The 70357-nt window shown below is 49.7% G+C and overlaps 1 protein-coding gene across 8 annotated transcripts; it reads left to right on the top strand.

Moving 5' to 3' along the window:
• The first annotated feature begins 50197 nt into the window (after positions 1 to 50197).
• Positions 50198 to 59319, top strand: SMUG1 (single-strand-selective monofunctional uracil-DNA glycosylase 1). 8 transcript variants are annotated; one of them, XM_031650533.1, is made up of 5 exons: positions 50354 to 50368; positions 51266 to 51351; positions 51882 to 52141; positions 55165 to 55468; positions 56502 to 59319. In XM_031650533.1, the coding sequence occupies exons 4-5, from the start codon at positions 55184 to 55186 to the stop codon at positions 57027 to 57029; spliced, it is 813 nt and encodes a 270-aa protein (XP_031506393.1). In that variant the 5' UTR covers positions 50354 to 50368; positions 51266 to 51351; positions 51882 to 52141; positions 55165 to 55183; the 3' UTR covers positions 57030 to 59319. The 8 variants fall into 8 exon arrangements, with proteins under 8 accessions (XP_021778168.2, XP_021778165.2, XP_003906530.2 ...); XM_021922476.2 differs by lacking the exons at positions 50354 to 50368; positions 51266 to 51351 and adding an exon at positions 50198 to 50287 and having other exon boundaries at positions 51882 to 52134; XM_021922473.2 differs by lacking the exons at positions 50354 to 50368; positions 51266 to 51351 and adding an exon at positions 50198 to 50287.
• Positions 59320 to 70357: the final 11038 nt, after the last annotated feature.

Raw genomic sequence — 70357 nt, 5'->3', positions numbered from 1 at the left:
TATATTGCAGTTTCATGCTACCTTTACCTACTAATCATAAAAATTATGTTTTCAAAAGTAGATAATACTAGCCTTACACCCAAAAACATGTTCTGAATTAGATGCCCCTCTCACCCAATTTTTATTAAGCTTTCTAAATTCCAGCCACATTGCTGTACATCAACATTGGTTTCATTCAACAGACTTTTTTTGGCCTGAAGATACAAAGTTCAGAAAGAGGCCATCCCTGCCCTCAAATAACTTTCATAGTGGTGTGTGATGAACTGACCATTAATAGTTTAAGTGCTTACAAGCTATGTTTCTGTTAAAAAAAATAGCTTGGTATAATAAATGCTATCTATAAACCAATACACATTTCTGACTTGGGGGCAGAGACAGACTGGCTGATGTTGTATAGTTTGTAGCCCTAGAGTAAGAAGTTGACATTAATTTTGGCTTATATGTGGAAAAGACCTATAACATTGGGTGAACTGAGCCAGCTGGCCATAGAACACAAGAACATATTCCAGGAAATAAATATAGCTGAGGGTTGGAAATGCTGTTATTACCGAGAGAGAAAACAGGTGAGTTAGGATTGAGAACTCCTGATTTTCATCCCTGGTTTAGATTCTTGGCCACAGTAGTGGTAGAGTTAATCTTTGCTTGTGGAAAGTGTTAAGTGTGTTGCAGATTCAGTTGTGTTACATTATTGTGGGTTCTATAACAACATATTCCTCATGGACACTTCACCAGAGTTTCTCACACTTTTTTCAATTTCTCATCCCTTTTGGAGGAATGAACAGGAGACTGCCTTTAAGCCTAAAACAGGGACATGCTTTCCAATGACGAGATTTTCTAAAGAGAAGGCTTGGAGCACATCTGTTAATACCTGAGCATCTACTCTGAGCAGAGCAGTTTTATTCAATACTGAAGAGAGGGTGATTTCTAAGCAGAGAATTGTATCACTTATGTGGAAACCTTTCCCAGAAATACATATACCTTATATATTAAATCCGAGTCTCAGATTTAATCATCGAAGCCTAGCCGGGTTAAGAAACAGTCTGATCTGGCCGGGTGCAGTGGCTCACGCCTGTAATCCCAGCACGTTGGGAGGCTGAGGTGGGCGCATCATGAGGTCAGGAGATTGAGACTATCCTGGCTAACACGGTGAAACCCAGTCTCTACTAAAAATACAAAAAATTAGCTGGGCGTGGTGGCAGGCACCTGTAGTCCCAGCTACTCTGGAGGCTGAGGCAGGAGAATGGTGTGAAGCTGGGAGGTGGAGCTTGCAGTGAGCCGAGATCGCTCCATTGCACTCCAGCCTGGGCGACAGAGCGAGACTCAGTCTCAAAAAAAAAAAAAAAAAAAAAAAAGAGAAACAGTCTGATTGTAAAGATGTTGTTGATTCTGACCATGGGTGACCACAAGAAAAAGATACTTATTTCTGCCTGGATAATTGAGAGTTGACTAATTTTGGAAGTCAGAATTCCCAGGAATTAGAGTAACTGTTCTGGAAAGTTAAAGTGTGAAGTTTTTTAGATAATTTCATAAAAAAATTCTGGTTTCTTTTTGCTTGTGCTGACTTTCTTGGATTTTAATCTACCTCATCTTGTCTTTTTAGAGTTACTTCAACTTGTCACTTTAACATTGTGCTTGACTTTGGTTGTTTTCTATGATGGAATTTTTCGGATTCATTGACAGCGTGTTCTCTTGCCTTTTCATTCTGATCCTCATTTCGTCTAACATCATCTCATAAGGCTCCTCTGTCAAGGGAAATATTTTAAAATAGTTTAAAGTCTTGTTTTATGGAAAGAAAGTGATTCCTCCAATGCTATTTGTTTCTGAGGTCAGTAAGAGGAATTAAGGCAGTGGGGGAGGGAATGAATCCTGCACTGGAGGCAAAAGCTGACAAGGAAAGAGCCATTAATTAAGACAATTTCAAAGTCAACTGATTGTGATCATTAATGTCACAATAGATCAAAACCTAATTATCACAGCCTAGGTAAGAGCCATCAGTATTAATCGGAAAATCTAATAGGAAACTATTACCAAGAAATTAGGCCAAATTGAATGCAATGAACTTTTTATCTTGCCATTCTCTATTTTTTTGTGATGTCCCCTGGCATTGGCAGGTGTGACCCTAACAGTCGATTCAAGGCCAAGTGGCCAGTTTGTCAACCTTTTTTAGGGATTTCTTTTTATTTTTAGGAATTCCAAACAGTTAACCTAAACTGTGATTGCCAAAAGATCAATCTTGAACTTTCTTAGCACCTGTACCTGTTTAATGTGATCAGCTATCAGTGAGGAAAAAAAAAAAAAAAATCTGTTTAGGTCTTGGAATGGTTCCTGTACGTAGAATATCCATATTGAGCCTTTTTTTTTTTCTGAGATGGAGTCTTGCTCTTTTGCCCAGGCTGGAGTGCAGTGGCATGAGCTTGGCTCACTGCATCCTCCGCCTCCCGGGTTCAAGCAGTTCTCTGCCTCAGCCTCCCGAGCAGCTGGGATTACAGGTGCCTGCCACCACACCTGGCTAATTTTTGTATTTTTAGTAGAGATGGGGTTCACCATCTTGGCCGTGCTGGTCTTGAACTCCTGACCTTGTGATCCACCCACCTCGGCCACTCAAAGTGCTGGGATTACAGGCGTGAGCCACCGTACCCGGCTGCAGTATCTTTATTACAGCTCACTGCAGCCTCAATCTTCTGGGCTCAAATGATCCTCCTGCCTCAGTCTCCCAAGTAGCTGGGACTACAGGTGCACACCGCGGTGCCTGGCTATTTTATTATTTTAAAAAATTTTTTGTAGACACAGAGTCTCCCTGTGTTGCCCAGGCTGGTCTCCAACTCCTGGGCTCAAGTGATCCACCTGCCTCAGCCTCCCAAACTGCTGGGATTACAGGCATGAGCCACTGCACCCGGCTCCTAGTGAACATTTTACTGTGTGTGTTGATAAATCATCTTTTGAGCTTCTGTTGTATGTGGGGACTTGCTACACTGGCTGCTGTGAAGAGGTATGGAAGAAAGGAGAGGCTTTCTGCCTAGAAATTATTTGAGAACACCTGAAAAGACAGTTGAATCATGTCACAACACTCTTAAGGCTCAAGTCAGTGTTTTCTGGTTTCCAGTAGCTTTAGGACTGGATTCTTTTAAATCAGGGCTGATGGTGAGTTTGGTGTCTGTCTCATGTCCCCCTCACTCCCCACCTCCTCAGTTTAAGATAAGAGACATAATGATTTCTACCAGAATCCAAAGTAAATCCAAAGGGGGAGAAAAGACATACTGTTTTTTCTTCTACCTTTTTTTTAATTAAAGAGTTACGTCTCTGGCAGGAGGAAAGAATACAAGAGTCTATATGATTAGTTAGAGAAAATATTTTCATCCCCTCTCCCTGAATAGAAAAGCAGGGGTCACCATGTGTATCCTTACCCTTCAGGTGTTTTTGAAGATGCTGCAACTCCTGAGTAGAGCTGAGGCAGAAAGGTTGGAAAAATGCCGCCCTCTGGGTATTGTGGGGAGGGATGTGACATAGTAAGAGGGTGTTTTGTGGTGTTAGGATTCCCACGCCACCAACCTTGCAGCTTTGTAAGAGCGCTACCAAGAACCACCACTGGGGAAATGGTTCTTATTCATTGTTTCTGTTGGAATGTGGTCTTGCTTTCTGGATTTTAGGAATTCAGGTTACTCAATATAAAACTTTGAGAAATCAGTGTGACTTAGTCCTTCACCTCCTAATATAAAGTGAATATTTCTTTACAAAAGAATTCATGTCCTTAATGTTAAAGATATTTTATTTTCAAAACATCTGTAACATGACTTTCAGAAGCAGTTCATTTTTCCAAGATTCCTCACATTATACTAGATAAATAATAGGCCCTCAGTTAATACTCTTGGGTTATTGAATTAATCTAGTTTGCAGAATGAGGTGTACCTGCCAATTTTCCTCTGCTTCCAAGTGTACTCTGAGAAGTAAAATGCTCTGGGAAATGGAACAAGAATTGAGTGGATGCTGACTCTGTGTGCCCACCTCCTCAACTGATTCATAATGGCTGACCTTGGGCAAGTCACTTCTTTCAATGCCTCAGTTCCCCATCTGTCAAATGGGGGTAATAATACTGACCTACCTCACAGGGGTGGTGTTGTGAGGCATTGTAAATCAAAGTTAATAGAATACTTCAGGGTCCTCTGTGGAGGATGTCTTGAGCCGGAGTTTAAGCCTGACACACAGGCTTTCGTCCTCACTGAGCTGTCTCCAAGACTGGAACTACTTAGTGACTCGGCAAATTCTCTGCCCCCCACCCCTCATCAAAGCTGCTAGTTCAGATATTGACAGTGTTTTCATGAATGTTAGAATCTTATTAGTCCAGACTTTCTTAGGATGTTGTTGGGGAAGGCACTTAGGATTTTCTGTGTTTTGCATTCACAGAGGAAGGCCATTTCAGATTCAAGAGCATTGGATTAGGGAATCGTGAGGCAGAGATGCTACTGCTTATTTCTCTCTGCAGGTTGGGGATTAAAGTTCCATTCCCCATGGGTTTGAAGCAGACTCAGACTGTCTCAGGATCAAAGCAACCCTCAGTGGTTTTGATTTATGTCATTGCTTACCACTCCCCAAACTGATCCCAGGACAGCTGGGTCACTGTACCCCTTTGTGGTATCTGTACCCGGGCCTCTCCTTTCTCATAGGGACCAGCTGATTCAATAAATATGACCACCTTGTTTCCACCCCCAAAAAAAGCTACATTGGAATTATTTTTCCTAGAAATGTGTGTAACACTCAGAATTGGGCATTGATCCTTAAAGCTTCATCCGATTCACTGTATTCAGCATCTTGTCATCTCTTTCTCAGTGTCTGCAGTCTGAACCTAACCTTGACCTTTTTTCCCTCTGGTTTGAGAAAACTTTGGACACTATTTCTACTTGCCCAGGTGTGGGCTCAAGAGCCTTACTCTTTCCATCTCAGTTTAGGGGTGCAGCCAGCTCCTCTTCCCAATAGGGCTCTTTCTCCTTTTCCTCTCCTTGGCCCTAGATTTGTAATCCATGAAAAAGCACAAGGTCCTGGCTCCTTGCGGTCACATTCTGGTTCTCTGTGTTTTGTGGACTCTGTTCTCACTGTTCACCGAGCACTAGCAGTACCAGATGGTTCTGTGGAGTCCTGGGGAATGGAGAGAGCACAGTCTGATGCCCTGCCAAGGAGCCAGGAATTGACTTGCCCATGGTCCGCTGGCTTTCCCACCACTTCCTACAGGATGGGATCTAAGAGACTCAGGAGCTGGGTTTCTTTCAGCACTCTGTACTGTCCCAAGTAGCAAACAAATCACTTTGTAGCCAGATTTCTGAATGGAAATGAGAAATTGAATTCTCCATGGACTTTTAGGTTTATGGGGGAGTTTTGATTGTGTTTCTTGGTTTTATTTCAGCCAAACATGTCTGCTTTTGATTTTTTTAAAAAAACTGTAAGTGGTCTATATATATGTTCACCTTTTAAATGTAAATGTTTAAAAAGTAAGCATTTATGTGTTTCCATAACTGACATCTGATGCAGACCTCATTCTCTCCCCCTCTTCTACCCTCCTCTTTTCCCTCTTTTCATACTCTTGTATTGGTTCTAATAAATGGTTGCTTTTCAAATATGGATTCTGAGTGGTGGTTTACAGATCTGGGTGTTACACCCCTTGTTTAATTTGGGCCCTGGAGTGTCAGCTCAATTTCTGAAAGAGCAACAAGACTTGGAGAACATGGGCTTCTTTTCTAAGGATTACTGGTCTCTGACTTCCTACAAATAACCACAGGGTGGCGCAAGCCTGAGGAAATAAGATAACGCATATCCTGTTTCCTACTCTTATTTCCTTAACTGGTTCAGTGTGTACCTTTCCTGGTTTCCATGCTCTTGTGTGCTCCTAATGGTTCAGAGAATAAATATTAGCCTTCAGCAACCTGGGGATCCCTAGAAGAGTCATCTCATGGCTATTAGAACTTATGGAATACCACATCAAGCAAATGCAATCTAAATCAGGTTTGAAAATACATGAATCTGTAAACTTTGTATTTTATCTTTCTGATTTGCTTCGCAAATACCAAAGAAACTTCTCTGAGGACCGAAGGCTTGTGGGTCAGGAACATGGTGTGAGGTCAGTTGGAAGTTAGGAGGAGGAAAGTATGTAGATAAGAAATTATTGAAAAATATAAGCCTGATGTAGTCCTGAATTTAATGGAGATAGGCAGAAACTCACAGAAGAGAGAAGTGAGGAAGATGAAGGGGTCCCCCAACCCAGACATCCTCTCACTGACATGTGAGGCCTCTGGAGCTGAGCACTTGTTTCTACCATCTCTTATCTGCAATTCTCCCCTCTTGTTTTCCTTTCTTGCTGAGTTATAGGGTCTCCCCAGTCTAATCTCGTAAAGTCTTATGAAGACATCTGTAGGTTGGCTGGCTTAATGGTCCATGACCTCATAAACATGGGACAGGAGAGCCATTTGGTCCACTTCAGAGCCAGACCCTTCTGGACATTATTTATTTCCTACCACGGAAGCCTGAGACTGCTTGCCCTCTTCCCTTTCGATCTCTTTCTTGCTCTCTAAACATCATGTCACTTTGTCTCCGTCTCAGGCCCACTGGAAAGCACAACTCCAAGGTTTTGACACCCACATTCCTATTCCTAAACAACTATGTCTTGGTTTTTGTTTCCCTTCAGTGAGGGACTGTGCCGGCATGGCACTCATTCAGATGGGCTCATCATTGCTCATAGCTCTCCTCCCAGGAATCTTGCCTCAGTGTCCTGGAGAAGTCAGGAACTGGGCAATTTTGCCCCTCCTTTTGTCTTCGTTAAAGAGCTTCAGAGCTTGTGAAATCAGTACTGCACTGGCAGCCTGGGGAAAATGGAGGATCACTGTGTGGGAATTCCCTTCACAGGATCACTGAGCACACAGTTCTATGGTTTTTGTTAAAGTTTGTTTGAAAACGGAGTCTCACTCTGTTGCCCAGGCTGGAGTGCAGTGGCATAATCTTGGCTCACTGCAACCTCCACCTCCCAGGTTCAAGCTATTCTCCTGCCTCAACCTCCTGAGACTGGGACTACAGGCGCCCACCACCACGCCTGGCTGATTTTTCTTTTGCTTTGTTTTGTTCGAGATGGAGTCTTGCTCTTGTTGCCTAGGCTGGAGTGCAATGGCACGATTTCGACTCACTGCAACCTCCGCCTCCTGGGTTCAAGCGATTCTCCTGCCTCAGCCTCCTGAGTAGCTAGGATTACAGGTGTGAGCCACTGCACCCAGCCTAATTTTTTTTTTTTTTTTTTTTTAGTAGAGATGGGGTTTCCCCATGTTGACAAGGCTGGTCTCAAACTCCTGACCTTAAGTGATCTGCCCGCCTCGGCCTCCCAAAGTGTTGGGATTACAGGTGTGAGCCATAGCGCCTGACCTGAACACACAGTTCTAAACCGCTCTGTTAGAGTCAGCAGCCCTCAGCCTCTGCTCTTTGGAAGTAAGTGTGAGCTGGGGGTGAGAGCCCCAGTACTGAGGGCTGCTGAACATGAGTGTGTGCAGAGGAGAGCCCATTATATCCTGTGGACACACCAAGGTGCTCTCCAAGCCTTGAGAGTGACTTGTGCGTCTGTGTTGGGGAACAGGAAGACAAGGTGAAAGCTGGAGGCCAACTGGTGTGTGTGGGCATGCCACACAGGCCTTGCGGGGGTTCTGCTGTTCAGGCTGAGATGCAGTAGCCCGTGTGAGAATACCCCAAGAACTCACCTGCTTAAAGTTACAAGAAAATGAAGACAGATGAAGGGAAGGGTCTGATTCTCAGCTCTTTGGCTCCTTGGCCTTTTTTCCTCTTCCCTGTTGCTCTCCTGCTTTCCCCTCCACCTCTGCAGCTGTAACATCTTGCTTTCCAGGTGCTGACTCCCTCCTTTCTCTTAGGTTCTGCCTTTATTTGTGAGGCTGTATTTTTTATGGTTCCCCTCTTTGTCTACTGTATCGTGTGTATTTTTCTCTTTGTCTTCTTTTCTTCCTTTTCTAGTCTCTCCAGCCCATGTTCTCAACATCCTTTTTAAATTCCATAAGCAACCTCAATTTGGACATTTAATTTAACCCCATCAAATTATTATCTTTCGTATAACAATCTGGGACTCTTTGTGAGCTCTTACTGCCCAATGCTGCCTCTGGAAACAGGTGCTTCTGTTTATGTGTAGAATGTGATGCCCCCTCCCACACTGGGAGAGGTGATGCTGGCTCAATAGCCTCATGCCTCCTCTCAGCAAAGCCTTGTTTAATCATTTGGTTATGAGCCAAGGAGGGAGGAAGAGACGCTGAGAATTGAGCTTGCTGATATATTTGGGGGCTGCTGAGATGAAAAGGTTTAGGGTTATTATTGTACCCTTTCCTGTTCATTCCTCTTTCTGCTGCTGCTGTCTTCTGGAGAAGGAAGCTGGTGGGAAGCTGAGGTATTGACCACAGCTGCTGCAGCTTATGAAATTCTTACAAAATTAGCTACTAGGGAGGCTGAGGCAGGAGAATCGCTTGAACCCGGGAGGCAGAGATGGCTGTGAGCCGAGATCGCACCACTGCACTCCAGCCTCGGCAAGAAGAGCGAAACTCTGCCTCAAAAAAAAAAAAAGAAAAGAAAAAATTAGAAATTCTGCTTCTACATGTGCAGCAAGGGTAAGGGTAGGGATAGGGGGTGGAGATGGGGATGAGGTAGGAGGGCAGGTAAACTAGGGCCCTTGCCTTTGCTATGTAGGAAGGAATGGGATGGGCCATGCAGCACTTACTTCTGCAGCCTGTTTCCCCTTTGCTTCTCCCCACTCCACTCCACACTATAATCCTTTGCTTCTGTACATTTCAGCTATTCCTAGTAGAAGCCAGGACAGCCCAGCTCCTAGACGCCTGGGCCTGTCCTCTGTCACATACCCCCTTGCTCTAGTTCCTGCCTTACCCTTCTAGTCCTATTTGCGCATGGAGCTGGGAGATAGGATGGGGCTGCCACAGTGCTCCCAGGAGAGAGCAGGGCTGGGGCTCCCTGCTGCTCAAGGGTGTGGTGCAGCCACGTCTTGCTTTTGGAGCAGGTCACAGGATGCTTCCTCCCTCTGTGTTTTTTCTGCCCTTCCAATTTCCCTCTCCCTGACCTTTTCACTGTTCATTGTCCTTTCTAGTTACTGTATTTTCCTTTTTATCATCTTCTCAGTTCTTTCCATTTTCCTCTCCCGTTTTTTGTTGTTTTATTTTTTTGATACGGAGTCTTGCTCTTGTTGCCCAGACTGGAGTGCAATGGTACGATATCGGCTCACTGCAACTTCCGCCTCCTGGATTCAAGTGATTTTCCTACCTCAGCCTCCTGAGTAGCTGGGATTACAAGTGCCCACCACTACGCCTGACTAGTTTTTGTATTTTTAGTAGAGATGGGGTTTCGCCATGTTTGCCAGACTGTTCTCAAACTCCTGACTTCTGGTGATCTGCCCACCTCGGACTCCCAAAGTGCTGGGATTACAGGTGTGAGCCACTGCGTCCGGCCCCTGTTTCTTTATTTTCTTTTTTTTTTTTTTTTTTTGAGACAGAGTCTCGCTTAGTCGCCCAGGCTGGAGTGCAGTGGCGTGATCTCGGCTCACTGCAAGTCTGGCCCGGTTCACGCCATTCTCCTGCCTCAGCCTCCGAAAGGCTGGGACTACAGGCTCTCACAAGCCGCCCGCTAATTTTTGCATTTTTAGTAGAGATGGGGTTTCACCGCAGGTTAGGCCAGGATGGTCTCTGATCTCCCACCTCTGATCCGGCCTCACTTTGGCCTCCCAAAGTGCTGGGATTACAGGCGCGGAGCCACCGCTACCGCCTGTTTCTTTATTTTCATGTGTCAGAGAGTACAGAGCTAATAAGGGGGAGTGAGTGAAAGGTTTAAAAGATGGGCCGGGCATGGTGGCTCAAGCCTGTTAATGCCAGCACTTTGGGAGGCCGAGACGCATGGATCACAAGGTCAGGAGATCGAGACCATCCTGGCTAACACGGTGAAACCCGGCTCTACTAAAAAAAGTACAAAAAACCAGTCGGCGCAGGTGGCTGGCGCCTGTAGTCCCAGCTACTCGGGAGGCTGAGCAGGAGAATGGCGAAACCCGAGGCGGAGCTTGCAGTGAGCTGATCCGCCACAGCACTCCAGCTCATGACAGAGCTTGTGACTCCGGCCTCAAAAACAAAAACAAACAAACAAACAAAAAAAGAAAGGTTTAAGATGGAAAGAAAAGTATAGATGGTTTTTCCTCATTTCCTTTGGAAATGTGGGGGAGCAGGGAGACTACCATCTTTCTCTTCCTGAGAACTGGAGCATCTCTCCATCCCCAGCACTCTTGAGTCTCTCAGCAATGATGTTTAAAACAGGGATTCATTATCTTGAAAAATAGTTCCAATTCTAATTTTTTTTGTGTGACTGTGATTACATATTTGTGAGAGAGAACACAGTCAGTTATCTGTGTGGCATATTTCTGTTAAAAACTTAAAGATGATCACTTTTGAGAATTTTATAACCCTCCTTGACATGATTGGAGCCATCTGGTTGTTGCAAGAAGACTGGAAACTACTGATCTCCAGTGTCCTACTAAACCAGTTAGGTCCTTATTTGTCTCAAATTTTTGCTGCCTTATTTAGCATGGGAATGAAAACTTTCTTTGGGGATCTCCTGTTGTCTCATTCATCAGCCTAAGGGATCATGGGGCAGGTAGAAACCATTTGCCTGATTCCTCTCCCAACCAACCCCACCACCCACTGCCCAACCCCACAAAAGACAGGCCCAGCCTCCCTGTAGAGGGAGGTGAGGAACAGTGCCTGGGCTCAGAGACTGAATCTCTCATCCCCACCCTTTGCTTCTCCCCATACTTCTTACACTCAAAACACAGAAGAGGGGTGTTTGGAGACCCAACTTATAAGCTTGGATAGAGGAGGTGGAAGAGAGAGAGGCATAAGGTTGTCCCTGTGAAAAACTAGGAGACTGTAGGATAAAATGAAAAAGGATAGCCAGGGATGGTGGCTTAATCCTGTAATCCCAGCAGTTTGGGAAGCTGAGGCAGGAGGATCACTTGAGTCCAGGAGTTTGAGGTTACACTTATCTATGATGGCACCACTGCCCTTGGCCTTGGCAACAAAAGCAAGATCCTGTCTCAAAAAAAAAAAAAAAAAAAAAAAGTGGAGATGAAGGAGTTGGAAAAATAGATGTTGTGCAGGGGACATGTATGCATCACAACACAGATGCTAGGAATGTAGAAGCTCATGAAAAGGGCAAGTGAGGCCCTCTGAGGCTGTGTATCCTCTACCTCCAGGCAGTATCTTCACTCAAACAGATGGCTGGAACTTCACTTCTGAGGAGCTCTGGGCAATGAATCAATTTAGCATCCATTCTCATGTGTTCTCAGAATAATCTTTGCTCTGGACTGTATCACCTTCCTGAAAATCTGAGAAATACTTGGATTATTTCTCCATCCTGAATGACTTCAATTTTTACCCTAATATGGGGATTTGGAGGACCTGGAATCCCAACGCTTTAATTCCCAAGCCTGTTTTAGGTGGTCCCAGGAAGGGAATGAGAAGTGGGTGTGTATAAAAGAGGCAAGTTGAGGGGATGGCAGTGCAGGAAGCTGCAGGTAAGGATTCCCCAATCCTCACTAGAGATTTCAATTGAATAACTGTTGCTATCTTCAAAGAAGAGATGGGACAAACAGCCCCCTTTACTCCACAAGGAAATGGCAGGTCTGTGTGTATATGAGTTGGAAGGCTATATTCATTTGAATATAACTGAATACATTTGTCCTCATTTGAATATATTGAATTTCACTGAGTCCAAGTTGAGTCACTTTAATGGAGTGGAAGCAATGGCCTAAATAATTCAAGGCAGTAGATAATCCCCAAATCATTTATGAATGTGATTGAAAGGCACTTGGAAGGGGCTTTGGAAGGTGCTTTGTGGACTTCTCTGGGCCAAAAGGAAGAAATAATTAATGGAGGCAAATGAAAAGCTACTCTTAGACCTGTACCAGAATAGCTGTACAGACCCCATGGTATTGGAAGAGCAACAAGCAGGTTGCAAGTCTGAGGGGACAAAGAGAGTTGCAGTTATGTATGGATTGAGAAAAAATAGGAAACAATAAGCTCACAACTGACATCACTCCCAAATTAACCAATATAACAGCTCGGAACAGCCCAGGCACTGGGCAGAATCCTTGCATAAGAATTGAAGTCTGGCTTTGTTATTCACAGGTTGAGTAATTTATTTTATTTATTTTATTTTATTTTTTTTTGAGACAGAGTCTCATTCTGTCGCCCAGGCTGGAGTGCAGTGGCACAACCTCGGCTCACTGCAAGCTCCACCTCCCAGGTTCACGCCATTCTTCTGCCTCAGCCTCCCTGAGTAGCGGGGACTACAGGCGCCCACCACCACGCCCGACTAATTTTTTGTATTTTTAGTAGAGACCAGGTTTCACCATTCACAGGATGGTCTCGATCTCCTGACCTTGTCATCTGCCCGCCTCAGCCTCCCAAAGTGCTGGGATTACAGGCGTGAGCCACTGAGCCCGGCAGGTTGAGTAATATTGGCTAAATTAATTCCCCTCTCTGGGTATCAGTTTCCTAAGGGGACTCAACTCAAATATGGGATGATTATTTCATTTTTCACAAAGTATTTTATCTTTTTATTGTAATCATAGCAAAAAATTGATAAAAGTAGACACTGGGAAAACTATAATCCTATGATGTTAATATGACATATTTTTCCATTTGCGTGCTTGACCAGATTTTTGTTCATATGAAACAAAATCCCATTTTTACATAGTGTGTGTACCATTTTGTATTATTATTTTCTAAGATAGGGTCTCACTCTGTCTCTCAGGCTGCAGTGCAATGGCATGATCACAGCTCACTGCAGCCTCGACCTCCCATACTCAAGTGGTCTTTCCACATCCTGGACTAAGCCTCCCTCCCAAGTAGCTGGGACTACAGATGCATGCCACCATGCGCTGCTTTTTTTTTTTTTTTTTCTAAGAGATGGGGCCTCCCTGGCTGGGCGCAGTGGCTGACGCCTATAATCCCAGCACTTTGGGAGGCTGAGGCGGGCGAATCACAAGGTCAGGAGATCGAGACCATCCTGGCTAACACAGTGAAACCCCGTCTCTACTAAAAATATAAAAAACTAACTGGGTGTGGTGGTGGGCACCTATTGTCCCAGCTACTCAGGAGGCTGAGGCAGGAGAATGGCATGAATCTGGGAGGCAGAGCTTGCAGTGAACCAAGATCGCACCACTGCACTCCAACCTGGGGGACAGAGTGAGACACTGTCTCAAAAATAATAATAATAATAATAAAGAGAGATGGGCCTCCCTGTGTTGCTAGGCTGGCCTGGAACTCCTGTACTCAAGAGATCCTCCTGCTGGGACCAGTGCTGGGATTACAGACATGAGCCACTGTGCCCGTCCCTATTTTGTACTTTTTTTCACTTAAAAAACAGTTCTGGGCTGGGCGTGGTGGCTCATGCCTGTAATAATCCCAACACTTTGGGAGGCCGAGGCATGAGGATTGTTTAAGCCCAGGAATTCAAGACCACTTTGGGCATCAAAGTGGTACCTCCATCTCTACAAAGAACACAAAAATTAGCTGAATGTAGTGGTACACGCCTGTAGTCCCAGCTACTCGGAGAGCTGAGGTGGGAGGATCGTTTGAACCAGGGAGGTTGGGGCTGCAGGAAGCGTTGGTCATACCAGTGCTCTCCAGCTTGGGCAACAGAGTAAGACTTTGTCTCTTAAGAAAAAAAATTTATCAATGTACTGTGTATGGATTCTACCAGGATCCATGGTTTGGAGGGCCCCCTGGCCACTTCATGTTAGTCTCATACCTTTGAAACAGTAATGGTTCCAGTGTTCCATTCTCAGCTGTTGTTCCTTTTTTTTTATTATTCTTATTTTTTGAGACGGAGTCTGTCTCTGTCGCCCAGGCTGGAGTACAGCGGCGCGATCTCGGCTCACTGTAAGCTCCACCTCCTGAGTTCACACCATTCTCCTGCCTCAGCCTCCCGAGTAGCTGAGACTACAGGCGCCCACCACCACACCCGGCTAATTTTTTGTACTTTTAGTAGAGATGGGGTTTCACCGTGTTAGCCAGGATGGTCTCAATCTCCTGACCTTGTGATCTGCCCACCTCGGCCTCCCAAAGTGCTGGGATTACAGGCGTGAGCCACCGCGTCCAGCCTCAGCTGTCATTCTTACCCCACTTTGTTCCCTTCTTCTAAAATAGCTTCTATACTTTCATTATTTCAACTATTACTTATGGACTTATGACCCCTCACACCGGTATCTCTGAGCCTCAATTGTATGGCTGTTCTCTCTGTATCCACTTGCCCTTTGCTACCTCCTCCTGAGAATCCTGGAAACTCTTCAAATGCAGACTCTTCAAAGTCTGCCCGAGGCCTGCCTTTACTGCATTTTCCTCCACTTCTATTCTCCTTATCCCTCCCAGCATTTCACAGAACTATGCTCCATGCCCCAACACGCTGGTCTCTTGGATTTCAATGCCTCTGCCCCCCACAATCCACTCTGCATAGTTTGGTTTCTTCCTCCCTGATGCCTTCATGGGTTCCTTCAAGTAAAATTACTCATTCTGTCTTTGGTGCTTTCACAAACTCTTATGCCTCATCTGTATTATAAAATAAACTGTGAATTCCTGTGGACAGAGTTCATTTCTACTTCATCTCTGGATCTTCAATTCCTGGCTGAGTGTGTAGCACATAGCAGATGCTTATAAAATAATTGTGGGATGAATCAATGGTCAAGTCATGGTTCCCACTTGCTTCGATTTCACCAAAGTTGTTATTGTCACCACTGATCAGTACCCTTACTGTTATCATCATTAACTTGATCATGATCACACTTCCGTCATGGTCACTATTATTAACTCCATTGACCACACCACCTCATCATTTACAGCAACAAAAAAAGAACCTTTATTAAACATCTGTTCCTAGAGGATAGTATGCAAAAAGCTTTTAAAGGAGTTACATGTCATCCCTGCCTTCCAGCGCTCATAGTCTAAAACATCGTTTGTGCTGGGAAATGGTCATTATAGACTTTCTGAAGGATGACCAGTGAACAAGAAAGTAAAAATTATTTAAAGAATGACATGAGGCTGGCCGGGTGCGGTGGCTCACGCCTGTAATCCCAGCACTTTGGGAGGCCGAGGCGGGCGAATCACAAGGTCAGGAGATCGAGACCACGGTGAAACCCTGTCTCTACTAAAAATACAAAAAATGAGCCGGGCGAGGTGGCGGGCGCCTGTAGTCCCAGCTACTCGGGAGGCTGGGGCAGGAGAATGGCGTGAACCCGGGGAGGCAGAGCTTGCAGTGAGCCAGGATCGCGCCACTGCACTCTAGCTTGGGCGACAGAGCAAGACTCTGTCTCAAAAAAAAAAAAAAAAAAAAAAAGAATGACATGAGGCCAGGTGTGGTGGCTCATCCCTATAATATCAGCGCTTTGGGAGGCTGGGGTGGGAAGATTGCTTGAGGCCAGGAGTTTGAGACCAGCCCGGGCAACTAGCAAGATATCTTTACACAAAATTTAAAAATTTGCTGGTCGTTTTGGTGCACACCTATAGTCCTAGCTACTTGGGAGGCTGAGGTGAGAGGATCACTTGAGCTCAAGAGGTTGAGGCTGCAGTGAGCCCAGATCATACCACTGCACTCCAGCCTAAGTGTCTATCCCCTACCCCACCAAAAAAGACAGACATGATGTGACATTTAGAGAGGCATCATGGAATCCCCAGCCCTCTCACCTCCTACTTGGACTTGTCTCCATCATCACCCACAGTATGAAACTCACCAAAAACACTAATAATGGTTAGGAAGACTTCACTGCCCAGACTTTCTGGCCAGTCCCAGCCCCAGCTCCATAGTCTTCCCTTCTGCCTTCCTGCTTTCTCCATGAGACTGTCTTGGTCTGGATATCCTTATCAGTGAGTCTGATCACAGCAATAAGATTGCACAGTATGCCCCTTGAAGCACCAGAAGTTTTTGGTTTCTGAGTTTGGCATCTCTAAAAGGTGGCTCATAAATCACTTATGCCCTTGTGGTGCCTCAGGCCTGCAAAGCACAGATGACAGTGGAATTGGAGAGAGATGGTGGTGGAGAGTTGTTGCTGGTGGTGGTAGTTACAGAGGAAAGCATTTGGGATGGAAAGAGGACAGGATTTCTAGAGGGTGAGAAGGATGGGAAGAAACCAAGCCCCAGAGGAAAAAGGGGAGAGGAAATGTAAGTAGAAAGGGTGGGTGCATAAAAGGAGAGGAATATAAAAGGCAGTAAAAAGGCAGGAATGATGTGAGGTATGGTAGGCAGTGAGAGAAAAGATGCTATGTGAGAGAGAGCCACTTGAGTGTGTCCAGGCATCTCCTGGGCACCACAGTGTGAACGAAAGGTGAGATAAGAGTCAGCAGGGAAATTCACCAAACCCTCCTGTTTGTAGGATGGGAAGTGAGAAGGCTGGGGATTCCAAAGGTGCCCAACGTCTTGGATGGCACACACACACCAGCCTCCTATAAGGTAATTGAGTTTTCTGTTGTTTCACTCAGAAAAGAGGCATGGTGGGAGTGGGAGCCTTATATTAATATCAGTTCCCTCAATGTTGGGCACACCCATGAGTGATGTGAAGCTGGGTCCAGACTGTATCTCTTGGTGCGGTAGGACTTGGTACCTGTAGCCAAGGGGGAGTTAGGGTTAAGGGTGATAGATCTTTGTCATTAGTTCAAGGAGTTAAGAAGACCAGAAATACGGCTAGTATGAGGGAGGCTCTGGCCTGAGCAGAGATAGGGTGAAGCCTGGATGGAGCGAGAGGGAACAATATTGGATCAGAGCAAAGTGGAGCTTTCCGTGAAATGAATGCATGTATATCTAACAATTCTGAGAGGAAATTGAGCCCAGGAGAAGGCTTTGAGCAGCCCAAAACCTCACAGTTGTCCCTAGGCCTGGAACTCAGGTCTGTCTTCCTGAGCTCCCCCGACTGTGTTCTGTTCTCAGAAGCTTTGGCTGTGCCCCTTCCAATCCTGGGATGCACACTTAGGGCACAACTGACCATAATTAAGGGCAGGCTGGACAGTTAGGAGGCCTGGACACTTTTTTTCCCTTTCCTTTTCGAGATGGAGTGGCACTGTCTCGGCTCACTGCAACCTCCACCTCCCGGTTTCAAGAGATCCTCCTGCCTCAGCCTCCCGAGTAGCTGGGATTACAGACGTGGGCAACCATGCCGGGTTAATTTTTGTATTTGTAGTAGAGACGAGGTTTCCCCATGCTGGCCAGACTTGTCTCAAACTCCAGACCTCAAGCCATCCGTCCGCCTCGGCCTCCCAAAGTGCTGGGATTACAGGCGTGAGCCACCGAGCCCAGCTGGACATTTGTTATAAAATGACCAAGGGAACACAAAACCAGAGAAGACAGAAAGCACTGGCGGAGGTGTGGTTTGCACACCAAGGCCTATCTGGGAGAAGACGGTGGGGACAGGGGCGGGATGTTCAGACTAGGGCTCAATACTCAGAGGAAAGTCCAGAAGGGTCCTTGCTTCGAGCCCCTTTAGGCAGCCTGAGGTGATTTGGGGGGGTTTGTGCTGCCCCCTGGTAGCCACTGTGGGAATAGCACTGAGAATCATGCTCAGCCGACGAACCGGTGTGAACCCCATCCTACAGGATGAATTCTTGCTGTCTCATACTTTCTTGCAGAATGCATGCTGGTAAAATTCCTTAAGCCTCTTGGCCTGGATTGTTAGTGCTCATCTTCCCGGGGCAAGGGAGTGAGATGGAACCTCATGTCATCTGTCTGGAATCTCAAGACATGTAGTAAGCATTTTATGTACTATTCTCACTCCATTATTACAAAGTCCCTATTAAGTAGTCACTGTTATTCCCATTTTAAGGTGAGGAAACAGCCTTCGAGGGAGGCAGTTACTTCTCCAACATCATGCAGTGCCAGAGTTTGAACCTCAGTCTCTTGGCTCGGAGTCCAGTGCTTTTTCACGGCATCCGCTCTCCACTCATAATCCCCCTGGTTTCTCACCTCTCACAATCTTGGGCCAAGATGCGTAAGGACCCAAAAAGTACCAAGAGGAGGGGCTCTCCCATGGGCTCGCAGATGACATGTAAACGACGCTACTTGGGATCACCAGAGCCCTGGGTATCTATGTGTGCCTGAAATAATCAAGGCCTCACTCATTTATTCAGTATTTGAGTATCTCCTGGGCTTCAGACTTTGTGCCCAGAAGTGGGATACAGCAAAGAACAGACATGTTCTCTGTCTTAAGTGAGAGAGTTCACAATTTAGTAAGTGCAACTGACCAAATGTTTTTGCAGTAAGTGCTCATAGATATCATTATCAATTGCCATGGGGAATCGCGGAGGTCTTTCCAAAGGAAAGCATATCTGAGCATTGATTTTCAAAGAATGTGTCTGTCAAGCAGACAAGAGGACAGAAGAGCAGTCGAGGTGGAAGCAAGGTGCAGGTAAGTCCAGGCAGAGTGAGAGAGCTCATGAGGAGCTTAGGGACCCTCAGAGCAGTTTTGTGTAACTGAAGCGCTGGCTGTTGTGTGCCTGAGTCTGGCCATGATGCAGAAGATAAGGCTAGAGAAGGGGGATGCTGACAGAATGTGAGGGGCTTTCTTTGGCAAGGGTGAACAATATAAGCTTTATTCTGCAAGCCTGGGAGTCCAGAGTTTTCAGCTGTTGACCTCCATTAGACCAATTTTTTTAGCAAGGTAACCCCAGAGGCAGGACTACCACCTAGGAAGCTATGCACCAGGAAAATCCCACCAGAAGCCCCTGATCCAAGGCGTCAGGTAAGGATGAGCGCATTCAGGAGACACTGACCAAGTCGAATCCAAGAGAAATGGAGGAACCAGAATCTGAGATTGCAGGCTTGGCCTGCGCCAGTGCGAGACAGACGTGCCGGAAGGTGGCGCGAGCCGGGGGAGCCGCGCTCCCGCGGTTACTCACTCAGGGAGGGGTGAGAACGCGCCAGTACCCGGGGAGTGAACAGCCGCGGCGGAGACGCGCAGGGAGAACGCCTGCCTAGCGTGGGGCCTGCTCGCCCGGAGGCGCCAGCCGCGAATATATGGCCCAAAGCCGAATGCAGTTGTGCGCAGCTGGGTATGCAAATGTACGCAAATCCGTGCTGCCCGGCCTGGGCTAAGTTGCGAGCGGAGTCAAAGGGTGGGGGAAGCGGCACATGATTGCTACTGTTCTTCCGCTCCCAGAGGAGTTCAGACGCAGTGCGGGAGGGGATGCAGGGGGAACAAATGCATCTTCCCTGTCCTGACCGTCCCATCTCAGGACCGTGACAATCTATTGGGACAAACGTGGGTTCCCTCCATGTCCTCAATGACCTTGTTCCCCCACGCCCTCAGCCCCATCCTGCGTAAGATGCGTGCAGGGGGAAGGGCCCTGGCACTCAGAATACCTGAGCCCCTGTTGGTCAGAGCGTCCTTCCTTCACTACGAGCGGGAATGAGCCTCAGGGTGGGTAGATGATCCCACACCCGACCCGGTCTCCCATAATTACCCCTCCCCACAGCCAGGGAAGGGGTCGTCCGGAAGATCTGATTTATTTTATCTCTTCATTGTGACCCGTCCTTCTGCCTCCCATCCGCTTCTTGAGAAGTCCCTCCAGAAGTCTAACCATAGCCACACTTGCTATTGTTTCTGTTTTATTTTTCCGGGTGGTTTAGTGAGAAGACTATTCCCAAAGTCCCAAAGGTTGGGTTCTGAGGGTGTGGGAGTGGGGCCTGGGCATCAACTTCCGCCCCCTCTCCCCCACCCAAGGACCAAAGAATAAGTCCCTATCCAAGGCACGAACTGAAAGGGAGTCTGGGCTGTCATCTCCCGGCTCTGGCCTTTTTCTTTTCTGTTTTTTTTTTCCCCTTGCCGACTCTTCCCTCAATGGCCACAAGGGGTCTTCCTTGCGCTAAGAATGGGAAATCCGGCGTTAGGTTTGAGCGCTGGGAGGGTGGGGCGCCTAGCGAGGCTTCCTCTCCACGGTTTGCGAGCGCGGAGACCTGCAGGCGTCCCACCTCCCCACCCCTCCTCGGTGGCTTCATTCAGTCGCAGACGACTTCAGCTCTCTCACCCCACGCTCCAGACGGGAGATTGGTATTTCAGGATCTCCTGCTCCTTCACCTAAGCCTATGGAGCAACCAGAGGACTGTGAGCCGAGACAAGAATTCGGGCCAGACATACAGTAGGCGCTCAATAAATGCTTTTCAGATGAATGACAATGTGGCGGTGTCCTGTTCAGAAGCTTGGGAAGGGAGGAGACGACTCGGGTGAGTTGAGCAGGACACCCCTCCTCCCAAAGCAAGAGGGTGCCAAGAGGCGGCTCAACTGCCTAGGAGGGAAACTGAGGCCATCTGTGGGACTTACATGTTGATACAGCAGGGGAGGTCCTGAAGTGACGGGGCAATTAGAAGGGAGGGGTTAGCTAATCAGAAAGCTGTCGTGGATTGATCTGACGTCGGAAGGCGGGAAAAACGGAAGATCCAGGCCCCTAAAGGGAAGCCTTGTTAGAATGGGGAAATGGGATGTGAGCGTGGAAAAGGGGCTGGAGATTTGGATTGTTTAGCTCAGAGAAGGAAAGTTAAGGCAGCCCCTTTCTCCTGTGAGGGCAGAACTTGTTAGGTTTAGCTGAAGCTGCAGCAGGAGGAACGGCGGTCGGACCCCAGGAAGGACTTCCCCCTTGGAGTTAGACATGGGGGCAGAGGGTGAAGAGGTGATGACGTCATTCCTGGGGTGGGAGGTGAGTTACCTGAAACCGTCTTATAATGGGAACCCGTCAGGGGTGGTGGGGGCGGGAGATACAGTTAAGGGTTAGATGCAGTGGGTGGAAGCTTAGGTGAAGTCGGCTGCCCTTCCCCCAAGGAAGCGGCTGCAGGACCCGAGAGGTGGGAGGTTCCTGACCAGGTGCTCTCACGCTCACTGCCCACCTGGAAGGACACCTGGGTGGCCCTGCCACACGCCCCCACCCAGGGCTTGCAGGAAGTCCTTCCCCAGCCGGATGGGGCGAGGTGTGTTTGGATGAACCGTAGCCTCGGGCTGCACCCGGTGACCTCCTCGAAGACCCTCACACAGGCTCCCGTGGCAACTCGCCAGTCCCATCCCCTAGCTTTGGCGCATTCAGGGCCGCTCCTGAAATGTCCTCCCTGCAACCCTAGAAAAGGCTCCTCTGGGAAGCTTGCCCTGCTCTCTCCAGCCTGGTCAGAAATCCTATGGCTCTTCTACTTTGTTTCTCTGGGTGACTTGGGTGAGCAGGAACCACACCTTGATTAGCACATAGTAGGGATACCAAATAAAGTTTTGGGTGGAGGCCTGGTTTAAATCTTGCACTGTTCTGGTCGTGTGACCTCGATTTGAAGCCCCATGTGCTCATCCGTGAAATGGATACTTCTGTCTTGCTCACTTCTTGGGCTTTTTTTTTTTTTTTTGAGACAGAGTTTTGCTCTTGTAGTCCAGGCTGGAGTGCAATGGCTCGTCTCGGCTCACCGCAACCTCTGCCTCCCAGGTTCAAGCGATCCTCCTGCCTCAGCCTCCCAAGTAGCTGGGATTACAGGTGTGTGCCACCACGCCCAGCCAATTTTTGTATTTTTAGTAGAGACAGGGGTTTCACCATGTTGGCCAGACTGGTCTCAAACTCCTGACCTCAGGTGATCTACCCATCCCGGGCTCCCAAAGTGCTGGGATTACAGGCATGAGCCACCGCGCCCGGCCTTCTTAGGCTATTTAAAGGACTATGTGCCTGAAATAAGGAAAGGGAAAGCATTTTGTTTTATGCAAATGCAGGCCATGCAGACACCCGGGTGCTCAGGGGTGGGTACACCCACATTCACACAGGTTGAATCTCTTGGAGGGGCTAGGTCCGCGTCTCTTGATTTTACAGTCAAGCAAAAGCTGGAGACGGTAGGCAAGAGGGCCAGCTAGGGAGAGCTAGCTGTCAGATGCCAGAGAGGGAACCCAAGAATGCGAGGGGTGGTCCCCAGAACTGGCTAACCTAGACCCAGGATCTCATTCTCCAGGGCGGGATCCCAGTTCCCTGGAGGATTCTGGGTACAGGCCAGTGGGCCTGGACCCTGGCGCAGAAACACGGGACCGAAGACCTCGCTGTGGGAGCCCCGAGTCGGGGCTGCCCGGCAGAGGGCGCCCAGGCTGGCTCGGGCACAGCCCTCTTTGGGTGCGGCCCGCCTCCTGTTGCGCCCTCTGCGGGCCAACAGGGACACTATCGCGCTGCCTGTCTTCTGTGGCCACAAAATGGGCGGGGTTCTGCTTATTCAGGGTCTCTTGGCCACGCCTCTCCTGCAGAAGCCTCCTGCATCCCGGACCCTGGAACTCCCAGCCACGCCTGGCTCTATCTCCACGCTTCAACTCCTTGTGGAGAAGGGAGCGCCTCTCCATCCCTCAAAAGGTGAATCCAAGTACCAGGTTTCCTGCCCAGCTCAGCTCCACACTCAAGCTCCACTGGGAAGGATGATGAGAATAATCCCCCAGCAGCGTCATGCTTAGGGTATCTTTTTTTTTTTTTTTGAGATGGAGTCTCGCTGTGTCTCACGGGCTGGAGTGCGGTGGCACGATCTCAGCTGACTGCAAGCTCCGCCTTCCGGGTTCATGCCATTCTCCTGCCTCAGCCTCCCCAGTAGCTGGGACTACAGGTGTCCGTCACCACGCCCGGCTAATTTTTTTTGTATTCTTAGTAGAGACGGAGTTTCACCGTGTTAGCCAGGATGGTCTTGATCTCCTGACTTCGTGATCCCCCCACCTCGGCCTCCCCAAAGTGCTGGGATTACAGGCGTGAGCCACCACGTCCGGCCAGGGTATCTTTATATCCAGATTATGGAGGTTTAAAATTCAGCCTGCCTGCTCCCAGCTCCCTGGCCACTGTCTCGTCCCAGCCTGTCAGTCCTTCAAGGATGTCTTAGCTTGGGCATGTTCCAGCCTTCTCATTGGACCCCCTGCCTACTGTCTCTCCTCTCCACTTACCAAAATTATCTTTCTAAAACACAAATTGGCTGGGCGCGGTGGCTCAAATCCTAGCACTCTGGGAGGCGGAGGTGGGCGGATCACTTGAGGTCAGGAGTACAAGACCGGCCTGTCAACATGGTGAAACGCTGTCCCTACTAAAAATACAAGTTAGCTGGGCATGCTGGCCTGCGCCTGTAATCCCAGCTACTCGGGAAGCTGAGGCAGGAGAATTGCTTGAACCTGGGAGGCGGAGGTTGCAAGGAGCCGAGATGGCACCATTGCACTTCAGCCTGGGTGACAGAGCCAGACTCCGTCTCAAACAAAACAAAATAAAAGCAATAACAAAAAAACACAAATCAGTGTAGGTCACTATTTTACTTTAATCTCCAGTAGATCCCCATTGCCTAGGAGAAAAAAGGTCCAGACTCCTTCTTAGCTCATCTCCATCTTCTATGGCCAAATCTAAGCCTCTGATCTCATCAGATCACCTCTTTGCCTACTCGAAATTCTCCAAACACATCCTGCTCCCTTTCCTTTTCCTTTCCTTTCCTTTCCTTTCCTTTCCTTTCCTTTCCTTTCCTTTCCTCTTTCCTTTTTTGACAGGGTCTTGATCTGTCACTCAGGCTGGAGTGCAGTGGTGTGATCTCAGCTCAATGCAGCCTCAACCTCTGGGTCTCAAGCCATCCTCCTGCCTCAGTCTTCCTAGTAGCTAGGACTACAGATGTGCTCCACTGTGCCTAGCTAATCACATCCTGGATTTTGGTCTTTATTTGGTAAATTTCTACTCATTCCTCAAGGCCTAGTTCAAATATGCCCTTGCTGGGCATTCTTTTCTCTAACACCCCCAGGAAGCATGTTTCTGTGCCCCCCTGGACTTCTTTGTACTCACTTCTTTTTTATGACATTTATGCTGGGGCATTATCTGTTCACAAATTGGTTCCCCGCCCCACCCCCACCACCACCACTAGAAGTTGAGCATCGCTAGGTCCAAGTCTGATTCTTATCCATCCTGGTACATACTGGGAATCCAATCTAGAGCTGCTTGGCCAAGGACCCACTGGTGCCTCAGCCCCAGATTGGAAGAAGTGGTGTCTCATGTCTGCCCCTGGGCCTAGAACATGGCAGAAATGCCTCTGCCTGTTCAAAAACTGACTGAACAAGACAGTTGACTCATTCCCTCACTCCTGGGGTGAGCCTCTGCTTCCCTCGTTTCTTTCCAGGAGAACAGCCATCCTTTCTTTCTCCTTGCTGTTTGCTCCCTTCCCTGCTAGGGGGCAGGTACTCCAGACCCTCTGGGTTCTAGGAACCTAAATTTAAGTCTGATCCAGAGGTTTATTTCTTAAGAGCTCAGAAACCGATGGTAGGGGAGGCTTCTCCCCTCTGCACAGTCCCAAAGATTCCCCACTGATTCTTGGACCCCACTCCAAGTCAGCCTCCCCACCCCAGAATTTACCTAGTCCTTGCTTGTCTAGCCTGGGGCTTGGGGGCAAAATCATAAATTTGGGAGACAAGAGGCGAGATAAAGATCATTTGTTGAAAATGATGTCATCAATCATTTGCTGGGGAGAATACATCTAAGAATTCCCCAAACCTGGGTGCTCATATGCACCCCCTCAAGCTCCCTGTTATGCTCCCCTACCCCAATGTCCCTGGCCTCCCTGGTCAGCTGTTTTCCTGGGCTTGAGGTTGCCTGGTCATTTTTGTTTCATTCTTTCCAGCCTGCATTCTCAGAAAGCCCTCAGGCCCTTTCCTACCTTGGGAGGGTCTCAGGATGGAGAAGTTCATCCCCCACCCTTCCCAGCCCACACTAATGATCATATTTCTGAAAGAGCCTGGAGGGGAGATTCCTAAACTCCTAGTTGTAGAGTTTCAGGCTGAGGATGAACAGATAAATAATGGCTTGCCAAATTAATTAATTATTTTATTAGCCTGAGTAATTATTAATCAGGTAATTAATCACCCAGTTGTGCACTATGAATAGTAATTATGTGGTTGGGGGTGGGGGACGACAGTGGTGGAGCAAGTTATGATTTTAAGGTCTGGCAATGTATGGACCTTCTCTTGGTCCTAGGAAGATTTCGGAGGATTTATGGGCTCCATCTCTTCCCTCAGCCTCACACCCATGCTTAGAGATTAGGAACAGAATGGGATCTACCTGGATCCTTTTGCAAAGGCAGACATCAATTTCACCCTTCCCCTCTTGACTTCCAGAGTTCAGAAGGATGGAGGACATGGAGGCAGGGACGTGTACATGGAGATGAAAGGAAAGTGAAGAGAACGTGCACTTGTGAGTGTGTGTGTGTGCAAGTGTATGTATGTGAGTGTGTGGTGTGTGTGAATGTGTGAGTGTGTGTGTGTTGGGTGTGTGAATGTGTGTATGTGAGTGTGTGTGTGAGTGTGAGTGCCTGAATGTGTGTGAGCGTGTGTGTGAGAGTGTGTGAATGTGTGTGAGTGTGCGTGTGAGAGTGTGTGAATGTGTGTGAGTGTGCGTGTGTGTGTACCAGGGTGAGACTGAGACAGAAGCAATTCCTAAATGTGCCAGATGTCTTCACAGCCTCAATTTGGTCATTTGATATGAGAGAGCAATGCTGGGATTCACTAAAAATGTTGCCTTTGAACCTGATGTTTTGGAAGGTAGAGATGCCACCAGAAGCAAGGAAAAATAGAGGAGGCTGAGAACAGAGACAGGAGGAAGTGCAAGGCAAGACAGGAAATAAGGGGAAGAGGGAAGGAGGAAAAGTAGAACCGGCTCTTTACCTTTGAACTGACTTCATGTTTTTGTCTTGCTGGGATGGGTGGTGTTCCCTTCCAGGCTTTCTTTTCCACACTCCCCATCCTACTCAGGACCTTCTCTCTTCGGAGATCTGGAGTGGGCTCCACCTTCAGAATCTTTCTCCTTCAGCTATTTCCCAAGACTCTGTCTACTGCCCTGTAGGGTTGGAAGGAGGGGAGTGAGGATAAAAAGAGATGGTGAAGTGATGGCAGGTTACACTTGCCCTTGACACCAGGAAATCATTCTGCAAGTCCCACCTCCATGCCTCCTGCTGTTTGGAGATCCCATCAACTCATATCCCTGTGTGGTATCCCTTTGGATAACAGTAAGCTCCTGTCTCTCAAGGTGCCCCTTCCCCCAGACCTCCTTTTCCCTGGGCCAGGTGCTCCCAGGTTCCCTTCCTTCCCCTGCTCACTTGGGGAGGGTCACTGATCATGCTTTTAAGCCCCCTGAGGCCCTCTGCTCATAGCCCCTTTTACTTTCTGTTTATGGTAAATTTCACCCTTTATTTACAGTGGGTCCTGCTTTGTTTATGACCTGCTTGAGGTCAGTTTTATTTTTGTATCTCCAGTTCCTCTCCCATGCACTGTTTGTTTATGCCTCCTCTTGGTGCCCCCTTTGCAGGCTCTTCCCCAAGACCCCACTCTGAGAGGGCACAGGGGAAGGGGAAGGCCTGGATTTGAGAACCTGGGTCCTGCAACTCCAGGAGATGGTTGGGCTAAGGAGGGGCGGAGGGGTGGCCGTGGTAGCTCCATCTCCTGGGTCTTACATCAAATGACCAGTCAAATTGAGGCTGTGGAGAAATAGAAAGATACCTAGGAAGAGGAAGGAACTGGAGGTGGCCCCTAGGTCCTGAGAAGCACTTGCATAAATTGGCCAGGGAAGAGGCCCTCACATGCCCGGTGCCACCTGTTTGGGGCTCAGGCTGCTGTGAGAATATGGAATCTCCACGCTCCTCAGGCCCCAGTCCTTGCAGGGCCTGTCCACTGGGCATCCCTGTTCAGTGTATCCTCTCAGCAGAGCTCTGGGGGCAGGGCAGGGGGTCAGACTCAGGGGCAGCTCCTGACATGACAGAGCCTGCCATGAGATAAACATGGGGCCTGGAACCCAGCCTCTTGTTTGGAATTCTTGGTGGCTGGGGAGGGTGGTGGTATGGGGAGGGAGCGGTTGGTGGGAAAATGAGTGGAACGGGGAGAGCAGACCTCATGGAGGGCCCGTCCTGAAAGAGAAGACCATAGCCCGGCGCCCTTGACATCACTCGGGGACTTGCTAATGGCTCTGGGGAAAGGGCTAGCATCCAAAGTCCCTTGAGATTGACTTACCCTCTTATGAAATCACCCAGCACCCACTCTGAGTAAGCACCTGATGGGCACTGGGGAGGGAAGAATGGAGGATGGAAAGAGCTGTGGATTCTCAGCACCTTAGGGTAGCGCAGCTGCGCTCACAAGTTCTTCCTCTCTGACTTCCACCTCCCTCTGTAAGGGATGGGGGCGTAGAGAAGGTGGAGTGAGAGTGGCTCAGATTTCTTGCTCTTCCCTCCAGAGTCTCCCTGGGAGTTGTTGATCTTCAGCCAGGTTCTGAGCGTTATCTAGAAGACACTCCAGGGAACCAGCTCCAGCTCTGTTGGAGCCTTATCTTGTCTGCAGACAGACTCAATTAACCTCTTCTCGCCCTCAGTGCATGTGTGGAGGGCGTCTTCCTCCCATCCCTGGTGGCCCTGCTTTCTTTTTCTTTCTTTCTTTCTTTTTTTTTTTGAGACGGAGAGTCTCGTATTGTCGCCCAGGCTGGAGTGCAGTGGCGCGATCTTGGCTCACTGCAAGCCCTGCCTCCTGGGTTCACGCCATTCTCCTGCCTCGGCCTCCTGAGTAGCTGGGACTGCAAGTGCCCACCACCACGCCCAGCTAATTTTTTGTATTTTTTAGTAGAGACGGGGTTTCACCGTGTTAGCCAAGATGGTCTCGATCTCCTGAGCTTGTGATCCACCCGCGTTGGCCTCCCAAAGTGCTGGGATTACAGGCGTGAGCCACCGCGCCCGGCCTGGCCCTCCTTTCTGTATGTCTCTAGGGGCATCCCAGATATTTCTCCAGCTCCATGTCCTCCCCCTCCCCACTATTTCTCAGGCTAGGACACCTCTGGAAAGGAGATGTCTTCTATTTTCTCTTGCTCCTTTCCCCTGAGGTAACCCTACCCTGCATCCCTGCTAAGCCCTTCTTAGGATCTTCCCTTCATCTTTCCTCTTCCATTCATCCTTTCCTTAGAACACAGGCACTCTATGGCCAGGCACAGTGGCTCACTCCTATAATCAATTCCAGCACTTTTGCAGGCCGAGGCTGGTAGATCACTTGAGGTCAGGAGTTCGAGACTAGGCTGGCCAACATGGTGAAACCTGTCTCTACTAAAAATACAATAATTAGCCTGGTGTGGTGGCACGTGCCTGTAATCCCAGCTACTTGGGAGGCTGAGGCAGGAGAATGGCTTGAACCCCGGAGGCAGAGGTTGCAGTGAGCTGAGATCGTGCTGCTGCACTCCAGCCTGAGCGACAGTGAAACTCCGTCTCCAAAACAGCAACAACAACAACAACAACAAAAACAAAACACACACACACACAAAACCCAGGCACTCTAGTTCCTGACTCCTACTCCAAAACCTCTCTGGGGCCTATTGTCTATGGTTCTTTTATGGATTTCACAGTGGTACCTCTTCTCCACTTGGTCCAAAGCCTCAGCTTTCCAGGCTGCAGAGGGGAGAAGAGTGTGTAGTTCTTCCCATTGCCAGCAGAGAGCAACACACACACAAAACCATGCAGAAGGGTTGGGAGGTCGAGAGGCCTGGAGTGGGACCACCCTACTGAGAGGTGGGACAGACGACACTTGCAGCCTAGGGACTGCCTTAGGAGCAGGATAAGCAAAAAATTTCTAGGACCAATAAGTGGGGTGGGAATCTCTAGTTTTTAGCCTTATTTACAAACTCTGTAATAGCTAATAGTATCAGCTACTTTTTTTGTGTGTGTGTGAAATGGAGTCTCGCTCGGTTGCCTGGGCTGGAGTGCAGTGGTGCAATCTTGGCTCACTGCAACCTCCGCCTCCTGGGTTCAAGCAATTCTCCTGCCTTAGTCTCCCGAGTAGCTGGGACTATAGGCGCCCACCAACATGCCTGGCTAATTTTTGTATGTTTAGAAGAGATGGGGTTTCACCATGTTGGCCTGGCTGGTCTCGAACTCCTGACCTTAGGTGATCCACCTGCCTTGGCCTCCCAAAGTGCTGCAATTACAGGCGTGAGCCACCGTGCCTGGCACAATATCAGCTACAATTTGAGGCAGGCACTTTATATAACACATCAAATTCTCAGCCGGACACGGTGGCTCACGCCTGTAATCCCAGGACTTTGGGAGGCCAAGGCAGGTAGATCAGGAGGTCAGGCATTTGAGACCAGCCTGGCCAACATGATGAAACCCCTAAAAATACAAAAATTAGCTGGGCATGGTGGTGCGTGCCTATAATCCCAGCTACTCGGGAAGCTGAGGCAGGAGAATCGCTTGAACCCGGGAAGCAGAGGTTGCAGTGAGCCAAGATTGGGCCACTGCACTCCAGCCTGGGCAAAAGAGCGAGATGCCATCTGAAAAAAAAATTATATATATATGTGTGTGTGTGTGTGTGTGTATGTGTGTGGTGTGTGTGTGTGTGTGTGTGTATATATATATGTTAAATTATCAAAATAACCATGAGGAACTATTATGTCCATTTTACAGAAGGGTAAATTGAGGCCGAGGAAGGTAAAATCATGCTAAATCATGTGCCCAAGATCACACAACCAGGAACTGGCAGAGGTGGGATTCAGTGGTCCTTTCGAGGTGGCCCATGCCTGAGGGAGTTGGCCCCCTCCCTCCCAGTCTCGATATAAGGAGCCTGGAAGGGGCCCTTGTGGCGCCCAGGCAGCCCTCTCCTTCCGGCACCCAGCAGGCTTCAAAGGAGGGGCTGGGAAGCTGGGCGGGGGACCCCTGCCTCCACAAGCCTCCCCCAGCCTGGCCAGATGCCTTTGGGGCCTGGAAACAAGGGGCAGAGAATGGGGCTGCCATAAACAGTGTCCGGCTGCACCATGAGGCTGTAAAACCAGCCCAGCAGAGCTGGAATGTGGAGGGATCTAGGAAGGATTTTCCGGTGGGTCTGGCCTGATAGCATCTTTGGGGCCTGGGGTCAAAAGGGAGCCCACCTCCCTTCCCTCCCTCTTCCCAGCCATCCTGCTGCCCTCTCCTTTCCCCTTCTCCCACCTCCTTTGCTCCCACTTCTCCCCCCGTCTTCCTCCTCTCTTCTAGAGACTTCTATCATGTTTCTGGAGCTGTGTCTAAGTGTCTCCACCCCTGCTTGGTCTCTCTTGGCCCCTTCCTCTCTGGCAGGTGGTGCAGCACCCGCTTGAATCTGTTCGCCGTGTAACTTTGGGGCTCCTCTGCCTTATTCCCCCTCATCTGTAAAATGGGGAATAATGAGGCACTTATCTCAGAGGCTAGATGAGGTAAGATCTGTAAAGCACTTAGGACAGTGCCTGACTCATATTAAATACGATCTAATTGTCTGTTAATGTAATAAATATCAGTGTGTCTGTTTATTCCAGTTTCTCTTCCCTGCAGAGGGATCTGGGTCAGCTGGTGGGCTTTCCTCTACTTATTCCTTCTCACGACCTTCACTTGGGTCCAGGAGGCGGCTGGTGGTGCGACTCTAAGGACAGGATGAATGCTGGACATCCCACCTCCCACCAGGCAGGGCCCCGGACTAGCTTTGCAGAATCAGGCTGCCATCCCTTCTGTGGCCAGCAGGGGGAAGCAGATGCCCGGACTGTGACCTCCAGGAAGGGGTGTGCGCTCACGTGGCCCTGCTGAAGGCCGAAGACAGCGATGGGAAGGGCCCAGTGGTTGTGTGTCTAGGTTAATTTCCAGGTGCCTCGCTCCTGTCCCTGCGCTTCCATGTGTGAGGATGAGGTGGGGAAGGGGTGTCTTGCCTTGTTACCCATGTTGTGACATGTACGGGGCAGTTGTGTGTTTTAGAACGTACCAGGACCACCAAATCAGCGTCCTGTGGCCCAAAAGGACTTAGAGATTGTCTAATGGGCCAATCCCCTTATCTTCAGCTGGGGAGGCCAAGGCCCAGGGAGGGCAACGTGCTTGTTCAGGCTTGCACGGTGAGCTTGTGGCCGAGCTTTCAGACGCTTACTGCACCGCTCTTACTGGTGTGTGTCTGTGAGTCCATGAGAAGTGGGTGTGTCTGCTGTGCCATACAGAAACCCAGGTCTCAGAACAAGTGCCTGCTTCCTCTGACCCCCACTGCTGAGGCTAACTCCTGGAAGAGGCCTTGTCCTCCCCTTCTCTGGCTTCCTTGTCTCTGCACCAGCCTCTTCTTCGTGGCCCAACTGACCAGCTGAATGAAGGATATTCACCTCCTTCCCTAGAATCTAGGTGTCTGGAGACGGGGGCTCTTGTAAATGATAGTGAAAGCTGCTGTGATTACTACCGTGGTCAACCTTTGTAGAGTAGTCATTGCCATGCATCAGATCATTTAATTACTTAATCCCGCATCAATCTTTCAAGGGAGGCACTCTGGCTATTCTCATTGTATCCATGAGGAAATTGAGGCACAGAAAGGTCGAGGACCTTGCCCAAGACTGCACAGCCAGCAGGCAACCAGGCTGTCCCAACCCAGCGACAAGTACTAAGCAGGATGGATCCCATGTGATGGTGCTAGCCATACCCCCAGTAACCACCTCTGGCTGCTTGTAGAATGCTCAGCATGTGCCCAGCACTTCTCATTTGATCTTGACTGCTCACAATAACCCTGTGGCATATGTTTTATCTTCACTTTGCAGACAAATGAACAGAAGCTCAGCTAGTAAGCAGAAGGGCCAGGTCTCTATCAGAGCTCTGGGGGGCTCTATGGTAAACCCATGCATTTAATCATCCACTGGTCTGGTGCTCTCAAACTTTACATCACCTTAGGACTTGTCAAAATGCAGACTCTAACTCAGTAGGTCTGGGGGCAGGGCCTGAGATGCTGCATTTCCTTCTTCCTTTCCCTTTTTTTTGAGACGGAGTCTTGCTCTGTCTCTCGGGCTGGAGTGCAGTGGTGTGATCTCGGCTCATTGCAACCTCCGCCTCCTGGGTTCACGCCATTCTCCTGCCTCAGCCTCCCGAGTAGCTGGGACTACAGGCGCCTGCCACCATGCCCAGCTAATTTTTTGTATTTTTAGTAGAGATGGGGTTTTACTGTGTTAGCCAGGATGGTCTTGATCTCCTGACCTCGTGATCCGCCCGCCTCGGTCTCCCAAAGTGCTGGGATTACAGGCTTGAGCCACCGTGCCCGGCCTCCTTTTTTTTTTTTTTTTTGAGATGGAGTCTCGCTCTTGTCACTGAGGCTGGAGTGCAGTGGCGTGATCTCAGCTCACTGCATCCTCCGCCTCCCGGGTTCAAGTGATTCTCCTGCCTCAGCTTCCCGAGTAGCTGGGATTACAAGGGTGCGCCACCACGCCCAGCTAATTTTTGTATTTTCAGTAGAGATGAGGTCTCACCATCTTGGCCAGGCTGGTCTCGAACTCCTGACCTCATGATCCGCCCTCCTCGGCCTCTCAAAGTGCTGGAATTACAGGCGTGAGCCACGGGAGACGCTGCATTTCTGTAAGCTCCTCCAAGAGGTGTGGATGCTGCTGGTGCCCGGATGGTGCTTTGAGCACTAAGGGTCTATAGCTTCTTCTAGTCCTCATACAATGGGCTTTCTCTGGACTTCAGTGTCCCCATCTGCAAAACAAGAGGATCCTAGGAGCTCAGATTCTCGGTTTAGCCTTGTTCCATCCCCTCTGTTCCCTCCCTCACAACCTTAGACCATCTCTAAGCACTTGGCATTATGTTCTCTTAGAGGGCAGCGGGCGGACATGACTTTAAAGGCTTTGAAGTGTGCTCCCAATTTCTAACAGAAGGAAAACACAAGGCCCTGGTGGGAGTGGGTCCTTTTTCAAAGTCACAAAGCTCATTAGTAGGTACAAAACTGAAACCCAGATTGCTGACTCCCAGTCAAGCTCTGCACTCCTCCTGAAAGGGCCTTGGGTGTTCCAGGTATCCACAGGGAGGTCCGGATGCTGGGAAGTGGGAGGCCTAAGGGCTCCCACGAGAGGCTGGATGACAAACCATTGTTATGGGCAATAGCTTCAAAGGGGAAATTGAGGCACCTGCGAGAAGGCTGCCCTCCTTTTGTTGGCCCCATCCTGTTTGTCTGGGGTTCTCCCTCCTTCTTCCCCACCTCCTCTGCTTCTTGCTGTCTCTACTCTCCCAGCCCTAGCATTTCATCTCATCTCTGTTCTCTGGTTGACTCTGTTCCCAGCCCTCCAGGACTCAGAGTCACGGGTGGGATTTTGAATAGTCATTGACCAGCTTGCGTGGCCAGCTCCACTCTCCCTTTCTCCAGCTCCGTCCGACCTTCCCATGACCTCTGCCTGGCTTTCTTCAGCAGACCTTTAGGGGAGACAACACCCAGAGGCTGACAGAGGGGACCTCCCTGTCTGAGAGGTCCTAGAGCAGGAAAGTGGGTCTCATCCAGGCTGTGGGGATGGACCTTCTGCAGGAGCCAGACTGGATGGGGGCCTCTAGAACCTCATCCCTGCATTCAGCGGCAGCATTCAGATTAGCCTCTCTCCTGGCTTTCGGCTGGGAGTGCCGTGGAGGGTTCACAACCCTTGGTCTTTTCACGCCAATGACACCGTCTGTCCTTCTGGGAGGTCTGCTGGCCTCACATTTACCTGGAGAATGAGCTGCTCCTCAATTCGCTCACCAGGGCAACCACACCACAGAGCAGGCATGCAAAGCCGGGTCCTGCGGCTCTCCTGGCCCCGGGTGGGGCTCAGCTGGCTGAGGAAGAACTGGGAATGAAGATATCCCAGCTCTCAGCTGGGACTCAGACTGGAGAAAATACGAGCAAGCAGCTCTCTTTCTGGCCTTTTCCTGGGTACTCTAGGAAAGTTCCTGCTCCCCACCCCCCGCCCCAGGTGGAGGCCCGATAATTGTTCATACCACAAATGCCTACTGAGCCCTGCCCGTGTGTGAGGTGCTCTGATGGCCATCAGAGCTTGAGCCCACCTCAGGTCTTGGTGACTGAAAGAGGAGGGCTCTGTCCATGGGCCAGAGAGTGGGAAGGAGGTCTCAGCAGTACCAGACACAGAGGAAAGGCCAGACAGACCGTTTTCTGGAGTCAGGAGCTGAGGAGACATGGAGGCGGAGTGAGATGCCTCCCTGCCCTCTCTAACTAACCCCCTCCCGCACATGGGGGGTCCGGTCTGTAGATGGTGAGCTGGGCAGGTTGCTCTCTCTGCCTCTCCTGGCCTCATTTCTCTTCTTTGAAATATGACGGCATGAGGCTAAGCCAGGAGTTCTCAGGAGACGACTTAGAAGCACCTGGGAACATTACAATTCTGATTCCTCAGCCCCTCTGATCTAAGTGCTCTGAGGTCCTGGGGTCAGTACCTAGCATTTGTTCCTCTAAGCCCTGCCTGATTCTAATGGGCAGCCAGGTGATGGGTAGTGGAGGCGGAAGGCTGGAGGACCTCCTACAACCCCTCCTGAAGGCTAAGGGGGCACCCAGGGTCCTTCCTGCTCTGCCAGACTGCAGTCTGGGGGAAGCCGCTGTGCTTGAGTTTTTATAGTGCTAGGCACTGAGCAGCGTTCACTTAGACTCCAGACAGGCACTTATTATCCCCATTGTGGGAAGGAAACTGAAGCCCAGAAAGGTAAGTGGAACAACCCTGAGCTTTTTATTTATTTATTTTTAATTTTCATTTATTTATTTATTTTTATTTTTTGAGCTGGAGTTTTGCGCTTGTCACCTAACCTGGAGTACAATGGCGCGATCTCAGCTCACTGCAACTTCTGCCTCCTGGATTCAAGCAATTCCTCTGCCTCAGCCTCCTGAGTCACGGGGATTAGAGGTGCCTGCCACCATGCCCAGCTAATTTTTGTATTTTCAGTAGAGATGGGGAGTCCTTATGTTGACCAGGCTGGTCTCAAACTTCTGACCTCAGGTGATCCGCCTGCCTCGGCCTCCCAAAGTGCTGGGATTACAGGCGTGAGCCACCGCGCCCGGCCAATCCTAAGCTTTTAAAATATTAGGTCCCCACCACTGCAGGTCTGTAGCTTTTTTCTCCACTTTCTCTGTGTTGGTTTCTCTTCTCTTGACGGACAAGACACTTTGTTTTTCCATCTCCTGCCCTCTTACCTACCTCTTCCTCTCTTCTCTCTCCCTCTAATCTCCAGAGAAGGTGCTTATCAACTCTTTTCTGAGAAGTCCTCCCTGTCGTCTGTCCCAAGTTTCTTCTCCAAGGAGAGTCCATATTCCCAGGTCTCCCCTTGTCGGTGGGGAGGAGAGAGCGCCGCGGATATTGCCTCTGACTCACTGCTGTTCCTGGCTCCCCTGGCCTCCTGCTCCCTTCTTCTCATCTATCACTAGTTCTTACCCTTCCTTCCTCTTCAGAATTCTTTGGTTTCTAACAGAGGCAAAAATCCAGAGTAATGAATTCCCAGAGAGAAATTCTCTCCAATTCCAGCAGGAAGGATTGAGTCTAGATGCCTGGAAAAACTTTCTAATAGCCAAAGTGAGTAGTTCTGAATAAGGGTGTGGATCCAAGGGGAAAGACTGGTCTCTCTCCAGGTTTATAATCCTCTTGTTCTTCCTGGTCCCCCCTTTTCACATGCCCACAGCCCCCTGCTAGGGTGACTTTGTGCCCATCCCCTGACCTCTTCGTGAGTGCTGCCAGGGGGTCAGAGGTCATGGGCTCCTCAGGGCCACACTGATGCTGAAGGATGGGCTGGGGCACCCAACCACCCTGGCCTTGCCCATTGTCCCTGCTCTGGGCCCTGTGGCCTCACCATCCACTCCAACCATCCCTCATCTTCTCAGGATGGGACTCATGGCGGGTCTGTGTGGGAGATCTGAGGGTGTGCCGGGTGTATCTGTGGAGCCAGCCGTGTGTGTGGCTGTGCATGGAGTGAAGGCATGCCTGGGGGTCTTGGTGTGCCTTTGCCTCAGCCCTTGCCCCAGAGCTCCAGAAGGCCCCTCTGGCCTCCATCCTGCCTCTGGCCCTGGGGTCAGCTGGCAGGTGTGATGAGTTGGTGAGTGCACAAACTTGGGAGAGCCACTGACACTATGAGGTGGGCACACTGACACCTGAGGCTTTCCTGATGTTGCACTGAATGCCCTCAGGTCCCAGGCCAGCTCTGCTGCCCACTATCTGGCTAAATGGTCCCTTACCAACCAGGCCCACCCTTCTGAAAGTAGGAACTGGTGGAGGATTGAAGGGCTGTGTTGGGGACCTTTTGGCTCTTCCTTCTAAGGGCTCCTAGTGTGCCTCCCTCCAGGAGCTCTGGAGTGGTGGGTTTCGAGATGGGCAGAACCCATCAGTCCCAACTGCACCCTCCACTGCAGGTCCAGAATTATTCTGTAGTGGGTCAGTTCCTGACCCCTCTCTCCACATCTTTGTTTTTGTTTTTTGTTTTTTGAGATGGAGTCTTGCTCTGTCGCCCAGGCTGGAGTGCAGTGGCACGGTCTCAGCTCACACTGCAAGCTCTGCCTCTCAGGTTCACGCCATTCTCCTGCCTCAGCCTCTTGAGTAGCTAGGACTACAGGCGCCCGCCACCACGCCCGGCTAATTTTTTGTATTTTTAGTAGAGACGGGGTTTCACCGTGTTAGCCAGGATGGTCTCGATTTCCTGACCTCATGATCTGCCTGCCTCGGCCTCCCAAAGTGCTGGAATTACAGGCGTGAGCCACTGAGCCCGGCCCACACCTTTGTTTTTATTTTAATTATTTTTTTTTAGACAGGTTTTGCTCTGTCAATCAGACTGGAGTGTAGTGGCTTGATTAAGACTCACTGCAGCCTCGACCTCCCAGACTCAAGTGATCCTTCTGCCTTGACCTCCCATGTAGCTAGGATCACAGGTGCACCCACCATGCCTAGTTTTTTTTTTTTTTTTTGTAGAGATGAGGTCTCACGTTGTTGCCCAAGCTGGTCTTGAACTCTTGGGCTCAAGCAATCCTCCCACCCTGGCCACTCAAAGTGTTGGGATTACAGGAGTTAGCCACTGTGCCTAGCCTTTATTGAACTCCTGGCCTCAAGTGATCTTCCAGCTTCAGTCTCCCAAAATGCTGAGATTATAGGTGTGAGCCACTGTGCCCAACTCTTCCCATATATTTGAAGAAGGGTTTTTTGCTTTTTTTTTTTTTTTTGAGACGGAGTCTCGCTCTATTGCCCAGGCTGGAGTGTAGTGGCATGGTCTTGGCTCACTGCAACCTCTTCCTCCTGGGTTCAGTCAATTCTCCTGCCTCAACCTCCCAAGTAGCTGGGATTACAGGTGTGCACCAGTATGCATGGCTAATTTTTGTATTTTTAGTAGAGATGAGGTTTCACCATGTTGGCCAGGCTGGTCTCAAACTCCTGACTTCAAGTGATCTGCCCGTCTTGGCCTTCTAAAGTGCTGGGATTACAGGTGTGAGCCGTGGCGCCTGGACTGAAGAGGAGTTTTAAAAACGATTCAAGTTCACGTACAGAACATTATCATTACATTTGGTTATTTCCACACTTCTTTAAGGTAAAATGGTGGGCCAGGGGGAGTTTTACTTCCTTTTTTTGAGACGGAGTCTCTCTCTGTTTCCCAGGCTGGAGTGCGGTGGCACGATCTCAGCTCACTGCAACCTCTGCCTCCCTGGTTCAAGCAATTCTCCTGCCTCAGCTTCTGAGTAGCTGGGACAGGCACGTGCCACCACGCCCAGCTAATTTTTGTATTTTTAGTAGAGACGGGGTTTCACTGTGTTAGCCAGGATGGTCTCGATCTCCTGACCTCGTGATCCTCCCGCCTCCGCCTCCCAAAGTGCTGAGATTACAGGTGTGAGCTACCGAGCCGGCCTTTTCTTCCTTTTAATGAATGAGGTCACTGAGGCTCTGCGGGGAGGTGTGCCCAGGGTCACTAGCTGGAGAGCGGCAGATTAGGAAGTGAATGGGGTTAGCCTGTCTCCTCTTCCAGGGCTCCTTCTGGGCCCTGCTCCTTCCTGACCAGGTGCCCTCAGGGCTGGGGCTGCCGATTTGGCCTCTCACAGAAGGTGGGGCCCTGGTTTCCCTGTCCTCTGCATCAGCAACCCTGGGCCCCAGCTCTAACCACGGGTGTGGTGGTGGGAGGCGGAACTGCCTGTCCTGCCTCTGCGTGGCCACAAGGGGGCTCCAGGACCAGGATTTTACTTTTGCGGGAGCTGCAAGGGGTCCCAGCAATCCCGGCACCCTGAGCTTTTCTGGAAGTGCAGGTTATCCTTCTGAAGCTACCACTGAAGGGTCTCTGCCAGGCTGGGAGGCCACCAGAAAGAGCGCAGCCTTTGCGCTTTATAATTCTATTCCAGAAGTACCTCCCTTCTCTCGGCTAGGAAGTCCTTCCAGTTGTCTACCCTCCATTTCTACTGCTACAGGCAGGGAGAAATAAGGCTGAGTGAGCCACTCTTCTTTCTTTGCATTACTACTTCCCTACCCAAGGCTTGAAGGGAAGTACTTGTTTTCGTCCCCATTCCCTGACCTTTAGAGCTCAGACTGGTCTCCTGTCACTGCTAAGGGCTGGATAGACAGCAGCAGGAAAGATGTAAGTTAGACATCAGGAAGGACTTCCTGACAGAGAAGGCCATGGGCTGCTGGGTTTGGGTATCTGAGGGAGGCTGAACAAAGGGAAGTTGGCTGTTCATCTGGGGTGAGGCTCTGGGAAAAGTCCTCTGCGCACCACACCCCACAGCTATACATCCCTGGAGGTGGGTAGTGGGGCCTGGGTACAGTCATTTGCTACTGTGTCTCTCTGAACCTCAGGGAACCACAGATATTGCTGACTCCTTGGGCTTCTGGGATGGGGAGAAGATCTGCATGGGGGCTTTCAAAGGAAAACACCTGAGCCACTCCCTCCCTTGGCTGGTGACCCAAGGCAGAGGAAAGGATGACATGATGGAAGAGTTTTCCGCATCTACTTCAATGGGCTTTCAGAGTCCCTGTGAGGTCTTCAGATTCTTAGGTTATCATCAACCTACTGGGCAAAGACTGAGTCATGCGCGTGGGGTGATTCTTGCGGCAGGAGATGACGCTGCGCAGGATGTGAAGGAGTCTGGTCCCCTCCATTTTCTACACCTTGACTTTCCAAGTGGGACATGAAATGTCATCTGCCTCTTTTTCCTGTCTGTCTTCAATGCTAAGGGGACCCTGGGGTCGAGGGAAGAGCAGGCCTTTGGAGTCAGACCCTACCTGATGGAGCCGCATGGCGGACCACTCTGTCTCAGTCCCTGCATCAGAAGGGGAGGGTGGAATAAGAACTCCTACTTCCCAGGGCTGTGGAGAGCTTCGGGAGACCACGGATGTGAAAGGGCCTAGTGCAGGGGCGGGGGGGCGCGGCACAGCACAGCAGGTGCTCCCTGCCCAGACTCCTGTGCTCCTGGAGAAGGGGAGATGTGTCCATTTCCCGGATCGGAACATGGTGGTGGGAATGATACTAAGCCGCAAGGCCAGGATCTCTGCTGGACGTGCTCCAGAGTCAAAAGTTTGGCCTCCTCCTCCCCTGGCCTCCTCCTGTTTCCTCCCCTCCCTCTTCCCACAAGACCTTTCTCTGGCTCTTCTTTCTACCCTGCATCCACCTCTTTTCTTCCTTTTTTATTTTTTATTTTATTTTTATTTTTTTTTTTGAGACGGAGTCTCCCTCTGTCGCCCAGGCTGGAGTGCAGTGGCGGGATCTCAGCTCACTGCAAGCTCCGCCTCCCGGGTTCACGCCATTCTCCGGCCTCAGCCTCCCGAGTAGCTGGGACTACAGGCGCCCGCCACCTCGCCCGGCTAGTTTTTTGTATTTCTTAGTAGAGACGGAGTTTCACCGTATTAGCCAGGATGGTCTCGATCTCCTGACCTCGTGATCCACCCGTCTCGGCCTCCCAAAGTGCTGGGATTACAGGCTTGAGCCACCGCGCCGGCCTTTTTCTTCCTTTTTTATGATTCTCCCTTCCTTCTTTTTTCCCCTTTCCCCTTCAGTTCTATTTCCTATTTCCTCTGTTTCTTTACTCCCTCCCTCCCTCCCTCCCTCCCTCCCTTCCTTCCTTCCCTCCCTCCCTCCTTCCTTTACTAAGCATTAAGTTAGGTGAAAGAGATGATCAAGAGTACTAAGTAATGCACGTGCTGTATGCCCGATCATCACCTCAGGCATTTTCTTCTCAGTCTTTCTTTCTCACCTCCCCACTAGGCTGATGCTTCTGTTCTGTGGGCCTGGGATGGGAAGGGAGGTGGTAATAAAATCTGGTTCAATTAAATGTGTGCCTGTATTTGTGTGTATCCTGGGGAGAGAGCTGCACAGCACATGGTGGTCCCTGCCCTTGAAGATCTTGTGGCTAGAGAGGGAGGCTGGGCTACCAGGAGCAGTGTGACAAGTGCTGCCTCAGATGTTTGAATACATTGCTGGGATCTGAAGAAGAACATCAGAAAAGATTTCACAGAGGAAGTAATAGTTGAGATGGGTTTTGAGGGATGAGCTGGAGTTTGCCAGGTTCAGGAGTTCATAGAGATAAAGGCAGTCCTGTCAGAGGGATCACCACAGGCAAAGACATGTTGCTAAGAAAGGGCAAGGAGAATTTAGGGAACTGGCAGTGGTTCTGTATGGCTGAAGCCTAGGGAGCTCATGGGAGACTGAAATCCCAATCCAGAAGGGGAGCAACGATGCCCAATGGTCAGCTCACTAGCCATGCGAGAGTGGTCCAGAACAGGGCATTGCTCCCTGCTATATGAATGGCAAAGGGCGGTGGGAGCTGGGGGTGTTGAGGGGTGTGCCCTGGGCTCTCATGTCCTCCCTACTTGCTGGCTATTATGCTCTGGGAAACCTACATTAACTGATCCTGGGCCTTGGTTGCCTCATCTATAAAATGAGGATGGTGAAGCCTTATCTCCTGAAGATGGGTAAGACAGACCTGGTTTCTTCGGGTGCCTTTCAGCATTGAGAGCTGTAGGATTATGATTACTTGGAGTTTGTTTACCAGGGAAAGCTTCATGGAAGTGGAGGACTTGGTATCCGGCTTTAAAAGATGGCTAGGCTGGGCGCGGTGGCTCACGCCTGTAATCCCAGCACTTTGGGAGGCCGAGGCAAGTGGATCACGATGTCAGGAGTTCAAGACTAGCCTGGCCAAGATGGTGAAACCCTGTTTCTACTAAAAATACAAAAAAAATTAGCGGGGCGTGGTAGTGGGTGCCTGTAATCCCAGCTATTCGGGAGGCTGAGACAGATAATTGCTTGAAACTGGGAGGTGGAGGTTGCAGTGAGCCAAGATCGCACCATGCACTCCAGCTCGGGTGACAAGAGTGGAACTTCGTCTCAAAAAAAAAAAAAAAAAAAAAGGCTAATAATGAGCGAAATCGAGAGGAGTGGGGAAGACTCGGGGGACCATGACAAAGGTTGGAGACAAGACAGTACAGGCCATGTCTGGAGGACGGTGTGTCCAGCTGGCTTTTGGGGTTGAGGCTGGCTCTAAGGTAGGAGACGACAGGAACACGCCTTGGGCTGTCAGGAGGTATGTAAGAGTCAAGGCTCTGGTGCACAATCCCCTCCCCACCCCCAGGCCTCTTGGAACCAGACTGAACTGGGAGCCAGAAACATGCAAATGAGATGCAAACAGCAGGTGACTCACATCCCTGCACCCACTGCCTGAGGCCTGTTTTGTGTGGGTTTGAGCCACAGGACAGAGGGTCCTGTACTCTTTACCTTCCCTGCCAGAGGCTCCTCTTGCCTTACTGGCTAAGCCTGCTAGATTTTGGGGACCCAGGCATATCAGCTGTTTCCCTTCCCCAGGCCCAAGAGCTATTCCTTTCCCACCCCTCCCCGATAGAGCTCTTGCCCCTCCCGTTCATCCCTGGTGGACTGGCTCAGTTCCTGTGGAAGCTTCCCAAAGCCCGCAGGAAGTGTCTGCATTTCTCTGACAAGGAGAGTGAAGAGCAGGCCAGAAAAATGACCTGAGACAGAGGGAGTGACTGGGATGGGGTCTCAGACAGGGGAGACCAGAAGGTAAGGGACGGTGTGTTGAGAGGCCCGAGAAAAACAGAGATTTCCAGGGAAGTGGATAGATGCAAACTCAGTGAGCAAAAAGCGCCCCAGAGACCCTGAGAGACACATTCCAGCAGAGACCCTGAGTGACAGAGACAGACGGAGAGAGCCCTTCTCATGTGTCCAGCTTGGGACATGCTGTACCAGCGCCTCTGTCGGCTTTCTCTCGCCTGTCTGCCTGTCCCTGGCTGACGGTCCCTTTGTCTGTCTAGCTCTTTGTTTGTTTGTCTCTTTGTTTGCCTGTCTCCCTCCTGGTTCCCCCTTTCTTCCCCTCTGCTGTCTATCTGTCGGCCCAGACTTCTCCGTCTGTCATTGCCCTCTGCCTGTCCATTCTCTATGGAGAGCACACTGTCACTGGGGTCGCAGGGCCTGTGTCCTCGCCTCCTGATCTTGGACAGGTTCCTGCTTTTCCTTCTCCTGATTTTGGGTCTCAATTTCCTCCTCTCTAAGGTGGCCCTACTTTCTGCCTCCTGTCACGTTTATGAGCCTCAGGAGTGTGGAAGAGTGACTGTGTTTATGGTTGCTCAGGCATCCTAACAAAGGGTTTAATGCCTTTGAGGAACAATACTGCTCTTTAACCTTCTAAGGACAAAGCAAGAAGACAATAATGGCTGCAGCATGGAGCACAGTGGTTAGACATTCAGAGGGACTTACTAAAAGGGCAGTGTGGAAGACACTAGAGTAGGCCTGCTAAGAGGTTAAACAACCCCTTTCATAATCTCCTGAGGAGGAGTCCCATGGCAGGAAGATATGCAACAAGCCCTTCCTTAGTCTGTGTGGTCTGAGAAAAAGGCTTTTGATGTTATGAGGCAGCAGAGACTTGCAGGAGGAGGCTAGGGTACAACCCTTGCCATCAGTTCTCCTAGGCTTCCACCTGCACTGCCTCTCAGGTGGCTGGGGATTGGGCCCTGAGAGAAAAAGGGTGTGGAGGAAGTGCTATCTATCTCTGCACCTCCACCCTGTTTCCCTGTCACCTTCCCAAGCTGAGGACCACCCCGCCCTCGCCCCCCAACAATCCGTGAGAGATGGCTGCTGGGGACGGAGTGATGTATGTAATGCAGATAAAATGTCAGCAATTCTAAATGGGTCCGGAGATGCAGCCGTGGGTGCGGGGGGAGGGAGAGAGGGCGGAGCAGGGGGAGAGAGGAAGGGAAAATGAGATGTGGTCCTTACCAGGGATGGCAGCAGGGACAGACACCCTCCTCCCCCCAGCAAAGGCTAGAGGAGGGGTGGGCCCAGGAGGCAGGAGCCCAAATGAGATTTTGAAGAGGGAGCTGGAGGGTGGGGGGTAGAGGGGAGGAGGAGGCGGGCGGGGGCAGTGGGGCCGGAGCTGCTGATGTATAGCGGTTTCATAACTTCCTCAGTATTAAAGGCAGGTTCATGGGGAGGGCAGCGCCATTAATCACTAGGCTGAATGGGGCTGGGATTTGCTGAGAGGCGCGCTTGCTGTCTGCTGCGCCTGCTCGGCTCAGGGTGGGAGGGGGCAGGCAGGGATATCCCTCCTGAACTAAGGGGTGAGACCCCAGGACGCTATTCTGGGTGTTGAGCAAGTGGGTCCTTGCCTGAAGAGGCGGGGAGCCAGGAGCTGGGGACCCTGGCAGGAAGAAAGAGAAGGATGAGGAGGGTTGTGGCAGGGGCTAGGAGAGGAGGGTCAGGGGCTGTGGGGAATGATGGGGGCAGAGGCTAAGAGTACTCTAGGGGAGGAAAACTGGGGAGGGAGGATTGTGCATTTGAACATGAAATGGATCACATGTAAATATAATGCAAATGCATGCAAATGAGCACAGGATTTCTCTGGGTCCACAGCTCAAGCATTCTCTTTCTTGGATTGAGCACTGGGGCCAATTTGCATTCAGTTCTGGGCCCAGTGCCTTGTTTCTTTATTATTCATATTTTCAGAGGGAGAACTCCAATCTCACTTGTTAAGGGAGTGGTGGGGCCAACGTGGGCTGGTCCTCTGGACTTCTTGGAAAAGGGTAAAACATCAGGAAAATCAACATGCTTGAGTGACAGTGAGTGACAGTGAGGGAGCTGAGTGGTAGGACTCCTGGGCTACATGCCTGAATTAATGGGGGTCAAAGAGGCAGAGACTCAACAGTAAGGTAGAAAGGTGGAGAAAACAGACATATCCCCATAGCTTATCTGATAGACTCAGAGCAGATAAGACAAGAATGCATCATGTGTCTTGTGAAGTAGGCATTGTCATCCTCTCTTCCAGGTGAAGAACAAAATGATTAGCCCAAGGTTCACAGAGGTCATGAGCTTCCTAAGGTCACATTGCTGGCAAGTGGCAGACTCCCAGCTCCAAATTTCCTCGAAAGTTCAGTGCTCTTTTCAACCTACCATAAGAGCATCCTTGAGCTGTGCACCGTGGCTCATGCCTGTAACTTCAGCACTTTGGGAAGCTGAGGTGGGAGGATCACTTGAGCTCAGGAGTTCGAGACCAGCCTGGGCAATATAGTGAGACCCCCGTCTCTACAGAAAAATTTAAAAATTAGCAGGGTGTGGTGGTGCACATCTGTAGTCCCAGCTACTTGGGAGGTTGAGGTGGGAGGATTGCTTGAGTCTGGGAGGTGAAGGTTGCAGTGAGCTAAGATTGTGCCACTGCCCTCCAGCCTGGGCAACACAGTGAGATCTTGTCTCAAAAAAAAAAAAAAAAAAAAAAAAAAAGGCTAGGCACGGTGGCTTACGCCTATAATCCCAGCACTTTGGGAGGCCAAAGCAAGTGGATCACCTGAGGTCAGGAGTTCAAGACCAGCCGGGCCAACATAGTGAAACCCTGTCTCTTCTAAAAATAAGCTAGGCACGGTGGCAGGTGCCTGTAATCCCAGCTACTCAGGAGGCTGAGGCAGGAGAATCCCTTGAACCCGGGAAGCGGAGGTTGCAGTGAGCTGACATTGCGCCACTGCACTCCAGCCTGGGCAACAGAGCAAAACTCCGTCTCAAAAAAAAAAAAAAAAAAGAAGAGTATGTCCCTCAAAGTGTTGCTGTGAGGATTAAAGGAAACGATCCACATAAAGCACTCAGGGTGGTGTCTGGTGTGGACAAAGCACTCAGTAACGGTTAGTTATTGTTGTTATCACCCTTATCACTATTCTGAAAGATGTAGAATGGAGGACAGAGACAGGGAGAGGGGTCACCAGAGAGATGAGAGGGGCAGTATGGGTGGGAAGGAAAGGACAGGTTCAAGAGGGCTGCAGGAGCAAGAGAAGGCAAATGACAGAGCCAGGGCCAGAGGCAAGAAAAGTGTCTTTTGGGAACATTGCAGGGGAAGGAGCAGGGCTCAGAAGAATCACCCTAGGTTCAAGTTCCTGCTCTGTGACTGGTTCCCTGGGAGTGCAGGGCAAGGCAGGGCTGGGCCTCGGTGTTGAGTAGGCTGGAAGCTAGGATTCTTGGGTCATCCTCCCACTTAGTCCCATAGCCACTCTCTCAGACTCATCTTGACTCCTCTTCCTTGTTGCTTAATTTGGCTCAACCTGTGGGAAATGCTCCTCCCATTCTCCAAGTCTCACTTCCATCCTTCCTGCTAAAGGACTTGGGGATAAGTCCCGTTCCCTTGGCTGTCTGTCTGTCTGATGTCTGTGTGGTCCCTCAGGATAACTGCTCTGGACAACTCTAACACCACTCAGATAGATTGTCCAGCCTCCTGGCCCCGACATCTCCCACCACTGCATCAAGCCAAATTACTCAGCCCCCCCAAGCCTCGGGCTCTGGTGAAATCCGATTAGCGAGGAGAGAGCTGCACTGAGCTGACAGCTCCTCCAATAATTGCTTCCCAAGTAAGTGATGCAAATCAGCCCATCCAGCCTATTCCTGCTCCTCCTTTGGGGACCCAGGAGTCCAGGCCCCAGGAGATGGGGGACACCAGAGTTGAGGAGACCTAGACACTGTCATCTGCCTCCAGTTAAGTGGGCATAATCCATAAAGCTAGGTTGCGGTGCCTTGGGGCTGAGGTGTGGGTATCAGCGTGGCGAGGCTAAGCCAGGGACCCCACTGTCTCTGCATTTCTGTCTTAACTGAGAGGGCGTCACATTGTCACCTTATTCTCACCCCTTGGAGAATAATCCCATTTCCTTGTAAGGTAGATGAAGGCGGAGATATAGAAGATATAGAGACAGCGAGGTGGCTGAACCTGTTAAGAAACAAATCAGGCAGGTGCGGTGGCTTGCACCTGTAATCCCAACATTTTGGGAGGCTGAGGTGGGAGGATCACTTGAGCCCAGCAGTTCAAGACCAGCCTGAGCAACATAGCAAGATCCTGTCTCTACAAAAAAAAAAAAAAAAAAAATTAAAAATTAGCTAGGTATGGTGGTACGCACTTGTAGTCCCGGCTACTGGAGAGGCTGAGGCAGGAAGATTGCTTGAGCCGGGGAGGTCGAGAGTGCAGTGAGCCATGATCATGCCACTGCACTCCAGAGTGAAACCCTGTCTAGAAAAAAAAAAAAAAGACACAAATGGATAAACTCACAGCCTAGCTCCTCTGGCTGTGGGCCCTGCAGATAGTTTTCTCCCCTTGTGAGTCCCCCTCCTCACTAGGCTGAGGAAAAGACGTGGAGTGTTAAGTCCCCACAGAGGGAATGGGGACGTTTAGGGAATCTGATCAAGCCTGGAGACTTTCGTGCGTGTGCCAAGGACATGTCCTTGGGATGCAGTGGCCCTTGCTTAACTAACACATCAAGGAGCCCTTTTCCCTTCCCCAAATCAGGGCACTTTAAAGGGCCTGTTAATGCTTCTTCCATAATGCATTTCCTTCCCACATCTTTATTTCAGGCTCTTTCTTGCTGTGACCTCCTTATCCCAACTCCTGCTGACCTTGGAGACCTGAAGAGTTACTTTCCTTACAATCCTGAACTTCCAACTCCAAACCTAACCCTGCATGCAGGTCACTGTCTTCGTGGAAATCTACAGGGTAAGTTCCCCAGTCTTGTCCACCATGCTTGTGTGTCTGACAGGGCTTCATGGCCTGGATCTTGGCTACTCAGACTAGCATCTGCCTGAGACCCTGGCAGTGCAACAGCAATAACTACCCTTTGTGGAGCCCAAATTCCATATTAAGCACTTAATGTAATTAAGTCATTTAATCATCACAAAAGAAGATAGAGATTACAATGATTATCCCATTTTACAACTGAGATAACTGAGGCACAGAGAAATTAAGTAGCATGCCCAAGGTCACCATGAGTAAGTGGCACAGCTTGGATTCAAATCCAGCAGTCTGATTCCAGAGCCCACAGTCCTGAGGCCTCTGCTATGCTGCCTTCACTCTCCCATGCTCTTGTGATGTTTGTTGGGCTAATCGAGACAGGGCCCAGTGTAGTGGAAGTGGGGAAGGTGGCTACACTGAAAGTTAAACACCAGATCCCCCTTTGGGGCTCCCCAGGTCAGAGACAGTGAGTGAGAGTTGAGCAGGGTGACACTCCGTATCTAGGAAGGGGGAAACATGGCCTTCACCTTCTCCAATTCCGGACCTTTGTTTTCTGCAGTGGGAGGCCCTGCAGCTAGACAGCCCTTCCCCGTTGAGAAGAGGGGAGGCAAGGGAAAGGCTGAAAGATCCGCCTAGAAGCCCAAGTGAGCAGAGTCGGAGCTAGGACCCGAAGAGGCCGATAGATGGCGCTCATGGCCCAACACAGCTCCAGCAGCCCAAGGAAATCTAAGGAAAACAAGTGAGCAGGTTAACCCCTTCCCTCCTGGGCTCAGGACAGAGTTGCCGGCTGGTGGGTATGCAGGGAGCACTGCCCCAGGCCCGGTGCCTCAACTTTCTAGGCTCTTACCCAGGCGATAATCTGGGTCATCTTCTGTTCCTGCCCAACAAGGCTTTACCCATAAATCATGGTCAGCAGCCTTCTGAAGACTTCCCAGAAGACATGAAGCCTAATAAATGGAAAACACTGGTTGGGAGAGCTGCACCCAAGCCCATGTTTCATCTCTTGGGCTCTATCTCTTGAAAGCCTCGGGGTCTCTGTTTCTAAGCACCCCTACTTCAGGAGAGCGCCTCACCTCCATCTTTCCTGGGAGTGACTCACTGGGTGGGGAGGAATAGCATGCATGGACTACAGACAGAGAAGGCCCCAGGCCCCTCTGGCATTAGCTATAGGGACTCACTGTGGGCTGCCTAAGCCTCAGTTTCTCCTTATATCTGGACTTCCTATCTCTGGGTTCCCTGGGGTGGATGGGCTTATAGGGAAAGAAACAGTTATTCAAGTCTTCTAGGAAGTTGAAATCGGGTGGAGGTCCTGGGGGATTTCTGCTTGCCCTCTTACTCATTTCACTCATTACTGTTCTGCCAGAAGCTGACTTTGAATGTGGAGGGGTTGCCAAGATGACAAACTAGAACAGAAGTGCTGGGCAAGCAAATGACAGACGAGTCAGGGGTGGGCAGGAGGGTTGTCCAAGGGATGGTGGAGATCCTGGAATTTTTAAGCAACGGGATGACACCACAATGAGGTCCCCCCACCTTATTTTTGGTCAGAAACACAGAAATACATAGATACACAGAGATGGGGGAACTTTTTCTAGAAGCTCAGATCCTCTTATTCCAGTCATTCTAGAGTAAGAAGCAGAAACAGGGAGATGTTCACAGAGGGAGAGAGAGACACACAGATACAGACAGAAAGCTACACAAGAGACTAGAAATAGAGACAAATTTACATAAGTAGAGAGGGGCAAATAACATAGGCAGAGAGAGACATAGACAGGGAGAGGATCTGGTAAAAATTAAAGCTCAGAAAATTATGGGCTTCATGAGGTGGATGATTAATTCCATTTCCAAAGTCTTGCAAGGGTCAGGGTAGTTTCTCACCCTTGATGTCAGAAGGTCACTGCTCACAGCTCCCTGAAGCTCCTACGGCACCCATTAAGTTTTTGTTGATAGGAGATCAGACAAGTCCTGGGAAGGGGGTAGCATCCTTTTTCTCTCACTTCTTCCTGTTCTGGGGTTTATAGTTCTCCTTCTCTACCACTCACAGGGAGACCTTGCTTCTGTGATTAGAGCCTTGGCTATGCTAAGGTGTGTGGAGAGTGTGGGGTGGAAGGAATATAGAAGATAACTAACCTTAGGGGGTTCCCAGTCTAATGAAAGTTTTAGAGTCAGGACACAGAACTAGACCCAGACAGAGCATAAGAACAAAACTAGGAACAGGACAGATTTGGATATAGATATTGGGATGGGGGAATGGGGGGGAATGGGAGGGGAATGGGGGGGAATGGGAGGGGAATGGGGGGGAATGGACTGTTAGGTGCAGCCATGGGATTAGGATTGATCACTCTTCCTAGAAAGTCCAAATACTTTGGACAAAGTATTTGAGGGAGAAGATTTGGAAGGAAGAGTGGAAGCTAACTTTATATGTCTACTTGAGTGGGCTAAGGGACACCCAGATAGCCAGAAAAACGTTATTTCTGGATATGTCTATGGAGTGTTTCTGGAAGAGATTCGCATTTGAATTGGTAGACTGAGTTAAGAAGATCACCCTCATTGATGTGGGTGGGAACCATTCAATCCCTTGGGGACCCAGTAGAACAAAAGGGTGGAGGAAGGCAAATTCTCTTTCTTGGTGAGCTGGGACATCTATTTTACCTGCCTTTGGACATCATTGGAGTTCCTGGTTCTTCGTCCTTCAGGCTCTGGGACTTAGCAGTGAGCCCCCTCCCCTGCTTTGGACTTTCCTGAATTATACCACCTGTTTTTCTGGTTCTTCAGTTTATAGACAGCAGAGCAGGAGACTATGGGACTTCTTGGCTTCCACAATCCTGTGAGCCAATTCTTGGAGTAAATCTCCTCATATAGATAGATATCCTGTTAGTTCTGTTTCTCTGGAAAACTCTTGACTAATACTGAGGTTATAGGGTTGGGCAGATAGCAAGGCAGAGAAAGAAGTCAAAATGGTGACACTCTGGAGATGGGCTTGGAGAGTAATGGGGGATGCTCCTTGCTAAAGAGTTGTTAGGAGCTACCAGAAATGTCTTCGTGGATGTTCTATATACAGTAATGGCAGGCTGCAGAGGAGAGGTCTCTTATACCCAGGGTGGCAGGGGGCCTAGAAATGGTCTTTAGGTATTGTTAATACCTCAAGTGGATGAGGGATTGGGGATGGTTGAAGCTTCCTGATTTGTAATCCCTTTGGGAAAAATGTGAATGAACTTTTGGAAGGGCGATGCCCTTTAGGGATAGAACTCAGGATTTCCTAGGTACTTACAGGCTCTGGCCTTTCGCTTCTCAAGACTTCCTGATTTAACTCTGATGGAAAGATTAAACTACAATTCCCAGCGATGTTTAGAGCTAATTTAGCGCGCCTTCCGGGATTGAGCATTTCCGGCGGAAGTGGCCGCGGGCACGCCAATCTCCTTCCCTAAACAATGTAGACTACGACTCCCACTGTCCTTAGCGCCGGGGGTTGGGTTTGCGGGGGAAAGGAACCGGAAACGGGATGGGGACCTGGACCAGGTGAGGAAGTAGGAGGCTGGGAACCTCGGACTGTGGGGGAAAGTTGAGGGCTCCCAGGGTCGTCGGAGCTGAGCCGAGAGGGTAGTCAGGATTTCTATGTTTTGGGGTCCGTCTCTCCGTATGGGGTTAGACTCAGTGCAGGGAGAGCCCAGCCTATGAAACCGCCTGGGAGGTCTGCAGGATCAAGGCTTTCCTGTCGTCCAGAGCCAGCGGGCGCCCCCGGAGGTTTTGTATGGTGCCTTAGTAGTCGGCCCCTTCGGAACCAGATGAAATGGTCTTTTTGAATTTATGCTTTATTATTATTTATTTATTTTTCCGAGACGGAGTCTTGCTCTGTCTTCCAGGCTGGAGTGCAATGGCGCGATCTCGGCTCACACTGCAACCTCCGGCTCCCGGGTTCAAGCGATTCTCCTGCCTCAGCCTCCTGAGTAGCTGGAATTACAGGCGCGCGCCACCATGCCCGGCTAACTTTTGTATTTTTAGTAGAGACGGGGTTTCACCATGTTGGTTAGGCTGGTCTCGAACTCTTGACCTCGTGATCCGCCCGCCTGGGCCTCCCAAAGTGCTGGGATTACAGGCGTGAGCCACCGCGCCCAGCCTATGCTTTATTATTATTATTATTTAGTTTAAGGGTATTTCTTATTGTCACTTGGACTCCGCTCCAAGGGACAGGGGAGTGCATATGTGTCTTCGATTCCTTCCTCACTTCCCAGATTTGATGTCAGAGAAGTCTGACATCAGTCTGAAGTCTGGCCTTGGTGGTCAGCCTTATCGCTGGGTCCAACTCCACTGCCTTTGTGCTTAATGTAATATGACACTGTATTTTATAAAATGTCTACATTTCTTAAGCCTCTGGCTCTTGGGGCGACTTTGGGTAGAACTTACAAGTTCTTTCTTTGAATTCTTCTAGTGTTTTGTTCCAGGTTTTAAAGCTCACATCACACTGTATTACAGTTAGTTGTTTATCTGCCCTCACAGCAGTTTATGAGCTTACGGAAAGCCTGGCTACATTTTACTTATTTTGGATTTCTTCCTCACCAAGAGACTGCTGTAGTGCCTGTCATGTAAGAGACTCATAAGTATTGAAAAAAAATAAATGAGTTAACAGGTGGTTGGCTGGATGGAATATGTGATTTTCATAGAGAAGAGAGTTAAATGAGTTGCTCAAGAGAACCTTCTTAGAGATGAAACAGGAGTAGAATTCAAATCAATTGCCTTCTAGCCTGTGGTTCTTGCTATGAGATCAGGCTTTGAAGTTATGGAACAATGAAAGTAGTGTCTTGTCACTCTTTTCCCCGGCCTTGCTGTTTCCAACACAGGTGTCTAAATGTCAAAGGTAGGCTCAAGACTTCTCTTGAGATTCTAGAGCTAGAGCAGCTAATCTGCTAATGTTGGTATTGCATGGGGAGATGCAAAGCAAGGTCCTCTGAAACACTGGCGTTCTCCACAGCACCCTTCTCAGCTTTTGTATGAGCCCAGTTTGTCCTGGGTAGCCACCTGGACAACCGATCAGTTAAAAACTACTGAGATCAGTCAGGGAAGGACTTCTTAAGTTGGGCCTCTGATTTTTTTTTTTCTTTCCCACTTCCTCTAGGCTAGGGTGAGAAAAGAGGTTTATCAAGCTGTTGTGTCAACCTTGAGTTCTCATCTTGGAGAAGAGGTCACAGATGACCCAGGCAGAAAGTTGAGAAGAAGGAATGACAATGGTTCTTGTCGCATGGGAGACGCAGATATGATGGCCACAGACCCAGGGCCTGGAAAACAAGCAGAGTGCAGAGTGGGCAGCTGAGCCTTGAGTGAACTCAGGATATAGAAGTGGAGAGGGATCCATCAGGAGTGCCTCCTTGGTAAAAGGTGTTTATTTTTATTTTTTAGAGATGGGGTCTCACTATGTCAGCCAGGCTGGTCTTGAACTCCTGGCCTCAAGCAGTTCTTCTGCCTTGGCCTCCCAAAGTGCTGGGATTACAGGCATGAGCCACTGTGCCCGGCATAGAAGGTAGTTTTAAACAAAAGTGAAAAAGAAGATGGACATTGCTGAGCAGGTGTTTGTTGAGTGCCTAATAAGGGCCAGGACCTTGGGCTTATGGAGGGAGATTGAACAGGGCCTGGCTCTTTATCTGCCCAAGTTTAGCTGGGGAGGCAAAAGGAATTCATTAAGACGATGGTAACCATGGTGCTACACAGTGGTTCTCAGCCTTCACCAACCATCAGAATCACCCTGGGAAGCTTGTCTAAAATACAGATTTCCAGGCTGGGCACGGTAACTCACGTTTGTAATCCCAGCACTTTGGGAGGCTGAGGTGGGCAGATCACGAGGTCAGGAGTTCGAGACCAACCTGACCAACATGGTGAAACCCAGTCTCTACTTAAAATATGAAAATTAGCTGGGCGTGGTGGCACGCGCCTGTAATCCCAGTACCTAGGAGGCTGAGGTGGGAGAATCACTTGAACCTGGGAGGCAGAGGCTGCAGTGAGCTGAGGTCACGCCACTGCACTACAGCCTGGGTGACAGAGTGAGACTGTCTCAAAACAAAACACAGATTCCCAGGCCTCACACGGGACCTACTTGCGTTGGGGGTGGGGGTGGGACACTATGGCAAATACTGCACTGTTCTGAGGACGGAAGACTTTATCAAAGGGATGGTTTGAGCTGCATTTTGAAGGATGGGAGTGATTTGGATATGTGGGCAGGTTGGGGAATCACAGTCCTAGTTGACTGGATGACTGTTGGATGATGTCCTGGTTGACTTCAGGAGTGTATTTGGTTGGATTGTAGAAATGGTATATGCAAAGTTTTGGGAGCTGAGGTAGGAAAGGCATTTTGAAAATGTAAGTAGAATGGTCAGGTTGGAACACTGGGTTTGAATGGGAGTGGAGCGAAGGAATGGCCTTTGCAGTTTACGAAGCTTGCTGTCTCCTCTCCTTCCACCCCTGCCCCTCCCTTCTCCTTCCTCCCACCTCCTTTCTCTCTTCCTTTTCTTCTTCCTCTCCCATTTCTTCCTTTTCTCCCTTCACCTAAACATAACATCTCATTCCATCCTTATGTCTGTTTGTTTGTTTTGAGACAGAGTCTCCCTCTGTAGCCCAGGCTGGAGTGCAGTGTCATGATCTCGACTCACTGCAACCTCCGCCTCCCAGGTTTTGGTTCAAGCAATTCTCCTGCCTCAGCCTCCCGAGTAGCTGAAATTACAGGCATGTGCCACCATGCCCAGCTAATTTTTGTATTTTTAGTAGAGACGGGGTTTCACCATGTTGGCCAGGTTGATGTTGAACTCCTGACCTCGTGATTCACCTGCCTCAGCCTCCCAAAGTGCTGGGATTAGGCATGAGCTGCTGCACCTGGCAAATTTTTTTTTTTTTTTGAGACAGAGTCTTGCTCTTTTGCCCAGGCTTGAGTGCAGTGGCGCGATCTCGGCTCACTGCAACCTCCACCTCCCGGGTTCAAACAATTCTCCGTGCCTCAGCTTCCTGAGTAGCTGGGATAACAGGCGCCCACCACAATGCCCAGCTATTTTTTTTTTTTGAGACAGAGTTTCGCTCTTGTTGCCCAGGCTGGAGTGCAATGGCGCGATCTCGGCTCACTGCAACCTCCACCTTTCGCGTTCAAATGATTCTGCCTCAGCCTCCCGAGCAGCTGGGATTACAAGCGTGCATGACCAAGCCCGACTAATTTGTATTTTTAGTAGAGGTGGGGTTTCTCCATTTTGGTCAGGCTGGTCTCCAACTCCCAACCTCAGATGATCCACCCACCTCGGCCTCTCAAAGTGCTGGAATTACAGGCGTGAGCCACCTTGCCCGGCACGCCCAGCTAATTTTTGTATTTTTTAGTAGAGATGGGGTTTCTCCGTGTTGGACAGGCCAGTTTTGAACTCCTGACCTAAGGTGATCCACCCGCCTTGGCCTCCCAAAGTGCTAGGATTACAGGCATGAGCCACTGTGCCTGGCCTTCCTTATGTCAACATTATTAAGTGGATATTATTATTCTTTGTATTTGAAGGCAGAAACCTGAAGCTCTGGCCATGGTTGCGTAGCTTGTAAGATTCTATGAGGAGTCTGTAATCATCCTACTAGGTATTCCTGAATGTGGGAAAGAAGCCAGGTTGGGGTTAGGGGGTTGTAGAATTGGCAGGGTGGCTGATCAAACCATCTAAGGCAAGATGGTGTGGGTGGTTAAAGCATAGCCTTGAGCCAGAGAGATTGGGCTCAATCAAATCCCAGCTTTATTTCTTACTAACTGCAAGACATTGGGCAAGTTGCTTAATCTTGCTAAGCCTCAGTGTCCTCACTTATAACAGGGGAGCAGTAATACCCACCTCATGGGATTGTTGTGAGGATCAATGAGGTGTACCTGGCGCAGAGTAATCGCTCACCACCTGGAAGCTATTGTAATTAGCCTTCCCAGGTCTCTGGGCTATGGCTGTGCACTTGCATTTCATTCTTCAGCACCGTGCTTTCCAGAACACAGTTCATTCTGGCTGGGCTTTTCTTTTTTAGGATGACATTAAAGGTGCTGAAAGGATGCCACCAGTAAATGTTTATTGAAAACCTACTATGTGCTCGGCATAGCCCAGGAACTAGTGACTCAGACCTATGCCTGATAGAAAGGAGATTTAGAGTGGGAGATGTTTGGTGGCTGTGGCTTATCCTCACCAGGTGCCATGTGAAGAGGACAGATACTGGAAGTGAGGAGGGAATGGGCCCTTCATTACCATGAATTGAGATGAGTTCAGTCCTACTTGGTGGTTGGTAGATGACTGACATGGTCTCTTAGGGTCCCTTCTGAGCCCAGGAAATGGTAGTGGGGGCCCTGGCAACCATGGATCCCTCCTACTTTGTGGCTGAGGGATGATGGGGCCTCTGTCCATCTCTTTTCCCAGGTGACAGCGGCATGGCCATATGCCCCAGGCTTTCCTGCTGGAGTCCATCCATGAGCCTGCAGGTGCCCTGATGGAGCCCCAGCCCTGCCCTGGAAGCTTGGCTGAGAGCTTCCTGGAGGAGGAGCTTCGGCTCAGTGCTGAGCTGAGCCAGCTGCAGTTTTCGGAGTCTGTGGGCGTCATCTACAATCCCTTGGAGTATGCATGGGAGCCACATCGCAACTACGTGACTCGCTACTGCCAGGGCCCCAAGGAAGTGCTCTTCCTGGGCATGAACCCTGGACCTTTTGGCATGGCCCAGACTGGGGTAAAGGGTTTGGCTTCCTCAGTGGGTGGAGTGGGGGGCTCTAGGTGGATGCTTGGCTGGGTGTGCTGCGAAGAAAAGGAGCATGTGCATGGCTGTAGATGTGTGTAGGTCCCCTCGCCCCATTCTCTCTCAACACACATACTGGCTCCTGTGGTCTGAGGCCCTCTCCCAGCGTCTCTGCCCGTAATTAACCAAGCACATTAATGGTAGTTTCGTTTTCCCTGTGAGCTGGCCACTAATTGTCTCTGAGAGCCCTTCCTTCCACCAGCCCCATCCTTCCTTTACTGGATCTCCCCTGTCCCTGGAGTGTGGTTGGGGTCAGAAGAGGGACTAGGACTGCTGGGTCCTCAGAAGAGACTGGTTGACAGGGGTGGGTATGTAAGAGATGCAGGGCGTTCTGGGAACCTGGGTTCTGTTTCCTAGCTAAGGCGAGGTTCAAAACAGAGCCTGGCTCCAGTGCCTGCCCGCTTTTCTTTCAGAGCTCAGGATGAGTGACTGCCCCTCAGTGGGGGTGCTTGGCAGTTGGGGGAGGGCAAGAGGCTTCAGGGCAGAAGGCTCAATCGCTTTTATTGACCCCAACTGGGTGATGAAAGGTGATCAATGATGATTGATGGAAATGACAGCCTGAGGCTTGGGGCTGGGAGGGCACCCAGAGAGCAGTGGTCAGCCTGTCCTTGTGCCTCCTTTAACCCTGGCTGCCTTTCTGTCTCAGGCCATCTGTCTGTCCCCAGTACTAACCATCAAACCCTGTGTAGGGCTAGATATCTCCGTGTAGTCCCTGTACTTGGTCCCAAAGACTACTTGGGCTAGAGGCAAACAGATTGTTCTGGGCCACAGTTCACAATGAAGAAATGGAAAAAGATGGACAGGTTCAAACCATAGGGCCAAGAATCTTGTCTCAGGCCTTTGGGTGAAGGTGGGGTCGGGGGTGCAGGCTGGATTCTCATGGAAGGTATAAAGAAGTCAGTCGGTCCAGAGCCCGGGCCTCAGGTCTCCAGTTTGAAGCCTTTCATGTCTCTCTCCTTCCTCGCAGGTGCCCTTTGGGGAAGTAAGCATGGTCCGGGACTGGTTGGGCATTGGGGGGCCTGTGCTGACCCCTCCCCAAGAGCATCCTAAACGACCAGTGCTGGGACTGGAGTGTCCACAGTCAGAAGTGAGTGGTGCCCGATTCTGGGGCTTTTTCCGGAACCTCTGTGGACAGCCTGAGGTCTTCTTCCATCACTGTTTTGTCCACAATCTATGCCCTCTGCTTTTCCTGGCTCCCAGCGGGCGCAACCTCACCCCTGCTGAGCTGCCTGCCAAGCAGCGAGAACAGCTTCTTCGGATCTGTGATGCAGCCCTCTGCCGGCAGGTGCAGCTGCTGGGGGTGCGGCTGGTGGTGGGAGTTGGGCGACTGGCAGAGCAGCGGGCACGACGGGCTCTGGCAGGCCTGATGCCAGAGGTCCAGGTGGAAGGGCTCCTGCATCCCTCTCCCCGTAACCCACAGGCCAACAAGGGCTGGGAGGCAGTGGCCAAGGAAAGATTGAATGAGCTGGGGCTGCTGCCACTGCTGTTGAAATGAGTGCCCCTGGGGCCTTGTATGGGACACGTTCAAGACCTCGAAGTCATTCTTGGCCAAACAGGTGACAACACATCTCCTGGACTGGAGCAAAAGGTCCTTCTGTGCTCCCTGGTCGCTGGGAAATGTATTCTTTGATCTGTTGAACTGTCTTCCAACCTGCCGTGGCAATGTTGACACTACTTCTGTTTGCCCTCCTGATTCCTGCTTTCTTTACCTTTGAACATTGCCCCTTTCAGGGGACCCCACTTTGTAGGGAATCCGCAGAAGGTGTGCTTTTGCACTTGCAGACTGCTCTACCTCAGTGTTTCCTTGGGAGACTATTCAGCTGAGAGTGCCCTAGACAGTAACTTCCAAGGTCACATTTACTATTTCCATGGAAGTACCTTGCCAGGACACCTACCCATCCTTATAGAACAGCTACCTTCAGCTTACCCCTTTCCTCACAGGGACCAAGACAAAGCATGGGACATGAAATTAAGAGTGAACTTCTTGTGGGAGGCTGCAGCTGGATCAGAGGAAAAATCCAGTGTGGCAGAGTGAAAGTCAGAAGACCTGGCTTTTCATCCCAGCTTTGAGACTTGGAACTTTTTGATGGACAAATTGATAAACCACTTTAAGCCTCAGGGTCCTCATCTGTAAAATGGGGATGCCTACCTTAAGGGGTTGGTATGAGGATTAACTGAGATAACACTTGAAAGTGCCTTGCATGGGCCTGGCATGTGGGTGCTCATTACATAGTCTTCTTGCTTTCTTGCCTCTGGGTTGGGGATTCACAGCACTGCACTACAAGGGTAGCCCCTCTCCATTCTGGATACCTTGCTAGGGGAGAGTCTGGGCTTCTACCTGTGGCCAGGGTGAGGGGAGAATTCTTGCCTTGTCAGAGATGGATCAATGACTATGAGAAACCTAGCCTGTGATTTTTTTTTTCACTCTAAGCATTAAAAGCTCCTAAAGCCTTTTGTCTTGTTACTTTCTTCCCCCTCTTGCATGCTAGAGGGGGAAGATAGTCATTTAGATTTCCCCCCTCTTACCTCTTCATTGTTGGCAAGGGGTTCTCTTGGGTAGCTGGGAGAAGGATGTAGTAGATCTCTCTCTTTTTTTTTTTTTGAGATGGAATCTCATTCTATTGTCCAGGCTGGAGTGCAGTGGTGTGATCTCAGCTCACTGCAACATCTGCCTTCCGAGTTCAAGTGATTCTCTTGCCTCAGCCTCCTGAGTAGCTGGAATTACAGGCATGCGCCACCACGCCTGGCTAATTTTTGTATTTTTAGTAAAGACAGGGTTTCACCATGCTGGCTAGGCTGGTCTCAAACTCCTGACTTCAAGTGATCCACCTGCCTTGGCCTCCCAAAGGGCTGGTGCCTGACTGGATTTGGTAGATCTCTAATTGCCTTACCAAACCTGCAGGGTCTCTGTTAAGTGTCTGTTGGGATCTTATATGATACCGTGGACACTGCGAGAAACAGATGATGGGGCAGATGGGAACCTGGGATCCAGCTCATTTTTTATGTCTGCTGAATGGTTGATTGGGTGCCCCTTTGTTTGGTAAGGGCTGGGAAAGTGAACCAAGTTGGAAGCAGAGCAGGTCTTGAGACCACCTTAATGAGGAACACATGGTCTACTTCCCATCTCCTGGGACACAGGTAATTTCCAGCTTCCAAAATTAATAAGATTTTTCATATAAATCCTCCCCTACTTCATTGTATAATAAATAATTTGGCCTTTGTCTTCAGTTCCTGAGAAGAAGACTCTAAATTCTTAGAATTTCCCAAGTGATAGGAGTATCTTTGTTTTTCGTGGCGGGTCCCTGAAACTACACCTGAATTTATGTTGAGATTTGACCTTAGGCCACACCTAATTTTATATTGAAATTTGATCTCAGACCACACCTGAGTTTATGGTAAGATCTGACTGAGGATAGAGGCTGACCATGCCAGAATGACCAACCATACAGTTATAGGGCTGGGACTTTGAGCTGGATGATATCAGTTTGATCCCCAGGGAGGGGAGAGGGGCTAGAGATTGAGTTCCGCCACATGCCCATGATTTTAACCACATTATACCTATGGTAAAACTCTATATATAAAAACTTCTGATACTGAGGTTTTGGTCAGCTTCCTGGCTGGTGAACACATGGATGTGCTGAGGGATGTGCAGGGGTGTCCTGTTTCTATGAGCAGAGGACACACATCTGTGCCTGGACACTCCTGGACTCTACCATATATTTGTCTTCATTTGGCTGGTTCTGATTTGTATCTTTTGTGATAGAATTATAATCTTAAGTATAGCATTTTCCTGAGTTCTGTGAGTCATTCTAGGAAATTCTGCAACCTCAGGGTGGTGGGGGATGGGTTGTGGAAACTCCTGAATTTATAGCCAGTTGGTCAGAAGTGCAGGTGGTCTGGGGATCCTTGAGCTTGTAGCTGACATCTGAAGTGAGAGCAGTCTTGTTGGGGACTATGCCCTTAAACCCATAGGGTATGCACTAACTCCCTGTAGTTAGCGTCAGAGTTGCATTACTGTATTGAACCTCCACAGGCCGTAGACTCCTTTCCTTCTCTTTTTTTTGGTCAGTGCTATGTAGTGAGTGTCCCATGTTGCAGAGCACTGGATTAGGTACTGTGGAATAACTGCACAGAGATAGAAGCCATCATTTCATTATATATTAAGCTGAGATAATCAAGGAAAGCTCTCTGGAGGAGGCGGCATTTCAGGTAGCCTTAAGACTGGGAAAGTTTTGGATAACTTAGAGAACAGCATTGTTATGTTCAAGGGGTGGCAAGTTGTATTAGGGTCTAGAGAGACAGAACTAATGATACATGTATGTATGAAAAGGAGTTTATTAATGATTGACTCACCCAGGTTGAAGTCCCACAGTAGGCCGTCTGCAAGTTGAGGAGCAAGGAAGTCAGTAGTGGCTCAGTCCAAGTCCCAAATCCTCAAAAGGAGAGAAGCTGACAGTGCAGCCTTCTGTCTGTGGCCTAAGGCCCAAGAGCCCCTGGCAAACTACTGGTATAAGTCCAAGAGTCCAAAAGCTGAACAACTTAGATCTAATGTGTGAGGGCAGGAAGCATCCAGCATGGGAGAAAGATGAGGGCTGGAAGACTCAGCAAGTCAGCTTCTTTCACCTTTTTTCTGCCCGCTTTTTCTAGCCGCCTTAGCAGCCAATTGGATGGTGTCCACCCACATTCTGGGTGGGTTTTCCTGTGGGTGGGTCTTCCTCTCCCAGTCTACTAACTCAAATGTTAATCTCTTCTGGCAACACCCAGAAACACCCAGAAACAATACTTTGCATCCTTTAATCAGGTTGACACTTAATATTAACTAACATACAAGTAGATTCCTATTGGCTTGGCCCAGTTGGGAGAAAAAGATGAAGAGGTAGATTGAAGCTAGCTTGTGAAGGGCCTTGGGTGCTAGAATAATCTTTGAGAATTTAAAGTGTAGTGGGGGAAGTGAGATACACAGAACACACACACTGAAAATACCCAACGATAGGTAGAAACCCATAGAAGGAGATGAAGGGGCAAACCATGTAGGAGGCAGTGTGGGTGCAGTGGGGAAACGGATGGGAAGGGAGGGGATGAGTCTATAGGGAGGACATCTGGGGTATAGCAGGTCTGGTTGAAAGCCTAGAGTTGGGGTCTCTAGGTGATGAGATAGTGGGATAGGATTGGGTAGTACACAGAGGCACTTGAACAGTAGTGACCAGAATGACTTGAAGGCCTGGGTATGGCAGAGTCACTGCTGGGTCTGGGTCCTTGTGGGGCTGTTGCTTTCAATTCCTGGGGTACATCTTGTGGGAGAGGTTGATGAAGGTCCTGGGCCTGCCTTTTCCTGAGGGTACTATATTCTGCTGCTAGGGCTGCCATAACAAAACTACCACAGACTGGGTGGCTTAAAACAACAGAAATTTCTTTTCTCACAGTTCTGGAGCTTGTAAGTCCAGGATCAAGATGATTTGATCTTTCCTGAGGCCTCTCCTTAGCTTGCAGATTGCTGCCTTCTTGCTGTGTCCTCCCATAGCCTTTTCTGAGCATGTACCTCCCTGGTGTTTCTCTTCTTAGAAGGACACCAGTCATACCGGATGAGCCCCCTCCTTATTACCCAATTTAACCTTAGGTGCCTCTTTAAAGGCCCTATATCCAAATATAGTCGTACTGGGGCTTCAACATACAGATTGGGCGGGGCGAGGGGCATAATTCAGTCTATAACAGGCACACAAAGACATGTCACTGCTTTTTTTGTCCCCAACCAATGTCAACGGTAATCAAATAGGGTACTTAGGAGTGCCTTTTTTCCAGTCTGAGGATTGGAAGTTGGTCTAGGGGCTTAGGTAGCTGATCAGACTTACTCTCACCAGACTGGCTTTTACCCTTCAATTCATTCTAGAGCAGTTTCTTCAGTGCAAATGAGAGTGTCCTCAGGGAAAGAAGTTCATTGTTTTTTTCTGAGTGGAAGAGAATGGAGCCTTTGGCTGCTACAAAACAGCATTGTGAGAATTATTCTAAAGCCAAACTGAAATAATTTGGTGTCATCTAGACTTCTGTAGACCAATACAGTAGCCACTAGCCATGTGTGGCTGTTTTAGTTCAAAGTGATTAAAATTAAGGAAAAAAATTCAATTCTTCAGTTCATATTTCAAGTGCTCAGTAGCCACACATGGCTAGTGACTGCTGATTGGATGACACAGAAATTGAACATTTCCATTATCACAGAAAGTTCTGTCGGACAGCACTGATCTAGAGATCAGTGGCTTACAACCTTGCCTATGAATCAGAATTAACCTATGGAGGTTTAAAAAAACACAAGCGTGGCCGGGCGCGGTGGCTCAAGCCTGTAATCCCAGCACTTTGGGAGGCCGAGGCGGGTGGATCACGAGGTCAGGAGATCGAGACCATCCGGGCTAACATGGTGAAACCCCGTCTCTACTAAAAATACAAAAAACTAGCCGGGCGTGGTGGCGGGCGCCTGTAGTCCCAGCTACTCGGAGGCTGAGGCAGGAGAATGGCGTGAACCTGGGAGGCGGAGCTTGCAGTGAGCCGAGATCGCGCCACTGCACTCCAGCCTGGGTGACACAGCGCGAGACTCCGTCTCAAAAAAAAAAAAAAAAAAAAAAAAACCACAAGCGTCTCAGCTGCACTTCAAGATGTTTTGATTTGTGAGGTGCGAGGGGCATCCTGCTACCAGTCTACAACAGAATCTCTCCATGCTACCAATATGCAGCCAAGGTTCAGGCAGGAGTGTCCTGAGTGTCTTGAAGGCAAGGGCCAGGGTCTCCTTTTTCTTTCCCCAGTATGTAATCCCACACCTGGCACAAAGTAGGTATTCAGAGCAGACATGGAAGTAATGCATGAATCTGGTCTGGGAGAGCTGGCTGTGTGCCATCCAGAAACACTAGTTTCTCTAGAGTTTGTTGTTTTTGCCTGGTGATGGTGATTCAAGTTCTGATTCAGAGGAATGATGGCGGTCCCACCCCAAAACACACAAACTCAACTTGGTAGAGACCAAGGCTGTGCTTGGGTTGGGATGCTTCTGAGATTCTGAGGGGTGGATTGTGTTGGTGAAGAAACAGAATTTTCTTACCTCTGGGTGTTTTTTTTTTGTTTTTTGTTTTTTTCTTTTTGAGACAGGGTGTCCTTCTGTTTCCCAGGCTGGAGTGCAGTGGCACGGTCATGGCTCACTGCAGCCTTGACTTCCTGGGCTCAGGTGTCCTCCCATCTCAGCCTCCCAAGTAGCTGGGACTATAGGCATGCACCACTACACCCGCTAAGTTTTTGTAGAAAAAACTTTCTACAGGCATGAGGCACCATGCCCAGCTTCTTCTTTTTTTTTTTTTTTTCTTTTGAGACGGAGTTTTGCTCTTGTTGCCCAGGTTGGAGTGCAATGGTGTGATCTTGGCTCACCACAACTTCTGCCTCCCGGGTTCAAGCGATTCTCCCGCCTCAGCATCCTGAGTAGCTGGGATTACAGGCATGTGCCAACATGCCTGGCTAATTTTGTATTTTTAGTAGAGATAGGGTTTTTCCATGTTGGTCATGCTGGTCTCGAACTCCCGACCTCAGGTGATCTGCCTGCCTTGGCCTCCCAGACTGCTGGGATTACAGGCATGAGCCACCGCGCCCGGCCCCAGCCTTTTATCTCTCTCTCTCTCTCTTTTTTTTTTTTCTCCCTTACTGATACAGGATAGCTTAAAGGAAAATTGGGTCTTGAATTTGGCCACTGTGTGGTCTCACTTTCCTTTTTCAATTCAATAAACATTTATTGATGTCTGCTGTGTGTGTGTCATTCCTTGTGCTAGGCACTGTAGGGAGTGACAGAGGTGAATTAGATGATTCTTTGCCCTCACGTTGTTCACTGTCTAGTGCTGGGAGATACAGGCATATAATTATAGTATAAATCAAGCTGAAAGCATGTTGTGAACAAGTTATAAACACAGCGCTCTGGGCACACTGAATGAGGAAGTGATTAGCCCTCAGAGTCTGGGGAGGAGGTGTGTGTGCCTGTGAGAAAGGGCAGTGACTGGAGATTTCTTATCTCATCACTTGCTAAATCTTACCACCTCCACGGAGTGGATATTTGCAAAAGGGGACCACTGTGTCAGATACGTCCAAGAATTTCTCAGCCCCAACTGCAAGGGCCTAGGAAACAGGATGAGGGGAGGGGCTCAGATGCCAGGAATTAGGCAAGAGCCAAGGGTTGGGCGTGGCCCTATGGAAGATGAGAAGTGGAGGTTCCTTTCAGAACACATCTGTTAACTTTGGGGATGGAAAACTGTAGCAGATGGTGGCAGGCGATGTCAAGGTAGCAGATCAAAAAAGATTGGAAATGCAACCTGGCCGCAGCTGGGGTAGAGAAGCTAGTGATGGAATGGAAGAAGGGAATAGAGATTGTGGCCTATCCCAGACTAAGTCTTGACTCTGAATATTCTTGTTTAGGAGGATATAGGGCAGCTGTTTCCTCTTCTTCCCTAGTGCTCCAAAGAAGTAAAGAACTTAACTGGAGCTTGAGACATTGAGGTTAGACACATGGATAAACTTCCCAGCTATGACCATCAGGTGATATAGAAATAAATTACTTTGGAGGAAGATGAATTGCTTTCTTCTTCAGAGGCCTTAATGCCAGCCTGGCTTGAGCCGATGCTTACCAGTCAAGGTTGAATTATAATGTATTTGGGGAAACTTACTTTCTCTCCCTCCTTATTTTGGCCCTCACTCTCTCAAGTACAAAACAGAACAAACAAAACACCTGCAAAAGAATTTTCCTGTGCATCTTCTTTTCCATTCTTCTGCCCCTACATCTCATTCAAGGACCCTCAGCCTGATGTCTGTCTCTAGTACTAGCTTGCAGGAGGGATGGCTGAGAGCCCAGAACAGTCCTCCATCGTGGTCTGTGCCAAGCCAGGTTGCCATTTCCATTTTCATTAATTGAAGCAGCTTGACCCTGATCATTTCAGGCCAGCAATTTCCTGTCTGCTGGTTAGGAGTGTGCGGAGGACATGTCTTTGCAGGTCATTCTGTCCTTGGATCTACCTGGATGGTGCTAACACCTTATTCAGGCAGCAAAAAACGGTCTCCTGTCACAGTTAACTGGGAGACGCCCAACCTCACACAAATGCCCAGCCTCTCCTCTTGGGATCTCACACTTTGTCTTCTTCAGAAGGTCCTTCTGGTGTCTACCCTCCAGCCTACCTGCTGTAATTTTGGTTGTTTTTTTTTTTGTTCAGTTTTGAGAAACCTGCTAACTGATAGCTCCCTCTCAGAACCTCATGTCATGATACTTTCTTCTGTGGCCTGGGAGAAGAACAAAATGTCTTTGAAGGAAGGGGTTTGCCTTCAACCCTGGAAGGCCATACAGCTGAGTGATTGGGGTGTGATGGCTTTGCTCCGAGCGTGAGTGTGGATGTGTTTTGCTTATTGCCTGGCTGTAAGGGAGGTCTGTGTGTCCCCTGTGAATCACTGAGTTAGCATCACTTTGTTCTTGTGTTTGGTAGTGCCGCTTTGCAAGTACCATTTTTTTGTTTGTTTGTTTTGTTTTGTTTTTGAGACGGAGTCTCGCTCTGTCGCCCAGGCTGGAGTGCAGTGGCCGGATCTCAGCTCATTGCAAACTCCGCCTCCCGGGTTTACGCCATTCTCCTGCCACAGCCTCCCGAGTAGCTGGGACTACAGGCGCCCGCCACCTCGCCCGGCTAGTTTTTTTTTTTTTTTTTTTTTTTTCGTATTTTTTAGTAGAGACGGGGTTTCACCGTGTTAGCTAGGATGGTGTCGATCTCCTGACCTCGTGATCCGCCCGTCTCGGCCTCCCAAAGTGCTGGGATTACAGGCTTGAGCCACCGCGCCCGGCCGCAAGTACCGTTTTAAGGGGTAGGGTAGTGTGTTCCCTTAGAGTGGGAGTCCACTGTATTACATGCATTTGTGTCCTCCTGTGATCATGGGATCTTTTTTGTCTGCAGTTTTCAGTCTTCCAGATGGACACTAGTGTAATTGAGTGTGACCCATTTTTGCTGCTGTTGTGTCTTTGTGTGTCTGGTATTTTTGTGTAACCTCTGTGTTTGGGGCATCTTCAGGGAGCTTGTGGAGTCTTTCTGAGTGTCCTCTGGCTCTGTTTGGGCGGGGGAACACAAGAAGGAGCCCAGACTCGAAGGGGAGCTGTCTGGGTGGGGGGAGCGTGTTGGGAGGGGGCGTGCTGCAATCTGTGACTTGGAAAACAGATTTGCAGAGGAGGCGAGCAGCCCGGGCGTGCGGAGCGTGCGGGGCGGCGGGGGAGGGCCGCTCTGGCCCCCAGCTCCTCCGCAATCCAATTAAATAACATTTAAATGCATAACCAGCCCGCGCGGCGATGAGGCTGGAGATTGGAGCGGGCTCGGCGGCGGGCCGCGCGGGCGGCGTTTTGTGGAGCTCAGCGATTCTGGCGGCAATTTCCCCGCTCGACGCGGCTTTTACGAGCCCGCTCCCGGCGCCGCGCCCGCTCTGCTGCGCCCGCCCCGCTCCCGGCCGCTTCCCGCCACTCCCCGCCTCGACGCTTTTTTCTCCCTCGCCTTCTCTGCAGCCTTCTGGTCTGTCCGCGTGCGTGTCTCTCGCTCTGGTCTCTGTCTCTCCATCTCTTGGGGTGCATACACCTCGCCCTAACCTCCCTCTCCGGCTGCTCCCGCGTCTCCTGATGCCTCTCCTGTTTGGTCTGTCTCTGGGTGTCTGCCTCTCTCTTGCGCTGCCTGTCTGTGGCTCCTGCCATCTGTCAGCTTTTGCTTTTCTCGCTGCTGTTTCTGCCTCTGACTTTGACCCCCTGTTCTGGCGGATGCCGCCTCCACTTCTCTCTGGATCACCATGTCATCACAGCTTCTGGCTGTCTTTCCTCCGGTCTTCTTGTCTCTGGCCTTCTGCATCCTTCCACCCTCAAACCCTTTCCTTCAAGCCGCCTTGCCTTCTCCCCATGACTCAGAGAGCCCACCACACCAGGCTCTCCGCAGAGTCCTCAGCCTTTCTCCACCTGTGTGCCTGTGGGGAAGGCCTGCAGATTGGGAACAGCTAGAAAGGGCCGGGGAGGAAAGGAAGGGAAGCTAGGTTAAGAAGAGTGGGAGCGGGTGGTGGGCTTACCCTGCCTGGGCCTAGGCCCAGCGGGAGACGAGAGGAATACATATGTGGTGAGTGGACGACTGGAAGAGACCCAGTCTTCCCTACATCCTTTAGGAGCAGAGTAGGGAGGACCACCACATTCAAGGTCAGGGGAGTGGTTCCTTTTTGGGAGGTCTGCAGGAGCACCAGAGAGATGTGATTCCTTCAGGGCTTCAGGCTCTTCTGAGGTTAGCATGGAGGTGGGTATTTTCTGAAAAACTTCAGTGGGGCAAGTCCCCCCCGCCCCACAGGAGACCCCCGTGAGCTCCTGAAGCCAGGTACCTGAGGAAGACAGAGGAAGCAAAGCGGGCATTTTGTTCCTTGTGCTGGACCTGACTCCATTGTTTCCTCTTCAGTTCACTCCCTTATCCCTGCTCAGGCGCCCCAACATATGGAGCTGCGGTTTAGCAGATGCTACATGGCATGCAGATTTCGGGGAAGAGTTTCCTGGCTAAGAGAACAGCAAGGGCAAAAGCCCTCATGTGAGCATGTCTGGTGTGTTGGAAGAACAGCAATGAGCCTGATATGGCTGGAGCAGAGAAAATCAGGGAAGAGAGTAAGTGATGAGATCTAAGAGGTGATGAGGAGCCACATCACGTAGAGACTAATAGAGTTACAGTAAAACTCACACTCCGAGTAACATGGGAAGTGACTGCAGGGTTTCAAGCAAGGGAGTGACATGATCTGCTTTGTCTTTACAGAAAATTCTTGCTGCTGTATTGAGAATAGATTGAGAAAACAAGGGCAGAAGCAGGGAGACCAGTCAGGAGCTGATTGCAGTATCAGGTAAGAGGGAATGAGGGCCAGGACCAGGGAGATGGCAGCAGAGGTGATGAGAAGTGGTCAAATTTTTGATACATTTTGCAGGGAGAGCCAAGGGATTAGACAGAGGGTATGAAAGAAAGAGGAGTAGAGGATAAGACCAAGATTTTTTGGCCTGAGTGACCAGGGCAATGGATTTGCTGTTAACTGATATGGGGTAATACCACAGGAGGAGCTGGTTTTGGGAGTAGTATCAGTTGTGGACGTTAGCTTCGAGATGCCTGTTAAGCATCCAATTAGAGGAGGCTAGCAGGTAAATAGATACACAAGTCTATAGGTTTTTTGTTGTTGTTGTTTTGTTTTGTTTTTTTGAGACAGTGTCTAGCTCTGTTGCCAGGCTGGAGTGCAGTGGCACGATCTTGGTTCACTGCAACCTCCACTTCCCAGGTTCAAGCAATTCTGCCTTAGCCTCCCGAGTACCTGGGATTACAGGCATGTGCTGCCATGTCCAGCTAATTTTTGTATTTTTAGAGGAGACGGGGTTTCACCATGTTGGCCAGGATAGTCTCAATCTCCTGACCTCGTGATCTGCCCACCTTGGCCTCCCAAAGTGCTGGGATTACGGGTGTGAGCCACCATGCCCAACCACAAGTCTGTTGTTTGATGGTGAAGTCCAGGCTGGAGATAGAAATTTGGGAGTAATCAGTGACACTGGATGAGATCCCCTAAGGAGTGAATGCTGATAGAAAGTGAAGGTGGCCAGGCGTGGGGGCTCACACCTGTAATCCCAGCACTTTGGGAGGCCGAGGTGGGTCGATCACCTGAGGTCAGGAGTTCAAAACCATCCTGGCCAACATGCGAAACCCCATCTCTACTAAAAAATACAAAAATTAGCGAGATATGGTGGCAGGCGCCTGTGATCCCAGCTACTTGGGAGGTTGAGGCAGGGAGAAATATTTGAACCTGGGAGGCGAAGGTTGCAGCAGTGAGCCAAGATCACGATGCTGCACTCCAGCATGGGTGACAGAATGACACTTCATCTCAAAAAAAAAAAAAAAGGAAGTGAAGGGCATCTAGTGACAGAGTCTAGGCGCCACAATATTTAGAAGTAGTAGAGGTGTATTTATCTGTCATGGGATTAAGAAACAAAAGGGTCCAGGTACAGTGGCTCATACCTGTAATCCCAGCACTTTGGGAGGCTGAAGTGGGAGGATCACTTGAGCCCAGGACTTCGAGACCAGCCTGTGCAACATCGTGAGACCCCTGTCTCTACAAAAAATAAAAAGTTAGCCGAGTGTGGTGGCATGCACCTGTAGTCCCAGCTACTCAGGAGGCTGAGGTGGGATGATTGCTTGTGCCTGGGAGGTTGAGGCTGCAGTGAACCATGATTGTGTCACTGCACACCAGCCTGAGTGACAGAATGAGACCCTGTCTCACAAAAAAAAAAAAAAAAAAGTTGTGGAGGTACAAAAAAAAAATGCTGAGACATCTCAGGGAGGAGGATTTAGGGAAGAGGTGTGGGGGCTCTTGGCTTGATCATTCTTTTTCATTCCCAGCTGCCCTTGTGGCCAGGCCCTCATTGGTCCATATCTAGATGGTCCCAGTCCACTCTCTGGGCCACTGCTTCATTCCCTTCCAAACACCACACAACAGCCACACTGACCACCTCATGCCATGCTTGCTCAAGAACCTACGGGGACTCCTGAAGCTCAGCATTATGGTCCTAGAGTCAGGGAAAGAGAGCTGGGGCTAGATGGGACCTGAAACTCTTAGTTCACCTTTACTGCTTTGCCACTAGGGAAACTGAGAAACAGTGAGCTTCTCTTTTTGTTTTTTTTTTTTTTTTGAGACAGAGTTTTGCTCTTGTTGCCCAGGCTGAAGTGCAATGGCGCGATATTGGCAGACCGCAACCTCTGCCTCCCGGGTTCAAGTGATTCTCTTGCCCCAGCCTCTCAAGTAGCTGGGATTACAGGCGTGCACCACCACGCCCGGCTAATTTTGTATTTTTAGTAGAGATGGGGTTTCTCCATGTTGGTCAGGCTGGTCTCGAACTCCGAACCTCAGGTTATCTGCCCACCTTCACCTCCCAAAGTGCTGGGATTACAGGCATGAGCCACTGCACCCAGCCCAACAGTGAGCTTCTCTAACGTCCCCCTCCCATTAGGTGTCTAGGGCTCCTAAACATAGCTGAGTGCTGTTTATACCAGCCCACCCTGCCTTTTGAATCACTTCTCAACAAGCCACAGATGTACTAGTACCTGATTTTACTCACTGCATGCAGAATAGCAGTGGAGGACTCCAAGGTGCCCAGTGGAAACAGCAGATGCAACTTTTGCCCTCAAAAAACCTTGAACTAAGGATTCCTGAATGATTTTCTCATCATTTTCCTCTATCCCTGCTTTCCTTTCTTATGACTTCCCAACATGGACTCTCCTCTTTTCCATTCTCTGCCCTAGGTTTTTCCTTAACCCGACTCATTCTTCTACCACCCCTCCCCAGATCACTTTTTTTTTAAAAGCCTGACTTGGCCGGGCGCGGTGGCTCAAGCCTGTAATCCCAGCACTTTGGGAGGCCGAGACGGGCGGATCACGAGGTCAGGAGATCGAGACCATCCTGGCGAACATGGTGAAACCCCGTCTCTACTAAAAAATACAAAAAACTAGCCGGGCGAGGTGGCGGTTGCCTGTAGTCCCAGCTACTCAGGAGGCTGAGACAGGAGAATGGCGTAAACCCGGGAGGCGGAGCTTGCAGTGAGCTGAGATCCGGCCACTGCACTCCAGCCTGGGCGACAGAGCCAGACTCCATCTCAAAAAAAAAAAAATAAATAAATAAATAAATAAAAGCCTGACTCACTGCTGACAGAGAGATCACCTTTTATTCCCCTAACCTACCAAGTAGCTCAGGCCCCAGACCCGAGAGTGAGTATCCTCTTTTCGTCTCTTCCCCATCCCCGAT

Source organism: Papio anubis, chromosome 9 (assembly GCF_008728515.1).
Source record: "Papio anubis isolate 15944 chromosome 9, Panubis1.0, whole genome shotgun sequence".
Lineage (NCBI taxonomy): Eukaryota > Metazoa > Chordata > Mammalia > Primates > Cercopithecidae > Papio > Papio anubis.
This window is presented reverse-complemented; position numbering and strand designations above follow the sequence as displayed.

Coding starts and splice junctions, on each gene's coding strand:
- SMUG1 (XM_021922476.2), top strand. CDS start 55,184: ATGCCCCAGGCTTTCCTGCTGGAGTCCATCCATGAGCCTGCAGGTGCC. Junction 55,469..56,501: donor TTGGCATGGCCCAGACTGGG/GTAAAGGGTTTG, acceptor CCTTCCTCGCAG/GTGCCCTTTGGGGAAGTAAG.